The 72,089-nt window shown below is 38.1% G+C and overlaps 1 long non-coding RNA gene across 1 annotated transcript; it reads left to right on the top strand.

Moving 5' to 3' along the window:
* The first annotated feature begins 6,523 nt into the window (after positions 1-6,523).
* LOC130457173 (uncharacterized) lies at positions 6,524-34,157 on the top strand. Its single transcript, XR_008916268.1, has 2 exons — positions 6,524-6,620; positions 33,680-34,157. It is a non-coding gene; the product is annotated as an uncharacterized LOC130457173 (long non-coding RNA).
* Positions 34,158-72,089: the final 37,932 nt, after the last annotated feature.

Raw genomic sequence — 72,089 nt, forward strand, 5'->3', positions numbered from 1 at the left:
GGCTGGATTTGAACTTATGAAGATGAGCTTTTGTGATTCCAGGCCCAACATTTTATCCATTTCACCACTTACTTGTTCCTTACATCTATAAATTCTGACAATCAAATGTCACCTTGGATTGTGAGAAGGTGATACTTTTACATTTAATTTTTAAATATTGGTGATCTTAAATATAGACTTGAAAGATCTCTTAGCAGCTTATCATATTCTTGGAGATTTGAGAGCTTTGGTTAATATGCCTGCAAATAAGTATGTGTTTGGAAATTGGGCAGCTAGGTGGCAGAGAACATTGGATTTGGAGTCAGGAAGACTCAAATTAGAATACTTACTTAGACACTTCCTAGCTATTGTGAACTTTAGATTACTCCACCCTACTTAGTCTAACAAAATCAGGAATGTCTTGTGAACTTTAGATTACTCCACCCTACTTAGTCTAACAAAATCAGGAATGACTACACCCATACTTAAGGATTAAGTATCTAGGAGGATGGTCTATGATAGACATGTACTAGCAAATGGCACATCAGAAACAGCTGACAGACCCCTGTGCTGTCCTAAGTCAAGTTTAAGATACCATTGGTACAGGTGAGACACAGGAAAGTGATGTAAAACCGTCTATATATTTCATGTCACTTCCTCTCTCGGGCCTCTTTGTCGGCAGAGAGGTGACTGGCAGCAGTTGGCTGAGCGTGTCAGCATCTTGGCATGGCAGCTGCTATTTTCCAGTTTTAGCGGTGAATTTTCCTTGATACCATGCTGGAGGAATACTAGTAACCTAATTTGGTGAGGCTCTTCTCTGAGATCTCTCAGAATTAGGCTGATTTTTCTCTCCTTTACCTTCCAAACACTATTCTCTTAGAGAAAGCTTCTAATCTTCAAGGACCTCATAGCTCGCCTGGCACAGGCAGGGCAGGAGAATTCTGTACCTTTTCCCTTTCTCTCACCCTTGATTTCTTCCCTATATATTGATTAAACAACCATATATTTCCAAACTTAGACATTTTATATGGGATATCCCCTGGTGACCCAAAATCAAATTTAGATTAGGTCACAAACCTAAATTATCCTTATACTATGTGACCATGGGTAAATCATTTCCTCACCTGTAGAATGTAGAATTGGACTTGATGGTCTCTCTAAGGTCTCTTTCAGCTCTTTTCATGATTCTGTAAGAGAGGGTAAACTTGGGACGAGAAAGATTATATCAAGTCAATAGGGTGGCAGGAAGATCTTGAATTTAAGAATGAGTTCAGTTAGAAACTATAATCTTTTGGGCTAAGTGACCTCAGCAAGACAGCCTACGATAAGCCCAAAGATCCTAGCTTTCGGGACCAAAATACACTATTTGATAAAAACTGTTGGGAAAATTGGAAGATAGTATGGGAGAGATTAGGTTTGGATCAACATCTCACACCCTACACCGAGATAAACTCAGAATGGGTGAAAAATGACCTGAATATAAAGAAGGAAACTATAAGCACAGCAAACAACAAGAACATATCAGACCTTTGGGAAAGGTAAGATTTTAAAACCAAGCAAGAGTTAGAAAAAAATCACAAAATGCAAAATAAATAATTTTGACTACATCAAATTAAAAAGGTTTTGTACAAACAAAACCAATGCAACCAAAATTAGAAGGGAAGTAACAAATTGGGAAATAATCTTCATAACAAAAACCTCTGACAAAGGTCTAATTACTCAAAGAGCTAAATCAATTGTACAAAAAATCAAGCTATTCTCCAATTGTTAAATGGGCAAGGGACATAAAGAAGCAGTTTTCAGTTAAGGAAATCAAAACTATTAATAAGCATATAAAAAAGTGTTCTAAATCTCTTATAATCAGAGAGATGCAAATCAAAACAACTCTGAGGTATCACCTCACACCTAACAGATTGGCTAACATGACAGCAATGGAAAGTAATGAATGCTGGAGAGGATGTGGCAAAGTTGGGACATTAATTCATTGCTGGTGCAGTTGTGAATTGATCCCACCATTCTGGAGGGCAATTTGGAACTATGCCCAAAGGGCGATAAAAGACTGTCTGCCCTTTGATCCAGCCATAGCACTGCTGGGTTTGTACCCCAAAGAGATAATAAGGAAAAAGATTTATACAAGAATATTCATAGCTGTACTCTTTGTGGTGGCCAAAAATTGGAAAATGAGGGGATGCCCTCCAATTGGGGAATGGCTGAACAAATTGTGGTATATGTTGGTGATGGAATATTATTGTGCTCAAAGGAATAATAAATTGGTGAAATTCCATGTGAACTGGAATGACCTCCAGGAATTGATGCAGAGCAAAAGTAGCAGAACCAGGAGAACATTGTAAACATAGACTGATATACTGTGGTACAATTGAATGTAATGGACTTCTCCATTAGTGTCAATGCAGTGATCCTGAACAACCCAGAGGGATCTACAAGAAAGAATACTATCCACATTCAGAGGAAAAAACTGTGGGTGTAGAAACACAGAAGAAAAACAACTGCTTGATTACATGGGTGGAGGGGGATATGATTGAGGATGTAGACTCTAAATGAACATCCTAGTGCAAACATCAACAACAGGGAAATAGGTTCTGATCAAGGAAACACGTAATACTCACTGAAATTGTGTGTTGGCTATGAGAAGGGTAGGGGGAGGGGAGGGAGGAAAAGAATATGATTCTTGTAATCAAGGAATAATATTTTAAATTGACTAAATAAAATTAAAGAAAAGAAACTATAATCTTCTAAGGGAGTGAATTACTAAGTTTGCAAAGGCTTATAATTCCAATATAATCATCTTTGTTCATCTAATACGGCAGCACCAGGGAGTACAGACTAAGGCTTAAAGGAGTGACCCATTAGAAGTCAGAGTAAAAGTTATAGAATTTAGAACTAAAAAGGATCTAAAAGTAATTTAGTCCAATTCTCTCATTCTACAGATGAGAAAGCTGAGGCATAGATAGTTGAAGTGACTCACCTTAAGTGGCAAAACTAGGATTAGAAGCCAGGTCTCCTGATTCCAAATGCAGCATTCTTGCAACTAAACCACACCAAAAATTATCAAGAAGGAGTCATCTTGACAGTTGAGTCCCTCAAGGTGCAGGCATGCCAGGTTGCCCGGGGCTAGTGGTTCTAATGCAGAATAACTAGTCTGGACTTAGGAAGGAGAATAAAGTTGTCTTAAAGAGATGTACCCATTTTATTTTGGGGATTTGGTTTTATATGAGTATTCTTTTACAAAAATGAACAATATTGAAATAAGTTTTGCATAATAACACATATATAACCCAGATAAAATTGCTTACTATCTCTGGGAAGGGGGAGGAAAAGGAGGGAGACAATTTGTTTTATATAACTTCAGAAAAACTATGTGGAAAATTGTTGTTATATGTAATTGGTAAAATAAAATATCTTAAAAAAAAGAGATTTACCCACTAGTCTAGTAGAGGAGCCTGAGGTAAGGGATGATGATAGTAGTAACTTCAAGGGTATGAGGATTTAATACCTTCCCCCTGGAAGAAGTACATGTCTCTCATGAATAAGCAGTTTTCAAATGAAGAAATCAAAACTATCAATAAGCACATGAAAAAGTGTTCTAAATCCCTCCTGATTAGAGAAATACAAATACAAACAACTCTGAGGTACCACCTTATACCTAGCAGACTGGCCAATATGGCAGCAAAGGAAAGTGATAAATGTTGGAGGGGATGCGGCAAAATTGGGACACTAGTACATTGCTGGTGAAGTTGTGATTTGGTCCAACAATTCTGGAGGGCAATTTGGAATTGTGCTCAAAGGGTTTAAAAGAATGCCTGCCTTTTGATCCAGCCATACCACTGCTGGGTTTGTACCCCAAAGAGATCATAGGAAAAATACTTGTATAAAAACATTTATACCTGTGCTCTTTGTGGTGGCAAAAAATTGGAAAATGAGGGGATGTCCTTCAACTGAGGAATGGCTGAGGAACTTGTGGTATCTGTTGGTGATGGAATACTATTGTGCTGAAAGGAATGATGAACTGCATGAATTCCATGTGAACTGGAAAGACCTCCAGGAACTGATGCAGAGTGAAAGGAGCAGAACCAGGAGAACATTATACACAGAGACTGATACACTGTGGCACAACACAAAAATAAAACATGATCGATGATGTAGTTTGATGGGGACATGATTAGGGTTTTGATGTTAAAAGATCTCTATTGTAAATATGGATAACATGGAAATGGGTTTTGAACAATGATACATGTATAAACCAGTGGAATTGCTTGTTAGCTCTGGGAGTGGGAAGGAGAAGAGGGATGGGAAAAAATCATGAATCATGGAATCATGGAAAATATTCTAAAAAAAAAGACCCCCCCCCCAAAAAAGAAGTACATGTCTCTGCTCCACACTGGCACTCTGGGACAATGTCTCCTTTTTCCTTTGCAAGTTATGGTATGAAGGAACTCATGGTAGTCATTATGTAAAGAATAGCCATAGGAAAGAGTTCTGTACAAGCAGATAATTATCTGATCAAGGGAGTGATTTCAAATTCAGAAGAAATTGACCCCATCCCAGATTTGATCACAGATTGAATTTCCACATCAAGGAAAATAATGTGTCTTCAGTAAGGGAATGTTTTGGCTTCCCAGCATGCAGATGGTTTTTTTCATTCTGTAAATCCAAAGATGATACAGGTAACATTTGACAGTAAAAATAAAGTAGCTGCACCTATTTTTTTAAATGCTTAAATTGCAAAGGGAGGATGGCTTAGTTAACTAGGGAAAGCTGGTGAAGATTTGGAATAAATTTGGAGAAATCTCTTGCCTATGACCTCTAGTCATATTTTGGCTACCTGGAGGAAGAGGAGGAGGGAGAAGAGGAGAAGGAGGAAGAAGAGGAATTCAGAATCTAACTTCAGCCATTGAGGTCCTGTATCTTTTCAATAAAATGTAAAGCTGGAACCATTGAATCTTAATTTTGTATTCCTTGTACCTAGCATAGTTTCTTTCACACAGTAGGTATTTAGTAAATAAATCCCTCATAAGACCCTACTCTAACAAGTATAGCCTCAAGTCATGGAAAAATGGATACAGGGGTTAACCATCAACTGTCTTGTCATGAGGTGGATAGTCCAGGGGATTTTTTTTACAAGACAAACTGTGGGTGAATGGGACTTTGAAATTCAAGACTCTGACTTGGATGTGGAAAAATAACAATAACCAACATTTATATAGCACTTTAAGATAAGAAATATTTTCCATATCACAATACTATGAGGTAAATCAGAAGTATCAATGCTTACATAAAAATTTGGACTCTCTGATTTCACTGGCATAAATCATTAATGGGGGCTATTAATAATTAGTTTTTCAAGAGAAGGGCAAGCAGGGTCATGGGAAGAGATTGCTGAACATGATTACCTTGGCCTTTAGTTAGGTGGAACAGTTGACTAGGGAAGACATCCAGGAATAAGCAGTTATAAAAACTTTGGCAACCACACACACACATATTAACGTAGGGAAAAAAAAGCTGATATATTCTCATGGTATGGGCGATTTCTCCCTAGATATTTGTGAGAAGGCCAAATTCTGATCTCTTCCTTCTTTCCTTCCCATCTCTAGTTTGCCCCAGGGAAGAGGACAGGGTTGAATTGGGAGTTACTACTAACACAATCAGGAAGATAAAGTAATTGACTCCAGAGACTTATCTGTAGGATTCTTATTTGGGGGGCTGACATCTTGTGAGATGAGGTGCTTTATACTAGTGGGATTATACTACACTAAAGGCTATGAAGTGATGTTCTTGATTTTGATTGATTTTGAAACAAAGCCAAAATGGCGTTGTAGCCAGTGGCAACTTGTAATTTTCCTATGTCATTTATCTAGTTTACCTCTCCTTCAGTTACTCTGATGAATAAAATGAACACAGTCAATGTAGCCTATCGATATATTTCTAGGGTGGCTGTCATTGGAGTGAGGAAGCTTGGAGGCACTTTGGACTCAGTTCATTATCTACACCACAGAGAAACATCATTTTCCCCAGAATTTCTTCTCTGCTTGAAATGGTGATTAGTTGTGTTGTTAAATTTCCAGGCTTCTTCTTTCAAAAATTATACCACCTTCAATTATGAGCTTGTTGAGGATTGATTTCGGAGGAATGTTGCCTGTTTTTCATTCATTCTCTTTTTCATCAAAACTCCCTTTCCCATCAAAACCAGTTTATGGCATATAACTATTGAGATCAATGGTAATGCTAACAAAATTGGACAACATTTCTCTTCTGAACCAATCACCACCATGCATGAGTCTCAGTTGTGCCTGATTAAGTGAGCAACAACAGTCTATAACCATCCATCAAAACAAATCAGTCATGCCATAAATATACTGCTGATATACTTCAAGGGTCTTAGAAAGATTTATCTTCTCATTTCTCTTTCTTGCAATATGTAATTTCAATATAGGGTATAGTAACACATGTTCTGGGCTGATTTGCTGTAATTCTATTGGACATCTTAAGGTAGAGTGTTGTCATGGTGAATTACAGAGGATTCCATTGCAGTTTTTCTAAGAATGCTTTACCTAATGGCCTTTGCCAAAGATAATCTTGGTGGGATTGACAATCTGGTGATTTGCTCATGGGACCCAGCACTGGTAAATTTTATTTAGTTTTTGAGAGAGATTTAAGATGCTTTCATTTGTATATTTAGAATCCCGTCTGTACCTGATATTCTTTTGTCAATGGCTTAACCTATGAACACAGTTTCAATTTTTTAGGACCTATCTTTTTTTAAATAGAAAGATTATTTCCCATTAACTACATTTTATTTTTATTAAATTAAATTTTATTTACCCCCAATTACATGTAAAAGCAGTTTCCAATATTTTCCAAAGAATATTGAGCCTCAAATTTTCTTCCTCCCTCCCTCTCCCTCCCCTATGAGATGATAAGCAATTTCAATCATGTAGAACATTTCCCCATATTAATCCTTTTGTGGAAGTAAGCCTAAATAGAAAACAATATAAGAAAGAAAGTGGAAAAAGTTTGCTTTGGTCTGGATTCAGTCTCTCAGTTCTTTTTCTCTGGGAGCAGATGGCTTTTTTTTTTAAACAGGAGTTCTTTGGGATAGTTGTGGATTATTATATTGCTAAGAGTGACATTGTTCACAGTTGTTCATTGTACAGTATTCCTGTTACTGTGTTCTTCTTATTTCTCTTGGTTCTTCTTATTTCCCTCAGCTTCAGTTTGTTTAAGACTTTCTAGGATTTTCTGAGCCCCTCCTGCTTGTCATTTCTTATAGCACGAATTTAGGGTTTAGGGTTAGGGTTAAGGTTATAGGGTTATAACTTAGCCATATCCCAGTTGATGAATATCCCCTCACTTTCCAAATCTTTGTCCCCATAAAAAGAGCTGCTTTAAATATTTTCATACATATAAGTCCTTCCTCTTTTTCTTTTTAAATCTCTGGGATACAAACTTAGTAATGGTATTGTTGGGTAGGGTATGTACTGTTTTAAATCCCTTTGGGCATAGGTCCAAATTGTTCTCCTGAATGATTGAATCAGTTCCCAACTCTCCCAACAGTGCATTTGTGTCTCAACTTTCCCATATCCTCTCCAAGTTTTGTGATGTTCCTTTCCTATCATAATAGCCACTCTGATAGCCAGTCTCATAATAGCCACAATCTGTGGGATGGTACCTCACAATTGTTTCAATTTGCATTTCTGTAAATAATAGTGATTTAGAGCATTTTATGCCTGATTATAGAGAGCTTTGATTACTTTGCCTGAGAACTGCCTATTCACATCCTGTGATCATTTCTCAACTGGAGATGACTTGTATTCTTATACATTCAAATAATTTCTATGTACTTAAGAATGGGGTCTTTATTACAAAATTGTAAAAAAAATTCACACAATTATGATTAGTATGTATTGCTCTTCATCCTATTTCTCCTTGTTTAGTTTCCACCTTCCCCAATTTGTCTTCTTCTTTATTAGCCCCACCCCCCTTCTCTTATTCTCTTGCCCTTCTTACTTGCCTATAGGGTATGATAGCTTTCTATACCCAATTGATCATGTATGTTCTTCCTTCATTGAGCCTAATCTGATGAGAGTAAAATTCATGTGCTCTCTTCCCTACCTCCTCTGTTTCCCCCTCCACTATAAATACTCTTCCATGCCTCTTTTATGTGTAATATTTTTCCACATTCTATTTTCCCATTCCCCCTCCTTCTAATGCATTCCCCTTTATCATGCCTTAATTTAATTTTGTTTTTTATATCACCACATCATACTCAACTCACACCCTTGCCCTCTGTCTTTGTATATTCCTTCTAACTTCCATAATAATAACAAAGTTACAAGAACCAACTTCCCATTCATGGATGTAAACAGTTTAACTTTATTGAATTTCTTTTGATTTTTCTTTCCTGTTTACCTTTTTATGATTTTCTTGAGTCTTGTATTTGGAATCAAAATTTTCATGGTCTTTTCAGAAGTTTTCTATTTCATTGAATAACCATTTTCTCCTAAAGGATATTATGCTCAATTTTACTGGGTAAGTGATTCTTGGTTGAAGTCCTAGCTCCTTTGACCTCTGGAATATCATATATAAGGCCCTCTGATCCTTTAATGTACAAGGTACTAAATCTTATGTTAGCCTGACTGTGGTTCCATGATATTTGAATTGTTTCTTTTTGGCTGTTTGCAATATTTTCTCCTTGACTTAGGGGTTTCAGAATTTGGCCATAATATTCCTGAGAGTTATCCTTTTGTGAACTCTTTCAGGAGGTGATTGGGTTGATGCTTTCAATTTCTATTTTGCCCTCTGGGTCTAGAATATGAGCACAGTTTTCCTTGATGATTTCTTAAAAGATGATGCCTAAGTTCTTTTTCTTTTCTTCCTTTTTTTTTTTGGTCATGGCTTTCATGTAGTGCAATAACTCTTAAATGATCTCTCCTTGATTTATTTATTTTCCAGGTCAGTTGTTTTTCTCATGAGAATTTCACATTTTCTTCTATTCCTTCATTCTTCTGACTTTGTTAGATTGTTTCTTGATATCTCATGGAGTCATTAGCTACTGCCCAATTCTGATTTTTAAGGCATGATTTTCTTTTTTTAATTTTTTAAACCCTTACCTTCTGTCTTGTATATTGGTTCCAAGGCAGAAGAGTGGTAAGGGCTAGGCAATGGGGGTTAAGTGACTTGACCAGGGTCACACAGCTGGGAAGTGTCTAAGGCCAGATTTGAACCTAGGACCTCCCGTCTCTAGGCTTGGCTTTCAATCCACTGAGCTACCCAGCTACCCCATAAGGCATGATTTTCTTGAGTGAGCTTTTGTACTTCCTTTTCCATTTAGCCAGTTCTATTTTGTAATGATTTCTTTTCCTCAGTGAATTTTTGCCATAGGAACAATTTTGTCTTCAAGAATTTTGTCTTCTATGTGTTTTTGAATATCTTTTCCCATTTGGCCAATTCTGCATTTTAAGAAATTTTTCTCTTCATTAGATTTTTTTGTGCTTATGTTACCAATTGGCAATTCTGTTTTTTAAGATATTAATTTATTCAGTATTTTTGTGGCTCCTTTATTAAGCTCTTGACTCTTTTTTCATAATTTTCCTATATTCCTTTCATTTCTTTTCCCAATTTTTCTCCTATTTCTCTTGTTTGATTTTTAAAATCCTTTTTGAGTTTCTCCATTAATTCCTTTTGGGCTTGATAGCAATTAATGTTTTTCTTGGAAATTTTGCAGTTGTTTTGTTCTTCTGAGTTTATAAGTATCAACTCTCACCAAATAACTTTCTATTTTCTTTTGTTGTTGTTTTCTCATTTTCCTGTCTTTTTCTTCTCCTTTAATTAAAAAAAAAACTGTTAAAGTTGGGCTCTGTAACTGATAAAAGGAAGCACTGTTCCAAGTTTCCAATTCTTTGTGCAGCTATCTTCTGAACTGGCATTGAGGAGTTAAATGTTTTCCATTCTTCCAAGGTAGTATGTTTTAACGAGAGGTTTGTTTAATATTCTCTTGGTCTGTGCTCTGCTTTGTGAGTAATCCCAAGAACTCTTTTCTGCCTTGGAACTATGATCAGGGTCCCTTTATCCTCTGTGGCTACAAGCAAGGGTTTCTGTTAGTGTTCATTCTCACCCTGAAGTCATACCCCTGGTCTATAATCTGCTTCTGCATACAGGCAATGCAACAAAATCTTGTAGTCTGAGCCAACAAAGGGATTCCTATAATGTCTTTTTGAGCAGTTGTCCAACCACCCCTTACCATCTGTGACTGAGTATTCCAGAAGCCTTTGCTGTTGCTTCAGCTGCTAGCAAGATCTGTTGTCTAGGTGGGGTCAGCCTGGGTGTGCTGTGCTACACATCCTCTCCAGTGCCCTAGATCTGGCCCTCTAAGTTGATTTAGGCTGAAAAATTACTTCACCTTGTCTTTTGATAGCTTATGCTGCTCCAGAATTTGTTTTGAGGCATTATATCATAGCGTTTTGGAGGGTAATTTGATAGAGGTCAGATGGGACCATGTACCTTCTCTGCCATCTTGGCTCTGCCCTTATTTTCATTTTAAAAGTGGAAAGATTGATACAAAGAGAAATTAGCAGATTACTTGAGGTTCCTGTTAGCCATGACAGAGACAAAAAATATCTAAGTTTTCTTTCTTTCTTCCATTGAAATATTTCTGCCAGATTATGATGACACTCAAAGAAAGGGATAAGAAATGAAATATCCGGAAACTGACTCACAATTTGATTGATAGCAAATACTGACCATATAGGAAAGATATACACTACTTCCTACAAACACTTGTTTTAGCTTTGGAAAGTAAAGAAAGTTAAAGGAATGATCAGTAGTAACAAAATTGGAAGGATATGGGATAGAGAGAAAGAGAAAAAAGATAAGACAGATATGATAGGATATAGAGCTGCAAAGGACTTTAGAGATCATCCATGGATGTATGTAAAGCATGGGCCATGGAGGATTCTAGCACATTCTTATTCTTTGAGGGGAAAAGGAAGGACCCCTGACAAACCTCAACTACCCTCTGTGAATAATTATGAGATGATATAGTCCACTTGACTCATTTTATAGATAAGGAAATGGAGGGCCCAAAAGCTAAGGTTTACTTCAAAATGCACAAAATTTAGCTTTTACTATGATGAGTTGGATATAATAGGAGCACAAGAATATAAGGGAATAAACCAAGATTAAGACTTGGATGGGGGTTGGTGGAGGTTGGGACTATATTTGATTTACCTGCTTAGAGAGGATCACTTCAACTTTAGTGACTTGAAGAACACTATGGAAAGAAAAGAGATTAGACCATAAATGTGTGAAAGAATAGAGTGATTGCTGGGGAAGGAGATAGGGAAAAAGAGGTCTATTTGCTGGAAGGAAAATCAAGAAAAACATTAACAAATGCCTAAGTGAAACAAGGAATATGTCAAAATCCCTTGACTTACTATATATGTTGCCAAAGTAGGGTAAAATAGAAGCCATTAAGTCCTAAAGAGGTTCATATTCTACTTGTCGGGGGAACATTAAGCACAGAAAACCATTTAAACAGAAAAACAGAAAATCAGTTAGTCTTGAATTAGAGGTCTGATAATACCCAATACTATCCAAAACCAACCCAGAGTTTTGAGAAAAGACCTATAGAAATGATCAAAACATCACTGAAAACTGATTGAAAACAACCAAGAGCCAAAACTGCTCTCAAAATACAAGAAACAAAACCCGTTTCAAGTGGATGAGAATAGTACTTTATTTACTTCAATTTACTTTTGTCAACGGGTTATTTTTTTGGGAATTTTGCCCTTGTCCCTGGAGAACTCAACCCAAGGAAATTCCAGATTCACCCATTTTAGACTGAACAATAGACCTTAAAGTACTTGAGACTAGTAGGACTAATTAAATGTTAACCCTTTTGTCCTAGTAGTTTCTCCCATTGTATCAAAGTCCTCTCCCAGGTAGCCCATCCCTTGACTGAACCTTTCCCTTTTGTAAAAATGGAGATTTGAACCCCAGATGTCAATCCCCAGAAGTCCTTAGTACTTCCCAGAATTCCCTATAATCTCACTTGAGTCTCCACCCGAGAGATCACAATTTATTATTTAAAGGGCTCTCTGCCTCTCAAGCTCGCTCTTCCTCTACTCAGAGATTGCAACAAGATGTAAGTGAATTGTGAATAGGCTATTCAGTCCTAGGCACGTGGCTTATTACTTTGTATCCTTGATTTCTAATAATCATTAATAAACCTCATAAAAATATAATGCTTGTATTACAAGAGACTAAATTTAACATTTACACTTTTGTATCTGTTGTAAAGCATCACACTCTTCCTGATAATCCTGTCTTGGACTTCTCATTTCCTTTTTGCCATGGTAATGCCAATCAATCACACTTCCCTGTCCTAAGTCCCCCAAATGAAACATAAGTCCCCCAAGTTCTCTTATTCTTTGGAGAGTCTTCTTGCACTTCGATTCTCCCTGAGATACTGTCCCCAGAGCCCCAGGATTTTGATTCTGTGTAGTATTTTGGCACTTGACTCTGTGTAGTGGCCAATTATTATGGACCCATCTCTTTCCTGATTGATTTTTCTGAGTACTTTAGTAGTTCTGTGTTATTTCCAAGTTGACATTTTAAACATTATGTATGTAAAATCCAATTCACGTCTATTCACTGGGAAGAAAAAAAAATCCCAATACCTAGTACCTAATCTTTAATTCACTGTTATAAAGATGATTCAGATAAAGGGGAGAAGAGGAAAGCCAAAAAAGACCTCAATCAGTTGGAACTTAACTTTTGGTTTGTCAACATGGAATCTAGAAACCCTAAACTTGTAGCCTAGTAAAATCTGATGAACCCCAAGTTTCAGGACCATATGGCAAATTGGATACCCCAAAGTTTGTACTTTTTCCCTGTTCCTGTGAGAATCCACTCTGAAGGGAATCTAAGGTAAAAGACAATCCACCCTAGGTGGGGACTAAGCCCAAACCAAGCGACTCTTTAGCTCAGTAGTCTTGTAAACTGCAGGAACTGAGTTTGATCCTCAGGAGGAGGGTGAATGTACTGGGAGAGGCTTTGGGAGACAAGAGGAGTGGCTACTAGATTCCATGTTGACAGGTTCCACACACTTTGTCTTATGGTCAGAAGTGAAAGGGCTGAGACTGCTTTATTTGAAAAGTTGGGTTGATGACTTATCAAAAGTTTTTCTAACTGGGAGATCGTTCAGGTTGAGAGAGCGCTCCAAAGTAATTTCTGTTCTACTTTGCATTTATATAGCAGCAAAGAGCTCTACAGTGTTATTAACACATACCTTATCCTTTTAAAGCAATTTATGATCATTCTGGATTGTACCCTACCTCCATTTCACTTGGGTATGCTGCAGGATTTCAGGACAGCAGTAGGCCTTTGGGTGTCTGGCAACTTAAATCATTATGCTTGAAATGATTTTTTGTATCAGTGCTGCAGAGGGTGAGCCTCTGGCTTTAGAAGATAACTATTTAGCAATACCCCGTCCTTCATCCCCGAAGGACAACCACCGTAGTTATTCTATTTTCTTTTTTCTCTGAGAGACAGATTCGAGCCAATTACTCTTCTCAAGGAGTGGGATTCTATCCTGGAAAGATAACTCCTCCTGACTTAGGAAACCCATCTTCACATGCTGGCAGTGATTTTTAGCTATGTTATGCTGATTAAAGCACTAAGCTTCTGCGAACCTCAGTTCCTTTGTCTGTAAAATGGGGATAATGCTTACATCACTTGCCCCTTAGGGTTGCTGTTGTGAAAAGAGTGCTATATAAACATGAGTTATAATCTTTTTTTTGTTTGTTTAAACCCTTACCTTCCGTCTTGGAGTCAATACTGTGTATTGGCTCCAAGGCAGAAGAGTGGTAAGGGCTAGGCAATGGGGGTTAAGTGACTTGACCAGGGTCACACAGCTAGGAAGTGAGTAAGGCCAGATTTGAACCTAGGATGTCCCGTCTCTAGGGCTGGTTCTCAATCCACTGAGCTACCCAGCTGCCCCCCATGAGTTATAATCTTAAAGGAGACATACACAGAAAAAAGGAGGGCTACTGAAAGACACATACAGTGCCCACTGATTCTAGGCAAAATGGGGAAGTCTGTTTTTGTCCTAATCATTAGTGTCAGAATGAAGCATTCTCCCTATTCCTGGTTTCCTCCCTCACCTTCCTTTATTCCCCCTCAAAGCTCTTAGGGAATCCATTTATGCATAGGAGCCCCTTATAGAATAAATACCTCATTCAGAAAGAACTGATTCTTTTTTATGGAAGTTTCCTTTTCCTTCTCCCCATTCAAACTTATTTGCCCTATTCCCTCAGGGTAAGGCCAGTTTGAGAAATTAATTGCATCAAAGTGGTAATGGCTGTTAATGACTTAATACATTACCTCTTCCCAGATGATGTATTTGCATTTTAATAGGTCCTATTATTCAGAAAAATGGCTCTTTTCAGGGGGATCTGGTGCAGGCACAGAGCACCTTTGATAATGTCTCCCCCAGAGGAAAGAGTAGGGAGCCTGCTTCTCAGAGAGGAGTGATGGGATGACATGTAGTGGAAGTGCCTTGGGGTGACTGCAGATCGTCCTGTGATGGATTCCAAGGTAGACTTTAAATAATGGGTTCCAGTAAGTGATTAGAGAAGTTTTTGGATGGATTCCACAGCTAGAACTTAGGGATGTCTTCAAAAAGGCCTTGACCATTCTCTTGACTGCTCATCCTTGGACTCTTTTACTGATGGCACCCAGTGAGAGATGATTCAGCGAGGGGAGAGTCCTAGGGCCCAGTGGAAAACTGACCTTGGTTGTTGGTCTCTGCATTTGTTCTTTTCTTTTGTAGGAACTGGAGGTGCTAACCTGGGGGTTTTAGAAAGCTCAGGAAGTTCAGCATTTAGGTCATCTTAGTACCCGGAAGACCTGGCATTTCAGCACCTGGTTTTCATAGCCAGTTCTACATTGATGCTGAAAGAGCACGTAAGCAGCAACTGAGATGGATACTCACTGGGCAGCGATGTTGCCTTTGAATATTAACTTGGTGGGACCTGATATCTAGGAAGAAAGCTAAATTTGAGCTCACTCTCCCCAGAGCTCGAGGTAGGACAGCAGGGAATATGTTGGTACTTTTGTTCTTGTTTGTATCTTCAAAGTAAATATTTGTTTCTAAAAGCTAATGGATACTAAATGGTTGAATGAAACTGAGGTTCTTCCTACTGTGTACCTAATAGTGAGGGGAACAAAGTCAGTCAGAGTTTAAGCCAATGGTATTAGAGAAGAGACACCCTGAACCCTTCGGGGTGTCCTAGAAGGGAGAGCTGTAATAACCCTAGCTCTTTAGGAAAATTAATGTTGAATTCTAATAATTTCTATATGAAACCTTTCTTAAACTGTGAGTTTCAAAGATCAACCAGCTTCCAGGCTAAAGTAATTTTCTTCCAGGCTTCATGGAATCACACTGGGCTAGGTTTTTGTTAGAGGCTGGATGGAGACCTTCCCCTTATTTATCTGTCAACTAGAATTCTCTTAAGTAAGGGAAGTCAGCAAGCTTTAGCAGCCATTTGGGACTCACTTTAAGTATGGTGATCAGGCTATGTTGGTGTCTTCTAGTCCCCTCTTGTAATAAAGTAAATTAATGGGGGAGAGGTTAGGGTCTTTAAGTTGATCTCCACAGTGGCTATTTATCAAACAGAGATATCTTGAGATTTTCAGGGAAAGGGCTGAGTGGTGAGTTCACAAGGGGTGGGTGTATATATATATATTTTTTTCTTCTTGTTTCTTGTGCAAATATACATATACCTACATATGTATATGTATATTTGCCCAAGAAGAATCCATACTCTTTTGCTCTTTTGGATTGTGGAGAGAGTCAACTGACCAGGTTAGGATGTCTTGACCAATCAATTAATTTATTATTTTAAAGTGAAGAAATACTGCCTCTTGGGAATTTCAGTCGTTATACTCTGGAGAATAGCCAGAACATACTTGCTATCTTTCAGTGCTCTAATATACATTTATAATCTCATCTAGGTAAGTATTCCCTAAAATCATAAAATCACAGCTTTTGACCTAAAAAGGATCTTTAGGAAGCCTCTAATCCAAATTACAGCTAGAAGGTCAAATCCTATGGACAGTAAATATATTTTTTACATTTTTAAATACATTAAAATTTTATTTTAAAATGCAAAAACATTCTTAATTTTCAACACACACACACAAAAAAAACAGGTGAACAGGATTAGCCTCTAGCTAATCTCTTCTTTGCCAACTCTTGAATTAGTCCAACTTTACAGAGATTAATTTACTTGCTAAGGTAATCAGCTAGTCATAGCTAGAATTTGAAACCAGGTCCTCAGACTCTAATTCTAGCACCTTTCTTGTATAACATATACTTTGGTTCCAGATTCAGCCTATGCCTGCTCATCTTGTGTTCTCATAACTCTTGTTCACATCATCCTATCAATTTGCTGTAGGACTACTATAAGGGTTTTTCTGGAGTTAATCTTAAATAGAAAGGAATCAGTGGAGAATCTGGAGGTTGTTCATCAGTGATCTCTTTAGCTTTCCATGAGGCCATCCCTGTAGGAATGACTGCCACCTGAAATTGCACTATCCTTGACAGTTGGGAGGGATATTTTTGGGCAAAGTGGTCTTTTGGCATCCTTCAATCTATATCAGTAGACAGCTGCCTTTTTTTCCAATTCTGAGAAATATGGGCCTTGGCCCCATAGTACATCAATGGCAGCATTTGGAACAGAATTTATATCTTCCTTCTCTTAGTACCAAATTCTCTTCATTAGATCATTCTTCATCTGAATGAGGAATATGTTGCAATGATAATATCTGGGAATAAATATAAAATGTATTATGAGTCACATATTCTTTTCTAGTTTAGCTCTTTTGGAGATGAAAATAAAAGGAAAATGTCTATTTTTAGGTCTAAGAACTAGTCTACATACAAACAAGTATAAATATAATTTCTGGGTTTATTGATATTTGGACAAAATGTGACACGAATAACAACAGTATGTCTGCAGACTTTAATATCTATAAAATACATACATTGAAATCATGTTACTTCAGTTTTTTAGAAAATAGGAACACAAATCTAAGTGGAAGTCACTTAGGAGACTTCTGAGAACAATTTAAAAGGCTATTTTATGTGGAAATCAAATGTTTTGTGTTTTTAAAAGCACTTTTCATATAATGCTCTCAAAGCTTTGCAGTTTTAAACCCATGAAATGATTATTCTTCACAAATTTCAGTGAGTCTAGATTTGGTGGTAAGCAGGTTTGGGCTACCCCAGAGTTTATTTGGACCACTGCAGTAACTATGAGCAGAGAAAAGAAGGCAGGAAGCTATCTCCAGGGAGGCCAAAATAAGATTGGAGACTGAGAGAGCTGGTAAGTAGGAAGGAATGGGGATAGACTAGGCTCAGGAGAGTATTTGGGAGTAATAGTTGAGGGAGGGCAGAATCATAACTGGGGAGAGGTGGGGTGTGGAGACAATATATTGTTTCAGGTACCAACATCTAAGGAGGAAGCTACTTCCAGAGGGGTGGAATTCCATATCTTCTTCTCAGAACTCTAAAAAAAAAATTGTTATTTTGAACTTGACAGATACTAATAGACCCAAACATTTCTATACACAAAGAACAGAAAAGGAGGAAACAGTGAATTTCATTACAGAAAACTTCTTTTTAAAATATATTCTCAATTTAGCTAATTCTAGTGCTATCTTACTGTTTTTTTTAATCTACAAACCTCCTGATCTCTTCCTTTAATTTTTTTTTTATTTAAGCCCTTACCTTCTGTCTTAGTATCAATCCTAAGACTGAAGAGTGGCAAGGGTTATGCAACTGAGGTTAAATGATTTTTTTGGGTCATATAGCTAGGAAGTATCTGAGTTCGGATTTGAACCCAGGACTTCCCATCTCCAGCCTGGTGCTTTATCTATTGTGCTACCTCAAGTCCCATCTGATCTTGTGTTTGCATTTTCTTAAAAATACTTTACTCATGCTCTTTTCTTTCTTTTTTCCTTAAAATTTTTTTTGGCATTACTGTTTTTTCCTCCTAATTTCACCTTGCCTTCCCTGCCTCCAATCCCAATTCCATGTCCACTAAACAATTAATTTAAACAAATTAACATAGTCAAATAAAAAAAAATCTACATATTGGCTATCTTCCAAAATGTATAAGTCACCATTCAACTCTAGTCTATCACCTCTCTTTCAAGAGATAGGAAACATACTGCTTCATCCTCAACCTTCTGGAGCAATGGTTGGTTATTGCTTGATCAGAGTTCTTAAATCTTTCAAAATTCTTTTTTTCTTTCTTTGTAAAAACCTTTATTTTCTGTCTTAGAATTAATACTAGGTACCAGTTCCAAGGCAGAAGAGTGGCAAGATTAGGCAGTTGAGGTCAAAAGACTTGCCTTGGGTCACACAGCTAAGAAGTATCTGAGACCATATTTGAACCCATGACTTCCTGTCTCCAGGCTGATTCTCTATCCATTGAGCCACCTAACTATGCTTCAAGGTTGTTTTTCTATAAAAAATGTAGTAGATTTTATATAAATGTTTTTTCTGGTTCTAAGTACCTTACTCAATCAATTTATACAAATCTTCCTGGTTCCCCTGAATTTGTCTATTTCTTATAGTACAATATTCCATAACATTCATATACTATAATCTGTTTAGCCATTTCCCAGTTGATCACAGTTTCCAGTTCTTTCTACAACAAAAAATACTGCCATGAATTTATATATATATATATATATATCCTTTCCCCCCCTTCTTTTTATTCCTTTGGGGTATAAGTCTAGTAAAGATATTTTTAAGTCTAAGAGTTTATACAGCTTGATGACTTTTGGAATATAGTTTTAAATTGTTTCCCAAAATTTACAGCCTCATAAACAGTGGGACTCTTTCCCACAGTTTCTCCAGCAGCTGACATTTTCCCTTTTGTCATCTTTGCCAGTCTGATCAGTGTGAGTTGGGTCTTCATCGATATTTTAATTTGCCTTTCTCTTATTAGTTATTTGGAATGATAAGATTAAAATTAATATCTAACACTCCAAGAATTATATTTAATAGGATTTATTAATAATCATGTGAAGTTGGAAGAATAAAAAATAAATAGAAGTAAAAAAACTAATTATCTAACAAAATTAAAACCATGTGAGCAAGTTCTGCCTCTTTCTCATTTCACCTCCATAGTATAACATCACTGAAAAAAAAGAGCAAGAGGTGGGGTTGTACCAAATTTATATCCTCCCTACATCAGCATGTAACATGAGAAGGAACATGGGATGATGGGAAGTGGAGTTCTAGGGTACAGAAATTAATTATACAACCCCCTCCCTGTGATTCCCATGGGAAATGAGCATGTAGAAATCTCCCAGATTTACATTCCTAGTTTCCCCGTGGAATCAGTACACATAACCAATTATATCTGTAACAATCTATAACTAGAGGTATATACAATATTGTACTTTCTAAGGGTAAATTATAATAATTTGGGGATAAGAGGGAAATAAAAGAGAAAGATAATAAAACCAATGCTTGCTAGGTGCATTGACAAAAAGCCAATTAGGGTGCAGTCCCCTTTGGCATAAGAGGGCACATGCAAAATATATCCATTCAACTCCCCACAGTTCAATTTCACTACATCCCAAAGTTCAGTCTGAATCTTTTGGTGCAGTGTGAGGTTTGTGCAGGCATTTTCATGTCATCTTCTTGTGAAGATTGGATTTAGCTATCTCCTGATTGTAACAATGTAGGTACTTAGCTCTTCTTTTATTGGGAAGATTGAATTGTAATACACAATCTATTTTTAGATTTTAATCCTCAAAAGGTGGTAACTCAGTATTTGAAGTATATCTACCCATTTTAACTACAAAAAGGTTTTAACTAACTACAAAAGGTGAACTAACCAAAAAAGTTGTTAAGTAACTAAAAAAGGTATAATCTAACCAAAGAATGTGTGAACTAAAGAGTGGGCAGTCCTGGAGAGGAGCTGTGATTGGTAGACGTTAAATTTAGGGGAGGTGACACAAGAGAAAAAGATCTTTAAAAAGTGGACCAGAGGCCAGAAGAAGAGAGATTTGAAATTCAATTCTAGTTAGAGAGATTTTTGACTCAGAGTTGGACTGGAGGATTTAGTCTCTTGAGCTTGGAGTGAAGAAGAGTCACTTGGAGGAGGAGATATTCAATTTGATTCAAGTTAGATTGAAGAACTCTCACTCAGAGGAGAGACTGGAAGACAAGACACTCAGACTTGGAGTGAAGACACTTGGTTGTGGAACTGAACCCCTGGAGGAGCTCATGCAGGAGACCTCAGACTACTTTCCTTATAGACGGTCACTATTGGTGAGTGAAAGGCTGACTTAGTAACCCTACCTTTCTTGGAGGTACTGTAGACCTCCAAGAAAAGGCCCATTGTCTTGAGACTTTTTTCCCTGATTAGGACCTTAGAATTTCTACCTGGTTCAGAAGAAGCCAGAGTTGTCTCTCTCTCTTTCATTCCTTAATATCTTCCCTCTATTGTAAATAAAACTACCATAAATTACATTTTACTTTAGTAATTCATTTTGGGATTTAGAAAATAAATCCCTGGTGACCACCAAATATATATTTAAATCTTTGGCAACCACCTAATTACCATAGTTCAGTATCAACCACAAATAAATTTAACATTCTCTAAACAATTTACTTTCAGGATTCAGGGAGGTAGCAAGCTTCTTATCCTAAAATTACTCTAAAACAAGAAAAATGTTTATAAATCTAAAATTATATGACAATTATACAATCCTCCCCTGAGTGGGGGTATTGACCAATACATGTATCACCCTAAGATGGATGGCTGAGTTATGGGATATGAGAATCAATTGTTAAAAGGAATTTAAAAACATTTAAAAATCATATAGAAGAAAAGAAAAAAATAAATTAAATAGTATATAAAAATTCTGAGTAAGCAAGAGAGAGTAAGCTCATAGAAGTTCCTGGAATTAGGGCCCAATAAAGTGATTTATGTCCCACAAGCCTGTAGGATCATTGCAGCAATATACACTTACCTAATCAGCAGCCAGGACTACTGAAAATTGCCACACTATGAAAGACAAAAAAGGGACTAGATTTATGCAGTAAATGGGAAATAGCATTCTCTGTTCTGATTTTACTTATGCTCTCAGGGATAGGGGAGCCAATATTCTAGCCAAACTGAGATACTTCGTCTGAACTTGGGACAGGGAAATCCTGCTTCTGAAGTTGTCAAACAGCTGCTTCCTCGAACTCCAAAACAAGTCCTCTGTTGGCACAGATTCTCATTCATCTTACCAGGATTGGTTGGCCAACTTGACCTTGTTCTTCATGGCACTGTAAAATGGCTCTTTTGTGATCTCTTCTCTTGGAATCAGACCCAATCATTAATTAAAGTCCCATAACATTTAACAATCAATGACAGGTTTCCATAGTTTGAAACTTTTGGGTATGCATTAATATTAGGCCAATGGATATTGTAAACTTATATTGGCACAAAACTGAAAAACCATTAATACTGTTAACATGTGCTTCAAGTATAAAAAATGAGAGAAAGAAGAAAACTCAGATATACTATTGCACATTCAAAGAAAAACAATAATTAAACTAAAAAACTAAAAAAATAAATAGTTCACAATCAGTGACACACTGTGTTTGACAAGGAGAGATGTAATACAAAGGTTTCTCACCCCAAAATGAGATCCATTTCCTTTTAAACTTGACCATTATTCACAGTGTGAGTGTACATAATTTTTTTTACCAAGTAACAACTTTATAAAACAATAGTATAACAGGTAATGCACATTCAAAGAAGTACCAAAATCCCCCAAATCGCAAGAGGTCATTTAATGACAAAGGCAAACAAACCCACTATCATATAGGAGTCACATGAGTTGCTGTGTGACATTAAAAATAAACAAAAACCTTTGAAGCTCATGGATACTTGTCACAAGTTCTCCAGATCTAGCCAATCTTTCAACCTTGGTTGAGGTATTTTTACCAAAGTCTATTACTGCCATCATTCCAAAATGTGGCAGAGGAGGCCAGAAAAAAACCAAACAACTTCTGTAATGCTGATGAAAACCTTTTGGGTCTAAAATGTCACCAAGAATCTAGATCATTCTGATGGAAGGGTAGAGTAAACTGAAGAGTTACAAATATAAAAAACTCATCTAGTGTTTACAAATCCCCTGGGAAAACCTTCTCACCTCCAGTAAGAGATTATAGTTCATCATGGGGTAACCAAGCCCCTTGGGAAAATTCCCTCCTCTGGTATGAGACTGTAACAACCATAAAAGGCATGTCTTTATATGTCCCATCCATTGCAATGTGGAGGCGAGGACTACAATAGTGAAAATCACTTCTGATGTCTCATCCATTACATTTTTAATAAATGCAGAGGTGGGTATTACACTACATATACTTCAACTACTAATGGACCCTTACCTCTTGTGACAAACAATTCAAAGGTAGGCAAATGATCAGTCAGAGGTAGTGGTACTCCTCGATATCCTGAAAAGTCACTTCTGAAGACTCCTTAATCAATTTAAATTTTTAGGTCATTAAATTCTCCAAAGGTTGTATATAGGTTGTAATAAATTTGATAGAGTCCATCCATCATTACCTATGTGACAACTAACAAAGGCAAAAAGGAACAAAAGGCTGTTTAGACAACATGTAACCTCGATGCATCTGGTGACTAACTCAGCATCCATAAGGACCTATGTTTTTGCCACAGAAAAGGGTTTGTGCAAGTTGTTATGGACTTTTACAATGGTATTTTCTCCAGTCCAGTCATAGAAGGAGGTACAAATAAAGACAATGTAATAGCACATATAGCTAATGACCAAAACACAGTAGCTGAAAATGATTTAGTGTTACAGAGTAGTATAGATTAGATTAATATTTGAACTTAAAAAACAAAATTAAATCTTAAAACAAACAATCAGCAAATACAATATATGTGACAGGATACAGACACTGAATTCAAGAGTCCTTTTCCCTAATTCCAGTAGCTGCATTACAGAGACTTCTTCACTATTTGGAGGGGAACAAACTAGAACAGTTAGCAATGGAATCTGAAAAGCTAAAAATTCACCTTTAGATTCTTTAAGATTCCTTTCCCTCCCCAGTATCATCATCCATCTAGATTCCTTGGCTCACACCTCTGGGGTTTCCATACCTGCACTGGGCATAGTGTGGACAAGCCCCTTATTGGGTGTGTTGCAGAGATTGGGTAGGCTAAAATGGCAAGGGGTTGTAGGGAGATGAATTTCCCTCCAAATCTCAAGATAAATCAAGCTAATTGTAAGGACAAGTGCACCCAGGAACAGCAGTAAGAAAATACACCCCAAAGCTTTGAGTTGTGTGAGCTCTGTAATGCTCTCCTGGAATGGGAGCTGTTTGAGATAAGCAGGAAACTGGGCCATACTTGCAATTCTATTTATTAAATTGGTTGCAAATCTACTTCCTTTTAGTAGGTGGAGCTAGCCTAGTATGTATTGTCTAGGAGTAGAGACCTCACATGGCTAGTAGATGGATACATACCCCAATCAGCCTTTAAATGGAGGGCAGCCTAAAGGTTTTAGCACAAAGCTAAGTTAATGAGGGAAAACAAAACCTTCTATTTTAGGCACAGTGAAGGTAAAAATTCCTCAGGGCTGCTTAGCTGAGCTGGTCTGGGAGAGCAGAAAGGGCTTAAGTGGCTACCATGCTTGAGACCCATGTGGGGTTTTAGGAAAGACCTTAACAAGAGGACAAACTTCTAGGAGTAAGATAAGGTTAAACTTTCTCAATTTAGCCCAATAATTAATACCTTCTAATAACAACAATAACAAAAAAAAACTAAGCTGAAACTATTAACTCCTTCCAGCACTCTGGCATTTTGAGCTGCAAGATGGTAGCTTGTGGAGTGGTCAGGGTTGCTTCCCCCAGGTGAAAGGAGTCAGTTGAGTCAGAGGCTAATTGTTGCTTAAAACACACACACACACAAGCTTCCAAGGCAGCAGCAACCATTCAGGTGTTAGCAAAGCAAGGGAAAGAGGGGTTAATACTTTACCAACCACAGCAACAGCAGCAGCAATAGGAGGAGGGGAGGATGCAGGTTTGTCAAGGATCCCCCAGATAGTAGCAGCAACAGCAGTGGGAAGAAAAGCAGACAGGCAGAGACACCAATACTCCCTGGGGGAAAGGCAAAAAAAGCTATGGCAGGAGAAACACATATTTATTTTTTAATCTATTCACTTAGAGAGAATTATGGGTTCTAAACCCTACTTCTGGTCACCAAAAAATGTAAGATTTAAATTAATATAAAATACTCCAAGAATTATATTTTATAGGGTTTAGTAATAATCTCTCAAAGAAGGAATAAAAAGGAAATAGAAGTAAAATAAACCTAATTAAATAACAAAATTAATATCATGTGCGCAAGTTCTCCTGCCTCTCCCTCATCTCACCTCCACAGGCACTATCACTGAAAAAAAGCAAAAGGAGGGGCTACACCAAATTTATATCCTCCCTACATCAGTTTTGTAATGTGGGAAGGAAAATGTGATGCTGGGAATTGGAGTTCTAGGGTATTCAAATTAATTAATTTGACAAATTAATGACATTGATAGTTTGGATTTCTTCCTTTGAAAATTACCTATTTATCATTTAACCATTTATGTATCGGAGAATGGCTCTGTTTCTTATAAACTTAATTTATTTTTTACATATCTAGGATATTATACCTTTATCAGAGAAATGCTACAAAGATTTTCTATAATTAACTTTTTTTCTTTTTCTTTTTAGTTGCACTGGATTTTGAAAAAAAAACTTTATAAATTTCAAGTAATAACATTTTTTGATTTTGTCTTTTGTGATCCTCATTATTCCTTCTTTATTCCTTTACATTACTACTTACACTTCTTTATTATTATTTCCTTTCTTTATTCTCTAATTTGTTTATAATGTGATTTTTAAAAATATATTTTAATGTGACTATTTTATATGTAAGTCATGCATCATTTTGGAACTTATCTTATATGAGGAATTGACCTAAACCCAGTTCTGCTAGACTGCGATCCAGTTTTATTAGCAATTGTCAAACAGTTAAGTCTTGCTTCTTATATCTTACATTCTAGCATATATCTTTCAATCTTGCTATTCCATGAGCAAGGCACTACATTTCTGTGCTCTGGGCATTTTCTCTGACTCAGCCCCATCACTGGAAATTCCTAGCTGTTCCAATCTGACTTCCCTGGCTTCTTTTAAGAATGAACTAAAATCTTGCCTTCTATAGGAAGCTTCTTCCCACTCTTTTTAATTCTAGCACCTGCCCTCTGATAATTATTACTTCTTTATCCTGGATATAATTTGCTTTGTATCTATGTGTTTGTGTGCTCTTTCCCATTGGATTGTTAGCTTCTTGAGGACAGGGTTGGGGTGTGAGAAAGGATTTTTGTGAGGCCATGGAGGAGTTGAATCTAAGGAGTACATTTGGTGAGAAATGAAGAGTTAACTAGGCTAGTGGACCCTCTTTAAATGAAGATTCTTTGGGGAGGAGTTTTTGGCTGTACTTTCCAGCCCTCAACTAGAAGGGGCAGAGGCTACTGAAGGTATGAATGAAGTGTGGGTATGAAAGTGACACAATCTCCCAGATGATGAACTTGAAATCTGGTATCCCCAGACCCTCTTCCTTTCCACTTCATTTCTTATTTCCTTTGAGATTCTTGACCTTTTGTTACACAAATGAATTTCATTATTTTTTTTTCAGCTCTAAAAGTAGATTTTCAAAATAATTTGAATGGCATAGTACCAAATAAACTAATTTAGGTAGTACCATTTTAATTCTATTTTGCATAGCCTAACCATGAGCATTTAATATCTTTGTAGTCATTTGGGTCTATTTCAGTAAAGAGTCTTCTATAGCTGTATTCATAATTTCCCAGCCTTATTGGGTAGACTTCTAAATATTTATGTTTGATAATTATTTTGAATAGAATGTTTCTGTCTCTCCTTTCTGGGCATTAATTAATTAATTTTCTGGCATTAAAAAGGTCAATACTTTGTATGGGTATGTTTTTTATCCAGCTACTTTGTTGAAACTATTGCTTAAATTAATTTTAGTTTAATCTCTTAGGAACCCTAAGGTAGACTTTAGATTTCTTTTTAGGTAGACTTTCATGTCATCTGTAAAATAGAATACCTTCCCTCCACCCCACACTTTTCTGAACTTGTTCCCTCAGTTTCTTTTTCCTGTTATACTTAGCATTCTGGGCAAGATAATAAATAATAGTGTTTATAGTGGGCATCCCTGCTTTACTACAGTTCTTATTGGAAAGATGTCTAATTTATCTCTTACAGTGCTGTCTCTTGGTTCTAGATGAATAATATTTACCATTTATTAAAAAATCCATTTATTCTTATGTCTTCTGTGTTGGTTTTTAAAAAATAGAAATGAGTATAATATTTGTCAAAAGCATTTTTGGCATCTATTCATATAATCATATACTTCTAAAAATTATTTAACATAATTGATTATGTTTATAGTTTTCCTAATTTTGGAGCAATTCTATATTCTTGGTAGAAATCCAACATGATTAGAGTGTATAATCTTTTTGATAAATTATGGTAGCTACTTTGTAATATTTTATTTAAAGTTTTTGCAACAATATTCATTAGGGATAATCTATATTTTTCTTTCCCTATTTTCACTTTCCTGTTTAGGCATCAAGATCATATTTATAATAGAAGGATTTTGGTAGGATCCCTTCTTTTTCTATTAGCAACAGTTTATATAATGATGGAATTAATTATCCTTTTGATGTTTGATTTAATTTGTTTACAAATCCACATGGTCTCATTTTTCCCCTTTAGGAATCCATTTATGCCTTATTTAATTCCTTTTTTTTAGAATTGGGTAATTTAAGTGATCTATTTCTTGTTCTATAATTTGGGGATTTAATTGAAAATAATTGTGTATCTTTTTAATTTGAGTTGTTAGTTTTATCAAAGGAGATCATATATATTATTTTAAAAACTTAAAGTGGTTTATATGATAGTCAAATCTAAAATATGTATAATTATATATATGTAAACATATATAATTATATTCTGTATATAATTGAGTAAAATAATTTCTAATATGTCCTTTATATCTTCATTTGTTTTTAATTCTTTTTCATTTTCAGTCCTGGCAATTTAGTTTTCCTCTTTCTTATTTTTAAAAAGACTAGCTAATGGGTGGGACAGCTAGATGGCTCAGAAGATTGAAGATCAGACTTAGAGATAGGAGGTCCTGGGTTCAATTCTGGCCTCAGACATTTCCTAGTTGTTTGTTTGACCCTGGGCAAGTCACTTAAGTCCCATTGCCTATCCCTTACTGTTTTTTCTGCCTTGGAACCAGTACTCTATATTGAATTTAAGATAGAAGATAAGGATTTAAATTATTTTTTAAATTAAAAAAGACTAGGTAATGGTTTATCTTTGATTTTTAAAAAAAAGTTCCTAGTTTTATTTATCAATTTAATTCATGGTTTTCTTTTGTTTGTTTTGTTTTCAGTTTTGTTAATTTCTTTAATTTTTAGAATCTATTTTGGAGTCCAGTTATATGTGTTTTATTTGTTGCTTTTCTAGCTTTCTTTTTAAAATTTATGCTCAATTCATTGATATTTTATTTTTCTTTTTTGTTGATGAAAGTGTTTAGAGATAGAAATCTTCCCCTAAAGATTTTTTTTTTTGGCCGTATCCCCAAAGGTTGGTACACTGTATATTCTTCTTGTCTTTTCTTATTTATCTTGCCTTGCCAACTGCCTACTCCTTTTTTCAGTTTTCCTCTTCAGTATTTTACTCCTCAAATCTTCCTTAGTCTTCATTAATCTTTTTCTTCTTTCTCTTCCCTCTCCTCCTACTCTTCTAACTCAAAAAAGGAAAAATTATTTCCTTGTAATCACACAGTTTGATTAAATGTTAGAGCTAGATTTAAACATAGGTCTCCTTAATCTGGGGCAACTGGGTGATTCATTGTATAGAGTGCTGGGCTGAGAGGCAGGGAGGCTCATCTTCCAGAGTTCAAATCTAGCCTCAGACACTTACTAGCCATGTGACCCTGGGCAAATCACTTAATTCTGTTCTCCTCAGTTTCCTCATCTGTAAAATGAACTGGAGAAGGAAATGGCAAACCACTCCTGTATCTTTGCCAAGAAAACTTCAAATGGTGGGAATGAAACAATTGAAAAACAACTCTTTACTCTAGGACCAGCAATCTTTTCATTTTGTGAACAATGAGATAGTTTTTTGCCTTGACCAGGAAGCCTGAGGTGGACTAGCAAACATCACAACCACCTATCACTCCTAGAGGCCCCTAACAATTTACCTAGAAGTTTAGAGACTTGTTGTCTCTCTAGCCCCACTTCCAGAGGAGGAAGGACCAGCAGCCATTGGCCCTTAGAAATTGAAATTAGTGCCTTTCTATATTAGAATTCATCAGGTTTGTTTTGTGGATGTTATCCAACACCAGTAGCGAGTGTTGTTATCTCTAATGGAGAAATGGAGATGGGGCAGAATTAGGATACATAGACGAAAGACTATGCTATTTCAGATGGAAGAGAAGATCTTATAACATTTATTTTATCCCTAACCCTTTTTTGAATCATTGTTAGAAGGCAATCCTGTAATTTAAGTCTTTGGTTCTGGAGACATAGATAAACAGACAGACAGATAGATTAAATAGATTAGATAAATTAGAGTAGAGAAAGAGAGAGAGGAGAGAGACAAAGAGAGGGAGAATGAGAGAAAGAGAAAGGGGGGGAGAGAGAGAGAGAGAGAGAGAGAGAGAGAGAGAGAGAGAGAGAGAGAGAGAGAGAGAGAGAGAGAGAGAGAGAGAGAGAGAGAGAGAGAGAGAGAGAGAGAGAGAGAGAAGCATTTATTAGTTACTACTTCATTACTCTGTGCTACGTTCAGGGGCTAAAACAAGAAAATAAAATTTCCCTTTCCCTCAAGGAGCTTATATTCTAATAGAGGAAGATAAAAAATAGGGAAATTGGAAAGTGGGTTACCTTCTAGGGACAAGGTGGTAGAAGTGGAACAGATTGGAGAGTGACCCAGAAGTGGAATCAGATTTTTCACACTATAATAGCTAATTCCATTTATAGAGTGTTCTAGGGTTTGCAAAGTGCTTTACAAAAGGGACTTTCCCTCACAAAAACACAGAGAGAAAGGTGCTAGTATTATTCATGTCTCCATTTTACAGATGAAGAGCTGAGGTTGAGAGAGGCTAAATGATTTGTCCAGGGTCACACACCTAAAAAGTTTCTGAAGCAGGATTCAAACTAAGTCCTTTTCCTCTCCAATGCCAAACCTAGCTTCTAACTGCCTCTGAATGTGGTTCTAGGCAAGAACCTGCTCAGCCATAGGGTGGATCCATTCTCAGGGAGGTGGAGAGCAAAGCAGCAGGTGTGGAGGTGGAGGAGACCAAGACCAGAGTGTAATCCAAGTCAAAATGAGCAGGTGCTTGGAATTTTTCATGGCAAGGTAGATGCCTCTGAAAGAGATCACACATTAAGATGTGGTTCACACCAATGTGTGTGTGTATCACATCTTTAAATGTGATCTCTTTCAGAGACTAAATATATCAGGTTTTATTCATTTATTCAATGAGCCTTTATTAAAAACATAGTCTTGTATTTACAAGACACTATGTGAGACTCTGAGTATACAAAGGCAAAACCAAAAACTGTTTTTAGCCAGAAAGAAGCTATATTCCATCAAGGAGGGAAACATGCGCACAGTTAAGTAAATATAAAATCTATACAAATATAACTAACATATAAACAGATAAATAAACAATCAGTAATTTGTCGCGATGGGATCATTAATGCCTAAAGGAATCAAGAATGCTCTCTTGTAGGAGGTAGATCTTGAGATGAGCCTTAAAGGGAATTGGGAATTCTAAGAGTCAAAGGGAAGGAGGGAGGGTGTTCCTGGCAGGGACAACAATCTGTGTAAAGCTAAACAGAAAAGCTTGTATTTTATCCAGAGACAAAACTTCTTGAGCAAGAAAGTGACAGGGTCAGACCTGTGCTTTAAGAACTATAATTGGACAGAGAAATGGAGGATACATAGGAGTGTGAGGATTCAGGGTGCCTGGGGAAAAGTCGAAGTGTTCCTGAAGACAAAAGCTATATTGCATATTTTGCCTAGGGACTGTCCTGTACCCAGCATCCCTTAGAGGTCAGTGGCAGTGCTGTGATCTTTTGGCGTAGGTCTTTTGGCACTGAGGTCAAGCTCAATGTTGACTTTTTTTTTTCAATGTTGACTTTAAAAATTTTGTTTAACTCCTGGGAACAAAGATTCTCAAATTTGCTTTAAGAAAAAACCAGGGAAGGGGCAGTTAGGTGGCTCACACAGTACTGATCGTAAAACAGATAATAAGGATTAAAACCAAACCAGGGAACAGAAACATGGTCAGTATAGGAAGATGGGAATTGTTAAACTAGAGTTAAAATACTTTGTCTAGGGAGAAATGCCTATTGAAACTTTTGGCAGGGCTTCAAAAAAGACTGGTTAATTTTGTCCCTATTTAAAACCCCCCCCCCCACTCTGGCTAGCAATGTTACTATTTGAACTTTTGTTATCCTGTACACCTTAACAAAGGCACAATGTTAAAGATGTGATTTGTGGCTTTTTATAGATTTGCAGAACAGCTCCAACAGGGAGATGAGGATAGACTGCACGCTCTTTCAGAAAGAGCTGGAATTGTGCCGTCCCTGGCAGGAGCCAGGGAACAGCGCTGCTTCTGAATTTAATATCCAAGTTGTGATAGAAGAGGGACAAAGTTTAGAAAATGAAAAACCAAACCAAACCACCAGCTCACTTCTGAAATTCCAGACCCATGGTCTACGATGCTGGTTGCTTACGTCATCTAAAGCGCCAACCATTGGAGAACTATTCATTCCACAAAGGGATCTACTTCTTTTCTTAAATAGAGGACTATAAATGAGATATCATTTCTAAGGCAGAAGAGCAGTAAGGGCTAGGCAACCGTGGTTACGTGATTTGCTCAGTCATAGCGCTAGAAAGTATCTGAAGTCAGATTTGAACTCAAGATCTCCCATTTCCAGTCCTGGCCCTCTATCCTGAGCCATGCAGATGCTCCTAAGGGCTATATTTCCATAATTCTTCTTAACTGGGCTCAACTCAGGCTGCCTTATCATTTCCCCATGCAGCAGATTGTTATCACATTCTAAGAGATGAGACCAGCTGGAGATGGGACGTATTCCTGGAGATGTGTGCTAAAAGAATGTAACTAGATTCTTTTGAAAATGGTAGTTCAGAAAGAAAACCCCCAAAACTACCAAGAACCTGATTTTCCTGTATTTTAAATGTGTCTAAATCACCTTTTAAAGCACACACACACACCTGCAGCCTGAAAACTACTTTTTCTGTGCCATTTTCCTGCTTGACAGAACAATGAATTTATCTGTCCAAGACTTCTCTAAGGTATTCATCTTTTTCTTTCTCTGTTTCTTGGCAAACCTCACAAAATTCATCTTTTGTGGTTTGTGGACAGCTAGCTCACAGTTGCCAACGAATCTTGAAAGTCAAAAATAGTGTCTTTGAAAGAATGGCTCCCCTTAGAAGTCAGGAGTAATTAACTCTTATTATAAGCATCTGGTTCTATTTACCTATTTTTGTTTGAAGATAACACATTTCAGGAGACAGGTGAAGTGAAGATCAAATTGGCTTTGACTTGATTTGAGTTCAGACCACCTTGCTTTGAACAGATGAAATTCTTTTTTGGGTCACAGAAACTTAACAGGATATGTCCGTATAATGATAGTAAACCTACTCAAGCACATTCCTTTGGAGATCAAGGTTTTAATTATTATTTTTTTAAATCATCTATTTGCTTGTGAGTCAGTGTCAGTTAGGTTACTGATATGAGGCATCAAGTCAAGTCTGGAAGCATTTATTAAGCATTTACTATGTGGGCAGGTAGGGAACATAGTGGAGAGAACACTGGACCTAGAGTCTGGAAGACCAGAGTTCAAATCCAGTTTCAGATCAGAAGGGCAAGAATCCACAAGAATCCACCTTTGACCTCTAGGTAACACACCATTTAGGTGACTACCTTGGATATTATGCCCCAATAGGAAGATGAGATATATGGTTTCCTGTATTCAAGAAATACCCATTTCCATGGTTCTCTATCTTTGAATTTTCACTGTCATGGTCAGAATTCTGTGGTTTTTGACAGAAGCATGTCTAAGAGTAAAGCAAAGGTTTCAGGAGGTATTTTCAAGGATATATTTGTTGCCAATCTTCTAGAATGATCTTTCAGTGCATTTAGGTTCAAGGTCCTAGGTATCACACAGCATAAAACTTTTCCTAGGATATACACAACACAGAAAACAAAGAAACACACTAGAAAAATCCTCCAGGGAATGATCATGTTTGTGTAGGGGAAAATGGGCAGATAATAGTCTTTATTTCACTATAGTTTTCAATTAACAAGCACTTATTTTATCTTCCTTCTATACTACCCCCAATTTAAAAGAAAAACAAAAGCCTTGTAACAAATTGAATAGTCAAGCAAAACCAATTTCCACATTGTCCATGTCCAAAAATATATGTCTCATTAGTTCAGGAGAATTTGGCCAAATTCCCCAAGCATTTCCCTCTGCCACTTTGAAGTAATTGCCCTTTAAATGAGTGATTTTGTGGTAAGATAGACACTGTACAAGAAAGGAAAGAACAGTTTATGAACAGATCTTATGGATCCTAGTGAAGTTTGAGGAAGGACAGTCTTTGTATCCAGCAGAAATCTCTGGGGGGGTCAGAGACAAGGGTGCTGGGTTTCCTTGGGTCTGTCTCAAGTTGAATCTCCACCAGTTACTTAGTCAGTGTAAAGGTCTGTAGTCTCATCTCAGCTAGTTGGGGCATTTGCTTTCCAAATGGTTAGAAGAAAGGGCAGAGCCACTGAGATGACTCACCAGCTTTCCATATTTTGAATCCAAAAGGTCCCAATTCTCATGTGTTATGATGCTTCAGGGTTCAAATTTCTCAGGAGTTTTAGATAACAAGTGGCTAAATGAAATAACAGGTGTGAGTTTCAAATGTTCATTTCTTTATTTCAGTCTCTACAGAAAATCCCTCAATGAAAGGAAGCAAAAACCTGGGAACTCTAGTCTAGGAATCAGGATGCCACGATACCTTCCTTCATTTTGGCCCAGATGAGCATCATCTACAGGGGATGAAGCCTGGCCAACAGAACCTCGTCTTGAGGATGCCCAGAGAGAACTCTGCCTTTCTCTCTCGACCCAGGCTGCTGCCATGTGGACAATGAGCACATGGCCTTGCTGTTGCATCTTTCCCTCCCCCCCTCCCCCCTTTAAGAATGGAATATTAGAGATGTCTATATCCTTGTGAGCTTTAGGGAGAAGCAAACGTTTGGGAACTAAAGTCCTTACCAGATTTTGCAGTCCAACAAAAGTGAGGTGGCTGCTGAGGACCCAGAGGGTGACCTGATTAGCCCAGAGCAGCAATTTGGAAGTGAACTTGGTGCCAATATTTTGTAAAATTGCTTGGTCTCCCAGAGGCTAAGGATTTATAATCTCACCCTAAGGGGAGAGGATTGGGAGAAAGGCTTTGTAACTTCTCTTTTTTTTATAATCACAGGTGGCTGACTGGTGAGAAGAACACATTGAATGGGGATTCAAGGTAGCATAAGAAAAGGCACTCCTGACCCCTCAAGAGTACTTCCTAGAACCTTGAAGTGGAGATAAAAAACCTTGCTGACTAATCAGAACAAAGGGGAACTGAGATAAGGGTTTCCTGAATGTATGTGAGCTTTTGGAAATGATTTTTTTTCCTTTTAAAAAAATAGGGAAAGATTTTTCTAAAAAGTTTCAGGATAGGAAAGGAAAATAAAAGAAAGCAGCAGATTGCATAGGTAAGAAAGAAAAGAAATAATCAGTAGGAACTTGAGTATCCTGACAGTATACCCTTTATCTCCAAAAATTTGACTACAACCAAGGAAAACTGCCTTGAGGCAAAATCTTTGGTGAAAAGACAACAGGGCCTTTGGCCAAGGAGTTTACAGCTGTCCTTTGATGTGATTTGAAAGTCAATGTCAATAAATTCATAAAGGAAAGAGCATTTCTACCTGCAAAAATCCAAAATAACAGATTATTCTACATTATGAAAAGGGATATAGCAACTACAGACTAGACCTTATGGAATACATTGTGGCAGTCACAATTTTGCTGTCTCTAATTCGATTGCAATCCTATTGGCTTATTACCTCATATTGGTGGTTTAGTGGTCTTGAATACTTGGGGAAGAATTAATTCAGTCATTCCATGGTGCTCTGGAAGAGTAGAATAATTAAGAAATAGCTTCAAGGGTCCTTTGAGACGGTTTCTAAACCAAAACTTGTTGCTGTTGTTTTTGCCCTTTTCCCCTCTACCCCATGGTAGGTAGCTCAAAGAACACTTGAATGCATAAACCATAGAGAACAATTTGGAAATGATTGGTCCCTACTAGAAAAGTTACCCCTTTCCTGTCTCCAACATCCTTCTTCCCCCATTTCCCCCCATAGAGACATTTTCCCATCACTGTGGATTCAAGAATAAATAGTAACACTAGGATTCATCATAAGGTATTTGAAGTGGCTGAAAAGAGGGCCATCTCTTGAAACAGTAGGAGGAATGACCAAGAGAAGGGGATGCTGTAATAACATTGAATCTTTTCTGTCAGGTATTGGCCTGAAAATTACAGACTGACTTTTTATGGGTATCCAGGGGCTAGTTTCCTCTAGGTCTGTTTGATCCTTAGTAAAAGCCAGATTTTTTGGAACAGCTGATTCAGACATCGAAACTTTGCCCTATTTAAAGATAATAATTGTTGGCCTTCAATCTAACTGTTCAAATGGAAGAAGTAGAACAATGGGGAGTAAGTCAGAGCAGTACTGTCACTGCCTCCCTAAGACTGTCCCCCTCCTTGAAATCTGACTTAGTATCTGAAAATGGTTTAATACATACACACACACACAAATCAGTAATCCATTATGTAAGGAGAAAGTGTTTAATAAGTTTCCTTACCTATTAATAGAATATTAATATAATTAGATCATTCTAAGAAATATATGTTAATATAATAGAACTATATATCATATATATATATTATCATAGCATCATAGTTCATAGGTTTCTATATCCTTTCATTAAGGGATTTTCAGTGTAAATTAAAAAAACATTTGAAACCCATACCTTTTATATAAAGATTACATTATATATATATGTGTATATATGTATATGCATGTGCGTATATCTATATACCAATTTGCTAAACCCATTCCTTTTGCATGATGGGTTGCTGATTTGTCAAAATAAGTATCTTTACCTTATATCAAAATGAGGCAATAAGCAAGACATATTAAAAACCTAAAAGATGTTCAATCTCACACTATCTATAATTAATGCAAGTTCTAGTCACTTTCAAGTTGACACTATCAACAGGTGCTGCAATTGGCTTATAATAATTACATAATTATGATGATCATTTAGACTGTGTCCATCTTTTCTAATTATCAAGCTGATATAAAGTCTTTTATTTTTTTAAATAAACCCTTGCCTTCTATCTTAAAATCAATATTGAGTATCATCTCCAGGGCAGAAGTCTAGCAAGGGCTAGACAATGGGGGTTAAGTGACTTAACCAGGGTCACACAGCTAGGAAGTATCTGAGGTCAGATTTGAACCTAGGACTTCCCATCTCTAGACATGGCTCTCTATTCCCTGGGCCATCTAGTTAGTTGCCTCTTGATACTAAAGTCTTTAAAAAAATCTTTAAAAATAAACCCTTACCTTATGTCTTAGAATCAGTACTATATATTGGTTTCAAAGCATAAGCGTGGTAAGGGCTAGACAATGGCAGTTAAGTGACTTGCTCAGGGTCACACAGCTAGGAAGCGATTTTTGAACCTAGAACATCCCATCTCTAGGCCTGGCTCTCAACACACTGAGCTACCCAGCTGCCCCTGATATCAAGTCTTTAAAAAATTTTTTCCAGGTCTATCTATCTGACACATCGTGTCCTTTTTATAACACATTCCATCCCAAATGTTGGTGATGAAAAATAATAAACACAAAGCAAAAAATAACATAATGGATTTTTAATAAAATAAAGTGATGAAGAAACTCATGAGCTGATCATACTGTGAGTTGCAATTTTCTGGGAGTCAAATCACAAAATTCATCCTGTCACATTTTAGTTCATAGTACAGGCAGTTTTTGATAAGATTTAAGCCTAATTGGGGGAGCTTAGAAAGATATATTGGAAGTAGATAAGGGAAATAGGCAAGGGTGTGCTTGAGCAAGATTCTTTGAACTCTAAAGCTGGTCATTAAATTTCCAGTGCGAGCATCTGTACCCCTGAAATTGGCAAATGCTAAACATCAGAGTTTGGTGTATTGTCTTATTGTTGGCTAGATTTAAGAAAATGATGGAGGAAAATATTAATAATGAAGATTAACTAAAAGGTGTATTGCAAATTTTTGGAGAGCTAGTTGTTAAACATTTACCAACATATCACTGAAAATGAGTATTAAGAATATAGAAGCCATGCTTCTGTAAGGCACCAAGGAAAGATTAAAATTGATGTCAGCCTAGGCATCTTCATTGTGTCGTACTATACATCCTAACACCCATCATGATATTCTATTTACTTCTGTCATGCTGGATGGACAAATACATAAATCCTGAATGAAGATCTAGAACTCTGGCACATGAGGTCAAAAGTCTTCTGGGTCTTTGCTGTGCCCTGAAAACATGTCTCAAGAAGCTGCAACAAAACCAATATTTATATAACATTCACTACATATTGTATTGGGTTCATGATCTATTCCCTCCCCCATTGGGAGTTTTAGAAGAAGGAAAGAGTTGTAACAACAAAGAGAAGTTATAGCCCTACTAGGGCTTTGGAAGGTGATTTGGTATTTATGTATTGTGTAAGTATATATATATATATATATATATGTATATATATATGTCTGTGTGTGTGTGTATTGCGTATGTATGTATTGCGTATATATGTATTGCATAAATAAATATATTACCACTAATGACTAACAAGTTGTTAAGTTCCCCAAGACCTATCATCTTAGGCTGTTCTAAATAATGGAAATTCTTTTCTATCTTTAGAGCTGGAGTAAAGCAGACAGTTGGTATTCTGTCTTATCTTTGGAAGATGGAAAGTAGATGTAAGGTTCTGCGTTTTCCATTGAGTTCATAAACACCTTCAGTATGGAAAATCTTGTGTTGTCACTTGTGATCATTGGCTGCCTTGGGGCTTAATGTAGCCCTCAGCTATCAGAGTCTCCATTCCCTCCATCCTTAGTATCTATGGGTTTTCCTTCCCTATGGGTTTGATGACAGCAAATGAAAATCTTGCAATGCTGGCCACTTGTGAATAAATAAATGTGGGTACAACTGGCTTTTCATAGTTCAGTATTAATGTAGGTGTCTAGAATGTTTTCTTTCCTTACCTGTACATCTTGTCTTCATTCAGGTCTCAGCAAGAAGCCTGTCTGAATCCCTCCTTAATTCTAGTGTGCTCCCTCTCTTGAGTATTTCTATTTATCCTGTCCATGGCTCATTTGTACATGGATGTCTGTACCTTGGCACCTCTATTAGATTATGAGTTCCTTTCTGACGGGGACTATTTTTTGCCCATTTTTGTATCCCCTGTACTTAGCCCATCACCTGGCACATAGTAGATGCCTGATAAATTTTTATTGACTGGTTAATACTTTTTACTGGAGACTGGATCAACCTCTGCTTATGAGGTGGTATACTTGTCATTCATTGCCTAATCCTATTGCTGTTCTGCTCCATTTCCACTGGTCTGGTTCATCCCTCTTTGGACAATCTGGTGGTCCTTTTCCTTCAGACTTACTTTTGCCAGACTAAGTGTGCATCTGATTGGCTTAGCCCACTGAAGCACAGAATACCAGAGTTCAAGGGTCTCACAGCCTCAGCTTCCCCAATTTCCTCCAAATACCATAGAACCTCCTTAGTTCATATTTTGATTATATCCCAATGGCTCCTAGGTTATTTAAATTTCATCATTTCACAGTTATTCTTTATTCTTATTTTGTTGTTCTCAAGAGTGACCCTATATATGTATTCTTCCAAACAAGTTTTAAGGAGATCAGAATAAATTCACGATCAGATCAATTTCTAATACATAGAATTATTATTCATAATACATAATATTATACATAATACATAAAATTATTATTTCTAACACATAGAATTATTATCCTTCTATCTGAGGCAAGAGATCAGATGAATCAGATTTTTTTAGATTGCCAGGATAGAAATAAACATTTAAATCAACAAGGTCATGACCTGATTTGTAAATTTAAATCCCAAATATTCTTTTTATCACAACTAAGGTGAAATTTTATAACTCAAAAATCAATTTTTTAATGATCATGTTTAAAGGACCACTGAATTTCCATTTATATATGTATATGTGTGTGTATGTGTGTGTGTGTGTGTATTTCTGCTTTTTGTCTTTTTTTAAACCCTTGTATCACTTCCTGAAGGTTGTTCCAGTTCCCATGGAATTCCTCCAGTTCATTATTGCTTTGAGCGCAATTATATTCCATCACCAACATATAGCACAATTTGTTCAGCCATTCCCCAATTGAAGGGCATCCCTTCATTTTCCAATTTTTTGCCACTACAAAGAGCATGGCTATAAATATTTTTGTACAAGTATTTTTCCCTGTGATCTCCTTGTGGTATAAACCCAGCAGTGGTATGACTAGATCAAAGGGCAGGCATTCTTTTAAAGCCCTTTGGGCATAGTTCCAATTTGACATCCAGAAAGACTGGATCAATTCACAACTGTACCAGCAATGCATTAATGTCCCAATTTTGCTTCATCCCCTCCAACATTTATTACTTTCCTTTGCTGTCATGTTAGCCAATCTACTAGGTGCTGCTAGATGGTACCTCAGAGTTGTTTTGATTTGCATTTCTCTAATTATAAGAGATTTAGAACATTTTCCATGTGTTTATTGATAGTTTTGATTTCTTCATCTGAAAATTGCCTATTCATGTCCCTTCCCCATTTATCAATTGGGGAATGGCTCGATTTTTTGTACAATTAATTTAGTTTCTTATATATTTGAGTAATTAGACCTTTGTCAGAGTTTTTTGTTATGAAGATTTTTCCCAATTTGTTGCTTCCCTTCTAATTTTGGTTGCATTGGTTTTGTTTGTATAAACCCTTTTAAATTTAATGTAATCAAAATTATTTATTTAACATTTTGTATTTTTTTTCTAACTCTTACTTGGTCTTAAAATCTTTCCTTTCCCAAAGATCTGACAAGTATACTATTCTGTGTTCACCTAATTTACTTATAGTTTCCTTCTTTATATTCAAGTCATTCACCTATTCTGAATTTATCTTGGTGTAGGGTGTGAGATGTTGATCTAAACCTAATCTCTCCCATACTGTTTTCCAATTTTCCCAGCAGTTTTGGTCAAGTAGTGGATTTTTGTCCCAAAAGCTGGGATCTTTGGGTTTATCATAGACTGTCTTGCCAAGGTCTCTTACCCCAAGTCTATTCCACTGATCCTCTTTTCTGTCTCTTAGCCAGTACCATATTGTTTTGATGACCACTGCTTTATAGTAGAGCCAAACCAATTAATTCTTGACACACTGGGGTTCACACTTTAAATATGAGATAATGAAACCAATGCAAAGTGAAGTGAAGAGGACCAGGAGAACACTGTACACAGTAACAATATTGTAACAATGATCAACCCTGAAAATCTTAGCTACTCAGAGCAAGACAATGATCCAAGACAATTCCAGAGGCCTCATGATGGAAAATGCTTTCTATCTTCAGAGAAAAAATTGATGACACTCCAAGTGCATATTGAAGTTTATTTTTTCCACCTTGTTCTTCTTACATTTTTTTGTTTTTGTTTTTTTGTGACATGGTTAATATAGAAAAATGATTTGCATGACTTCACATGTAGAATGAGTATCATATTACCTGCATTCTTAATAGACTGGGAAAGTATTGGAGAGAGAGAGAGGATTTGAAACTCAAAAAAGAAGCATAAATAAAAAATATAGATGATCTTTTGCCAAAGAGAAATAGAACATGCCCTGTCTCCCACAAATGTATTTATCCCAAATAGAATACAAAAATTACAGCTTCTGTGAGATTAAGTGTTAAAAAAAAAAAAGATGCTTCTATGCTTCCAGTTCTCTAGGAGGGACCTAGGGAGGGATGGGTCAGCATGGTGGAAATTGTGCAAAGGGAACCCCTTCCTCCCAGGGAACTTTCTGCTCATCTGAGCCAGCCTATTAGCAACCTGGAACTAGGAGTTACTTTGATTGGTTCTTGAGATATGATAGACCAGTGCAGAGGGAAGGGATGTGAAGTGGAGAAGGAGGATATAAAAATGAGACCATAGAGGAGATTGATTCTCTTTCTCTGGAGGCCAGGTTTGAACCTAGGACCTCCCATCTCTAGGCCTGGCTCTCAATCCACTAAGCTACCCAGCTGTCCCCAAAATAGCTTTTTAAATGAGAGAAAATACAAAATGCCTCACTTGAGCCAGACTTTGAATTTATCATCTCATTCAAACCTTATTATAACATTAAAAAGTACCTCTTTATCTTCTGCCTCAGAATCATTACTTTTATTAGTTCCAAGGCAGAAGAGGGGTAAAGGTTGGCAATGGGGGTTAAATGACTTACCCAGGGTCACTCAACTAGGAAGTGTGTGAGGTCACATTTGAACCCAGGTCCTCCCATCTCTAGGCCTGGCTCTCTACCCACTGAGTCACTTAGCTGAATCCCATTAGAATAACATTTTGAGGAGGGCATCTCAAGCTCCAGGTGAGGGTTCTGAGAACCTTGAGTTCAAGTTCAAGATTATGCCACCTTTACTTTTGACTCCTTTGGACCTTGACTTATGACCTCTCATGCCTAGACAAAATTTAGCTATGGATTAGGCACCCCCATCCCCATCACCACCTCCTACAGTTGTTTTCATGTGCTATTGATTGCTGCTGGAAGAAGTCAGATAACCTGTGCTGACTAAGTCTACTACAAATTTATGTTATTTAATCTAAATGAATCCCACATTCCCTCATGATGATCTTTTTACTTTTCACCAGTTGACTCTCTTGTCCTCTCTATGGCACCTGTTCTAAAGCTTAGGTCACACAGATTTAGATTTAGGTTTAGAGCTAGAAGGGACCTTAAAAGCAACTGAATCTAAACCCTTTATTTTACACACAAGCAAATTGAGGAAGAGAGGTAAAGTGGATTGCCAAGGACAAATTTAGTAAGTGTCCAAGGCTGGATTTGAACCTACATCTTCCTGACTTCAATTCTAACACATTGTCCACTACTTTATTCTGCCCTACCTCTCTTTTACCCTCAGCCATCCATATCACTACTTCTTCACAATTCTCTTAGAAGAGTATCTTGCTTAATGTTTTCTGAGAAAATAGAGCTCCTTCTGCTCTTCTTTACCTTTCAAAATGTCTTCCATTTTGTCCCACTTTATTCCAGTCTGTAAAGATAGGATTGTATAAAGGCTTGCTGAAACTTACCACTCTCGCGTCTTTGATCTAATCCTCTCCCACCTTTGCTAGCAGAGTGCCCAGTACAATCACACATCTTCTCTAATCTTTAAGTTCTCCATGCCTACTGGCTCTTTCCCTACTGTGTACAAACATACCCAGCTCTCCTCCATCCTTAAAAATAAAAACAAACAAACAAACAAAAAACCCTTACTTGCCCTTACCATCTTTTCAAACTTCTGTCCTATATTTTTTCTGTCTTTTATAGTCAATCCTAGATAAAATTATCTCTCCTTTTTGTCCCCTCTTCCTTTCCTCTAACTTATCTGAACTCTGGCTTCTGACCTCATCACTCAACTAAAAACTCCTCTCTCCATATTTGTTAATCTTTTTTTAAACACATCTTCCATTTTAGAATCAATACTGTGTATTGATTCCAAGGCAAAAAAGACAGTAAGGGGATAAGCAATTGGGATTAGGTAATTTGCCCGGAGTCCCACACCTAGGAAGTGTCTGGGGTCACATTTGAACCCAGGGCCTCCCGTCTCTGGGCATGACTCAGTCTATTGGGCAGTCATCTAGCTGCCCCCATTTGTTAATATCTAAATTGCCAATGCACCCCTCCCCCAGTTCTCATGCTTTTTGTTTGGCCTCTCTGCAACATTTGACATTATTGACCACCTTCTCCTCCTAGAGTCTCACTTTTCATGATACTATCTATCCAGTTATCTTTCTACTTCACTGTCTGCAGTCTCCTTCCCTGGCTCATCATCTATGTCTTGTACCTTATTTGTTGATGTTCCTCAGAGTTCTCTTCTGGGCACTTCTCCCTCTACATGCTCTCTCATTGTGATCTCATTAACTCCCAGGGGTTCAGTCATCATCTCTCTATATAGCTCCCAGGTCTATACATCCAGTTATATATAGTCTGCTTCTGACTTCTAGACTTGTATCACCAACTGCTTTTTGGACATTTGGACAACTGTATTCTGTATGCATCTCAGACTTAACCAGTTCATTGTCTTTCCTCCCTCTTCCTTCTTCTTTCTTTCCTTCCTCTATCTTTCTATTCTCTCCGTCCCCAACTTCCCCAAACCTGACTATTATAAATCCTTGTGGTCCCCCATGTTTATAACCTCAAAAGGGATATCTTTAACCCTTTACTTTCTCTTACTCCACATATCAAGTCAGGAATCAAGTTATGAATTCTACCTCCAAAACAGTTCTTTGAATCCTCTTCTTAGTTCAGTCTCATTGTCTTTGCTCTGCAATTTTGTGTTAGTTTCCCAATTTGTTCCTCTTCCTTTAGTTTCTCCCCTTTGTAGTTCCACACATGTCACAGCTATTCCTAGGATATTCTTAAAGCTCTACGTCACTATCATGATCAATATTCCAATGTGTCCTTTCTTTCTTTAGGATTAAACACAAATTCCTCTGTTTGGCACTTCAAGTCCTTCACAATCTGACTCCAACATATCTTTTCAGATTTATTACATATGGCTCACTTTTTTGAATGTTGCAAACCATTGACAGTGACCTGTTTGCACCTCAGCCATGATCTTCTATCTCGCATCTCTGTGACTCTGCCTAAGTTCTCTTGATGCTTTGAATGGGCATCATTCTTGAATTGACATTGTTTTTTCTCCTTCCTTCCATATCTGAGATTTCCAACTATCCTTCAAAGCTCAGCTCTGATTTGATCTCCCATATGAGGTCTTTCTTGATGTCCTCAGTGGCTAGTACCTTCTCAATGTTAATTACTTTTTGTTTACTTGGGCAATGGAATCTTTGTGCATACCCAGGTCATCTAAAATGGACACACAGCTCTCTGGGAAATTCTAAATACCTGAATGACCTTTTTTGATTGTCTGTGAAGCTGAAATAGACCTCATTTTTAATACCACCACACCGCGCTAGTCTCACTTTCTTCCCTACTATATTCAGAGAGCAGAGATTACAGTTTACCCAAAGCATGTAATACAAATGGAACCAATAAGAGTAAAAACTGGAGACCTTTCTTCCCTCTCTTCTGAGGGAGCCTCTCTATTCTGTTTCATTTTTCCTTCACAGTTTTTAGGTGCAGGTAGTAATTTCCACTGGACTAGGAGCTCAAGCAATGGAGGCTTTGGAAGCAGGATTCCAGAATTTTATAGCGAATTAGTCAAGCAGGGAATTCCAGAGAAACCAGAGTGTCTGGGACTTGAACCCAAGGAAGCATTTGGATCTGGAATTTGGCACCATTTTCCATAGGAACTAGCTAAATTGTGAACTCAATTCTCTCACCCTCTCCATAGTATGAAGTGATGCAAGGGGAGGGCAGAGATTATGTCCAATGTATTGGGGAAGTATTTGTTATTATTCCTTTGAAGTAAATGTTCCTTTTTAAAATCTAATCTATTATTGGATAAATTAAACCCTGCCCTCCCCTCCATTTGTGGAGAACACCATCAACAGGTGCAGGAGCCATTGGCAGAGAGCCTAGGTGCTCCTATCAAGAGGTACCAGAAAACCCTGAGAGAAAGGATGGGGTGTAACATAACTGTGCTTTAGGCAGTAAGGGCCATCATGGTCGTGTTACACTTGGCACATATTTTATAGATACTTATTTAACTCTACATTTTTTGCTTAATTCCTCTCCAGGGTGTACTCTATTCTTTCTCTACCATGTCCCAGAGACTTCTTCATCCTATAATAGATGTTAATATTAGGAGATTTATGGTAATAGGACAGGGACACCAGGAAACCAACTAGAGGGAAGGCTGGGTCTTATACTCCTTCCCCCCACACCACTTCCTGTCCCCTTCCCAAATGATCCAAGTGCTATTCTCAGGAATGGTAAACTTGAAGGGTTTCCCCAGTAACTATTCCCACAATTTAGATCCTTTTAACTAAGAATATTTTATTCTTTAAGGTAGAGGAGGTAAAGAGGGGGAGGAGGGAAAGAGGAAAATAGGTTTCCCTAACTTCCTATGATTTTCTGTTGATTGAAGATTTTCACAATGTGTTCAATTCAGGAAATAAGGTTATTTTCTCTATGGGGAGATATTGACAGCAAAAATTGACAGATATTCTTCAGAACTAAGCTCCAAATCTTCTTAGTACTCAGTCAGATAAATAATCATTGACCAAGAGAGGAATTGGTTTTCCTGCTTCCTTCCCACAGTCAGAGGAAAAGAGAAGGAGTAGAGTTCAAACTGCTGGGCTTCCCAACTGGCCCATCTAAGATTCTATTGGAATCTTGTCTCCATCTGGTTGATTGGCAGTTCACCAAATTCCAATTCTCTTGCTTTTTCTTGAAAATCTCTTTTGTGTTGCAATCTCATCTTTACAATCCTGGAAACTCACTCCTGTCCTGGAGTTTACACAATGAAAGCATCCTCTTTGTCTCCCTCTCATTGGATGGCTCCTTTCAAAACCTCCACTTAAGACCAGGGATATCTTCATTGATTTCCAGGCTGCACTCTGGACTTTACCATGCCCCAAAGCTTGGTACCTTTGTGACAACTATTCCCCTTTTACCTCCCTTCTATGAGTTATCTTTTTCTGATGGAATATAAATTCCTTGGGGTCAGGGTTTGTCTTTCTGCTTTTATTTATATTCCCAGTGCTTAGCATAGTAACTGGCACACAGTAACCCTTAATAAATGCTTGTTGATTGACTGACTGACAGATAGAATACAAACTCTTAGAGGAGAAGGGATTCTTTTGTTTTTGTCTCTGTATCTGTAGTAATTATCCAAATACACAGTAGGTATTTAATAATTAATGTTGCTGTGATAATTTATGGTGTGGCTGAAATGACTGACAAACACCAGAACAAGGTTCTAAACTTAGGTCTTTTCTGAGCTCATGTTGACGTTCTTTTCACTAACAAAAAGAAGTATTTTTTGTTTCAAGGCTGTAAACATTATCTTTTTATTTTTTAAGTCCTTTTTTTTTAAGTCTTAGAACTGATTCTAAGTTCTGGTCCCAAGGCAAAAGATCGGCAAGGGGTAGGCAATTGGGGTTAAGGGACTTGCCAGGGTCACACAGGTAGGGAGTATCTGAGGCTGGATTTGAACCGAGGACCTCCCATTTTCAGGCCTGACTCTATCCACTAAGTCATCTAGCTGCCTTCAAACTGCTATCTTTTAAAAGCTGAGACTGACATTTCTAGTTTCTATGTTTTTCCCCTGGTAGATTGATTCTAAATTCAAAAAGAGTTTAAAAAATAATTCCAAGGCGCTAAATTCTCCTAGTCCAGTAGTTATTATTGGAATTATATTTTCAAATATTAGGACCGTCTTTTTCATTCCTTTTTACATTTATTTTGGAGCACATAGACCCAAACTGATTGGTATCTGATATATATCTTAAGACTGCTTACTTCCCAATTTGAAAGTTACAGCTTTAGCATTCCACATCATAACATCTAAAATTGCTTTTTCAGGTCACATACACAAATATAGTATCAGTGCATCTAGGCATGATATTGCTTGAACTGTTCAGAGGAAAAACACATGGTCACATACTTAGTTTACACATATTCCAAGAGCCTCATAAATTCAGAGTCATTTAGCTTTGGTGAGAGTATGTCTTGGCAGACTATAGTCAACAATTTACATTTTCATAGGTCTGTCTTTAGAAATAGGAGTGCAAATTTACCAAATTAAAATAAAATATACCATGATCAAAATGGAGAAATTCTAGTGGAAAGATGCTCCAACAAACTTTTCAACAAAATACGGATTAGCTCAACCTGAGAGCTTTTGACATAAAGGTCCTAATTTCTGATAATAAATTGTACACTACCACAATTCTGGGCAACTAGGTGGTACAATGGATAGGGTGGTGGGTTTGGGATCATGAAAACTCACCTTCTTGAGTTCAAATCTGGCCTCAGACATTTACAAACTGTGTGACCATGGGAATGTCACTTAAACATGTTTAACTCAGTTTCTTCATCTGTAAAATAAAGTGGAGAAAAAAATGGCAAAACATTTCAGTATCTTTGCCAAGAAAACTCTAAATGGGGGTTGAACATACATAAAATGACTGAAAAACACCACAGTTCTTCTCTGAGATAAGATAGAGAAATAAAAATCATTTCTGGGGTTTAGTCCATGGAAAGAGAAACACAAATAAGACATGAATAACATTAGAGTATTTGAGGGAAGTTCCATTTTATATCATTGTCATTACAGGCATTCCTGGGTATGAGAAATGGGAAAGAAAAAGGAGAGATAAAAAAGAGAACACTTCAGATAGTGGATATTTGTTGTCATTTCTTTCCTTTCTTCAATTTTATTTGGGTGGTGGAAAGGTGATAGTGTCCTCTTTTTACTTAAGGGTTAATCATATTTACAAGGAAAAAAAAACCACTTATGGTCACACTTACTCATACACATTAAAAGAGACCTACTATAATAGTTCACTTTCTTGGTATCTATGCCAGGTTATACAATGTTCTCAACTGGACTGTCTTTGCCATTAGTTTTCAATCTTGTTAAGTTTTCAGCACAAAATTGATGACTGGGTTATTTTGTCATTGAAACAGTTAAATTCTTAAAAAAAAACCCAGGGTAATATTTTTCTCTTTAAATTATTGAAATTATTAATATATCATAAATTAATTGTAAAATAAATGTAATAGCTAGAATTTAAATTATTTTGGAAATTACTTGGATTAACTTTATGTAGACTTTTTCTTCTCGGTTTCATGAGAGTCAAAAGAGACAATGGGATGTTACTAATATAATTTGAGGTGAACCTGGCAGGGAACTAGAATGTTTGTTGCTAACCCATCTTTTTAGCATCTCCATTTTGTAATTTTGTTCCACATATTGTGTGCAGGGGTTCTATGATCTTTTAAAATTCTTTTGATAGCTATATTTCAATTTATTGGTTTCCTTTATAATCCCATCCATTTTGTGTATTTAAAAATATTATTCTGGGAAGGACACTCTACCTTTCACCAATCTGCCAAAAGGCTTCATGACATACACAAAATGTTAAGAGCCTCTGTTAGGGAGATATCTTGGCATATAGCATCTATCACAGTAGTGTTACTGAATAATAAATTAATCTCCTCCTCCTCCTCCTCCTCCTCCTCCTCCTTTTTCTTCCTCTCTTAGCTTCTACCTTACTATCAGACCAGATTGAATTTAGATCCTCCCAATCCTAGATCTGGTGCTCTGTCCACTGTGCTAGAAACCTATATGTCCCACAACTTTATTTTTTAGCTCATCTTACAGATGAGGAAACTGAGGCAAACAGGAATAAGTGATTTATCCGGTGTGTGAGGCCAGATTTGAACGTAGGAACATGTCTTCCTAAGGTCTGGCACTCTATCCACTGCACTACCTAGCTTGTCTTTATTTTCTGTGCTAAGAACTGGGTAACATGTTTTTATGCCCATGACATTTAATAAAACAGACTCACAACATAGACTCACAATCTTTTTTACATTCAGGGATTTATCTGATTTATCCCTCCTGCTCCTGCCATTTCCTAGATTGTATAACCCATGAGGAAATTTGCTTAACCTCTATGAGCTTCAGTTTTCTCATCTATAAAATGGGAATAACAACACTTAATGTACCTCTCTCATAGTCTTTGGTATTATGATCAAATTAGTTAATATATGTAAAATGCTTTTCAAACTTTAATGCACTATATGCATAGATAGTATAAAGGGGCAGCAAGGTAATGTAGTGGATAGCATACTAGGTTTGAAGTCAGGAAAATCTGAGTTCAAATCTGACCACAGTCACTTCCTGCCTGTGTGACCCTGGGCAAGTCACTTAACCCTGTTTGCTTCAGTTTCCTCATTTGTAAAATGATCTGGAGAAGGAAATGTAAAGAAAACCCAAAATGGGATCAAGAGGTTTCTGAAAAGATTGAATAAATGTGTTTTAAAGCTCTGCTTTTATTTTTTTCTGGGATACCCTACTGACTCCTCAGATGTTTCCAGCCCTTCTCCCTTTAGCTCCCTTTTATGAATTGTTTTTTCCATTAAAATATAAGCACCTCAAGGGCAGGAACTATCTTCTTTTTTTCTACTCAAATATATTTTATTTTCTCAATTATATGTAATAGCATTTTCAACATACATTTTCTGAAATTATAAGATCCAAATTGGCTCCCTTCCCATCCTCCTTACCTTTCAGAAATGGTAAGCAATTTGATTTGAGTTATACATGTATTATCATGCAAAACATACTTCCACATCAGTCATTGTTGTAAGAGAATACTCATATAAAGCCCCAAACCCCAAAATAAAACCACAAATAATAGTATGCTTTGCTCTGCATTCTAACTCCAATGGTCCTTTCTCTGGAGACGGAGAGCATTCTTTGTCTGAAGTCCTTCGGGATTGTCCTGCATCATTGTATTGTTGAGAGTAGCTAAGTCTTTCATAGCCGACCACTGTACAATATTGTAGTGATTCTGTACATTGAGGAATTATCTTTCTTTTGGATTATATTTGTATCCTGAATGCTTAACATAGTGCTGAGCACCTGGTAAGCACTTAGTTAAATGCTTGTTGACTTTGCATTTTGGCTCTTATATTCTAATTCTCATTTTATATTCTTTGGAATTTAGGGAGAAATGGTCCTATTAATATCCTGCTAGTTCTATGTTTAATGCTTACTGGACTATTGTACAGATGAATAAATATTACCCTTTGTAATTGAATAAAATATTGAGGTGCCACTTCCTTTTCTTTAGACTCACTGAAAGTATCCTTGGGATAACTTCAACAGTAGATGGTATAATGAAGATGATACATATTGTGTTCCTTTAAGGTTTTGATTTCTTCTGATGGTTCTCTACAGTTTGAAAGAGAATGTTATGAATATGTGTCATGTAAAAATGTTGTTCTCACATTTTTATGGGTCAGTGTTTTGTTGTAATTGTTGTTCTGTTGGTTGTTGTATTGATTTTGGGGGGTATAGTGAAGGTTGTTTTTGTTGGAGTGGTAATGATGGCAGTGGAGGTGGTAGTGGCAATGATGGCCATGTGGTTAAGGCAATTGTAATTAAGGTGGTTGTTGTGGCCATGGTAGTTGCAATGGTTATAGTGATGATGAATAAAGTGGTTGTTGCAGTTAAGGTGGTTGTTGTGGTTGTGCAAGTGGTTACTGTAATTATGGTGGTGATGATTAAGGTATTTGTGATGATTATGGTGGTTTTGGTGGTTAAGATGATTGTTTTGGTGGTTTGGGTGGTGGTAGCTATCCCCCCAACCCCATGTTTATGCTTTCTCCCTCTAATTGTAGAGAGATGTCCTTGACAATACCAGCCTGGACACTCCTGGCTCTTCCCTATTTCATCTTCTTCCTAAAGGCAGCCTTGAAGAAGAAAAGAGACCAGTGCTTTCATTAGAGCTATTGTCTTTCTGCCTCATAGATCAGCTTTACCATTAATCAATCAGTCAGTTGCTATCAATTGTTAGTAACCATTTTTTAAGCATGTACTATATTTCAGGCACTGCGCTAAGCCCCATAGATATGAGGGGCAAAAGATAGTCCTTGACTTTAAGGAGCTCAAAAACTAATGGGGAAGACTACAAGTAAACAAATACATAGCAACAACTTATATTCAAAAGTGAGAAATAATTAACAGAGAGTAGGCACCAGAATTAAGAGGGGTTGGGAAAAACTTCTGTAGAAGATAATATTTTATTTGGAACTTAGAAGAAGCTAGGGAAACCAGTAGGTGGTAGCTGAGAAAACAGTGTTTCAGGCATGGGAGACAGCCAGAGAAAATGCCAGGAACTGAGAGATTGAATGTCCTGTTTATGGAACATCCAGGAGTCAGATGTCACTAAATCTAAGAGTGATATGCAAGGAATAAGGTATAAGGAGATTGGCAAGGTAGGAAGAAGAAGAAGGAAAGACTTTAAATGCAAAATAGGATTTTGTATTTGATCTTGGAGTTAATTGGGAGCCACTGCAGTTTATTGCACAGAGGAGATGACATGGTCAGGCATATGCTTTAGTCCCTTTGGTGATTGGATGTGTGGAAATGACTGGGGAGGGACTTGAGGCTACAGACCCAACCACAGCATATTCAACAATCCAGTTATATGATGACACTACACCAGAATGGTGTCAACGTCGGAGCAGAGAAAAGATGTATTGGAGAGATGTTTCAATGGTAAAATTGACAACAAATTGTATATAGGGAGAGTGTGGGGGAGAGATAGTGAGGAATACCTAGGTTAGGTATCTAGGATTTGAGAACCAGAAAAAACTACAAATATTGCAAGGATCTGTGGTAGACTCTGGATTGCTTGAGCCCTGGCTGTTGTGAAGATTGGATTTAGCTATCTCCTGATTGTAACAATGAAGGTACTTAGCTCTTCCTTTATAGTGAAGCTAGAATTGAAAGCTACAATCTATTGTTAGATTTTAACTACAAAAAGGTGTCAAGTAACTAAAAAAGGTGAATTAACCATAAAACAGGTGTTAAGTAACTACAAAAAAGTAAACTTACCAAAAGAGGTGTTAAGTAACCCAAAAAGATATAATCTAACCAGAGAAGGTGAGAACTAAAGAATGGACAGTCCTGGAGAAAATCTAACCAAAGAAGGTGAGAACTAAAGAATGGACAATCCTGGAGAAAAGAGTCTGCTGTGATTGGTAGATGTGAAAATTTCAGGGAGATGACACAAGAGAAAAAGGTCTTAAAAGAGAGGAAACAAAGACTGAAGAACAGTCAGTCACCGGGGCTTGGAGTGAAGGATCAGTCACTCGAAGCTGAAGGGAAGATGGACATTTGTTCGGAGATTTGGGTACTGACTCGGAGGAGCTACCAGAAGGCAGACACCCTGACTTCTTTAAGACTGTCTCTGTTGGTGAGTGAAAATCTGACTTAGTGACCCCGGCTTTCTGGAGGTGTGAAGCCTCCAGGAAAGGCCCATCTTCTTGAGATTTTCTTCCCCTGGCTGGGGCTTAGCAATTCTAACTGATATCAGAAGTCAGAGTTTCTCTCTCTCTCTCTCTCTCTCTCTCTCTCTCTCTCTCTCTCTCTCTCTCTCTCTCTCTCATTCCTTAATATCTTCCTTCTATTGTAAATATTGTAAATAAACTACCATAAATTTCATCTACTTTAGTAATTCATTTTGGGATTTAGAAATTAAATCCCTGGTGAACACCTATACAAATAACATTCAGAGTCCAACCACAAATAATTTTAACACCGTCCTCAATAGCTCTGTCTTTTCAAGCTTTTCTCTACTCCTCCATACTCTTTTCTTTGGCAACTTCATCCACATCCATGGCTTCAATGATCACTTCTATGTGGATGACTGCCAAATCTATAGCTTCACCCTTGATGCTTTGCTATTGTTTTGGACTACTAGACATAATTATAAGGATATCCTGCCATCACCTCAACCTCAACATGTTATGGACTAGACTTACTTTTCCCTCCCTTTGCCCAACCTGTCTCTCCTCCCAATTTCTATATTTCTATTGAAGATGTCATCATGCTCTGAGTTATCCAAATTAGAAATCTTCGGTCCATCATTAGTTTTCCCTTTCTCTCATCCTCAGCTTTCCATCAGTTACTAAATACTGTTAGTTCTCCCTTGACAACATTCTGCTGTTAAATTTATCCCACTGAAAATATTATCACTCAGCCCTCATTACTCTTACCTGGACTGCTATAAGAGTTTCCTAACTGGTCTCTTTGTCTAATTCTCCCAACTCTAATGCATCCTTCACACTGCTTTGAGAGTAATCTTCCTAATATATGGGTCTTAGAATGTCACTTGGCTACTCAAAAAAAAAAAAAAACCCAAACATTGATGACTTTCTACTAGTAGTAGTCTCTTGGTGACCGAGAATGACATAATTAGTAGAATGACTTTCTACTAATTATAAAATAAAAGACAAACTCAAAGGCTTGATATTAAGGTCCAGTTACAATCTAGTTAAGAACAAACAAACCAACAAACCCTTTACCTTCCATCTTAGAATTAATTTATATATTGGTTCCAAGCCAGAGGAGCAGTATTTTTTGGGGGGGGTTAAGTGATTTGCCCGAGATCATATAGCTGGGAAGTGTCTGAGGCCAAATTTGAATACAGGGCTTCCTGTCTCTAGCCCTGGCTCTCAATCCACTGATTCACCTGTCAGCCCTCATGATCTAGCTTTTTCCAGCTTTATCCTGTATTTGTTATTCAGTCATTTTAAAAAGTCATGTTTGACATTTTGACTCCAGTTGGAGTTTTCTTTGCATGAATACTGGAATATTTTGCCATTTCCTTCTCCAGATCATATTAAAGATGAGGAAACTGAGACAAACAGGGTTAAATGACTTGTCCAGGATCACACAGCAAGTAATTGTGTGAGGTAAAATTTGATCTCAGAGAGAGGAATCTTCCTGACTGCAGACCTGGTACTCTATCTACTGCCCTATCTAGCTGGCTTTATTCCATGTATTATTTCTACTCTAAGCATCAGTAAACTGGACTAGTCATAAGTTTCTAATCTTTTCTAGTTTCCATGTCTGCAATGGCTTTTTATCAGCTTTTTGCCTGCTGATATCTTTTTCTTGTACCAGGCACAGTGCTAAGCACTTTTCCATTTGTAGTTGTATTCTCAGTATTGAGAACAGTACCTGGCACATAGTAAGTATTTAATAAACTCTCAGTCTCTCTATGTCTGTATGTGACTGTCTGTTGCTCTGCTCTCTTGCCATCTCCCTATTTTGCACAAGATGTTTTCTAACCTTGTAGGATTTAGAGTATAGATGGGAAGTCAAGAGTATCCCAAGAGGCAATAAGTTTTTCCCACCAGAGAAGTGGGAGTGAGGATTGAATCCAATTATCATTATGGTTACTGTCTTTTCTAATAGTTTGAGAACTAATATAATATTGAGTTTACTGAGAAGCATAGCTTCTTTGGACAAGGAGTTGATTGTTATGGTTATTGATCAGTTGTATCAGTCATGTTCAACTCAATGACTGCATTTGTGTTTTCTTGGCAGAGATATTACAGTGGTTTGCCATTTTTTTCTCCAATTCTTTTTATAGATGAATACATTGAAGCAAACAAGTTCAAGTGACTTGCTCAGGCTCATATAGCTAGTAAGTGACTGAGACTGGATTCAAATTCAGGGCTTCCTGACCTTAGGCCTGGGCTCTATCTGCTATACCATCCAGCTGCTCCCAAGGAGTGGATAGTTTTAATTTACTCTGTGCTAATCAGATGTATCTATACTATTGTGTTCAGTAGTGAGCATCACAGTTTAGGAAGCTGGAGATAAGTTGGAAAGCATTCAGAGAAGAGTAACTAAGATGGTGAAAGACTTTGGTCCATAGCATATGAAGAGCATTTGAGGGAAAATGGATACTTAGGTTGGAGAAGACAAGATTGGGTGGAGATATTATTTGTGTTCAAGTATTTTAAGGATCATTAAGTGAAGAAGGAATGACCTTGCTCTATTTGGTTGCAGAGAGTAGAATTAAGTACAATGAATGGAAATTACAAAGGGATAAATTTAGAATTGATGTCAGGAAAAAACTTCCTAAAATTAAAACTACCTAAAAGTGGTATGGACTGCCTTAAGAGATGGCCAGTTATTCAATTTGTTGTTCTATTCAGTTATGTCCAAATCTTCATGAAACCTTTTGGAGATTATTTGGCAAAGATACTGAAATGATTTATTATTTCCTTCTCCAGCTTATTTTACAGATGATGAAACTGTGGAAGTCACACAGCTAGCTAGTAAGGGTCTAAGGCCAGATTTGAATTTAGATCTTCCTGACTGCTAGCTGGGTACTCTATCCACCACTCCACCTAGCTGCCATTCATAAAGGTCTTGAAATATCATCTTGAAGTATATGTGATGAGGATTCCTTTTGGGTATAGGTTGGAATAGTTGGATATTAAAGTCCCGTTTGTCACATTCTGTGATTCTGAGATTCCATTAGCACTAAACTGATTGCACAAGAAGTTCAGATAAGAAAGTTCAGGATGGGTTGGAATGTTTGGGAAATCTTGAGAAAAGAGAAGAGACTTGCACTGAGCTTTGAACAATAAATTGGGTTTGGAGAGCTGGCAAGCCTTCCTTCTAATAATGCTCATTATATAGAAGTTAGTCAGAGGGATATGATCAAGAGTACCATTTAAAGCATTTGATTTCATATTTGCTTCCAAGAATAATCAAAACAAAGTTAAGAGGGCTGGACTACTCTAAATGGCAGAAAGGAATTTATTGGTTTTTTAAAATTAAATAATGAGTTGTATAGCATTAAATTTTTTTTTCTCTGATGGAATAGGGAAAGCAACATCAACTGGACATCCTGGAAACTCTGCCCAGGGACCTGACATCATGGGAATCTGCTTGGCTAGCTCTATGGAGTCATCCAAGTCCAAATGCCCACAGAATGATGATAATGTTTCATAATCCCAAACCTCTCATGTGATCTGAAAATGCAACCTCGGCTCAACTTTCACAGGCCCCAATGGAGTTAGTGATAAAGGAACACAGGGATTTTGTTACTCACATCCATCATGGGAGCCTTCTGTTTCCTAAGACCTTGGGTGAGCTGTGAGGGTTATCCTGGAGATCTGAATATATAATGTTCTGATTTTCCCAGATCAGAGGGGCTAATAGAAAATATCAGTGCCTCTTCTGCCCTGGAAGATCCAAATGAAACCAGAAATCCTTCCTCTTTTGCCCCCGGAATCCTGAGAATCTTCAGGACATCTGGTTCCTGTCAGTACCTTCCTGGACTCCAGCTCCTACTACACGAAAGTAGTAAGTTTTGTTGTTGTGTCATTCAGTTGTTTTCAATTGTGTCTCACTCTTTGTGACTCCATTTGAGAATTTCTTGACCAAGATACTGGAGTGATTTACCATTTCCTTCTCCAGCTCATGTTACAGATGAGGAAACTGAGGCAAACAGGTTTAAGTGACTATTCTAGGATCATACAGCTAGCAAGAGTCTGAGGCCAGAGTTGAACTCAGGAATGAGTCTTCCTGACTCCAGACCTAGCATTCTAATCACTGTTTCTTCACTGCCCGTTTTCCCTGGGAATGCCTGTTTTTCACTGGAATTTAGGCAGGAAGTCTTAAATAGATTATCTCTAGAGTTTATTTCCTTAGCCAACTTTTAGATCACTCCTCTGCAGTAGTATTATGATATATCACTGTGGCACAGAAGTGGTCTTAGGTTACTGAAGACTATGCCAACAAACACAGGTTGTTTGGTCCTACCATGCCAGAAAGGCTTCAAGCATGATTTCATCAATGGAATGTATTGTGTATCAGTTATCTAAGGAACAGCCTATCTAAGTTCAGTGAAAAGCACTCAAAAGTCAGCCACCAGTTTGTAAATTATTTTGACTACATTGTCTCCTGAAGACCATTTGCCAAGGCATGGAAAAATGGCTGATTATGCTGGTCAAGAAAGAGACTACATTTACCTTGGGAAAAATATAATTTCCCTCTCAGGGTCTCAGTTTCTCTGTGTGATAAATGAAGTTGGACTAGATAACTTCTATGGCCATTTTGTTGTTCTAATCTATGATCCTACAATCTTATGTCTGGCAAAAGCTAATATATGCTGTTGGACACTGACTAGGTCCTTTGAAAGACCTTACATTTATCAGACTAAAACTAATCTGGCAGCTTCAAGGGTCCTTACTTCCAAATCGATGACATCTTTGCAGTATCTTTAAATTGTGTTTTGAAGTTGCCTCTGTCTTGTGTGATCAATGTGGCTACAAAAGTCCACCTTGTATAACAATCAGAAAGTGAGATGGGAGCCAGTGACCTGACTCCTTTGGGAAAAGCAACCAAATAGGCATCAGGGTACTTTGGAGGATTATTTGGTTATAAACTAGAGGGATAGATCTAGAGCAAGAAAGTTTTAGAATTTGATATGAGTCTAGGAACTTCCTAATCTGGAGGTTTTCTAGAAATCTATATCTTCTGGACATGCCAGTTTATGCTTGTAATTGTAGCTACTGAGGAGGCTGAACATGGCAGATCTGTTGGGCTCCTGAGTTTTTCTGAGTTCTTAATGCCTTTCCAGGCTTTATTTCTGATCCTCTTGTACTTTCTCTATAATGGCCAAGAAACCTTTTCCCTCTAGAAGCTCACCCTGAATTTCACATAGCAGAACAACCCTTCACTCCTTTTACCTCACCCTCCAATTAGCTGATTCCTCCTAGAGCCACTATTTTAAAGAGTATGCCCAGGCTATGCCCAGGAGTATGCCCTCATAGGTAGCTTCTTGCCAGTTCCAGTTCCTTTTATATGCCATCTTCTTCCATTAGGCTATAAGCTCCTTAAGAGCAGTCACTGTCTTCTTTTAGTTTGTATTTGCATTCCCAGTTTTTAACACAATATCTGGCACAGGATAAGCACTTAATAATACATGCCTTTTGACTTGCCTTCTGAATTGCGGTGGGCTGCATACAATGGTCAGTTGTCCACACTACGTTTGTCATCAATATGATGAATTATGGGAATTGGGGGAGGTGGATGAGGAGCATCAGATTGCTTAAGGATGGACAAAACAGATCAGTTTAGAAATGGAACAGATCAAAGCTTTGGTGCTAATTAATACTGGAATTGACCTTTGAGTAGCACCTGAAATCTTAATCTGGGTGTGATGCAGAGAATTAATATTTTAAAAATTTAGATAGAAAGATGGGTCAATCCCAAAGTCATCTTTAGTGTTGGAGTCATTCTGCCTTCAATTGAGATGGGAAATGGGACTAAACTAGACTTCAACTAACTCCAATTTTAATCCACGTCCCAAGGATGCTCTGAATCAGACTAAACCCCCTAAACATACCCTAGGTATAATGGATTGCTGCCCATATTGCCAAGGATAACCTAGATGTTTTTACCTAACCCTATTATTTCAGTTCATTTAAAAGATGACACTGTGCTAGGTAGTCAGGATTGATGCTTTAGGCAGATGCTGACCTAGTTGGTCTCTAGTCAAATGATCACAGAAGAGAATCTTTGAGTTGAAAAGTATCTCAGTCCATCTGGTCCAACCTGTATCTTAACAAAATTCTATTCTTCAATGTACCAACAGGCAGTTAGCCAGCTTTGTTTGAAGATGTCTAATGGAAGGAAGGGGCACCCATGACTTTCTGAGGTAGCAGCCCATTTGACTTATGGATAGTTCTGACTACTTTAATTTTTACTCTCCTGATATTGAACCTAAATCTACCTCTGTGTGTGTTTTTTAAAAGAAACAGACATTTGCATTGATTCTTTTGGTTTCTCTAGGAAGTTACTTTACCTCTAGGCATCTCACTTTTCTTTACTGCTATAGTATAGTGGTAGTCTCTCGGTGATCAAGAATGACTATTGTCTTTGTGCAGTTTCATCTACGGTGTACCCTCATGTGGCTCTGGAGTCCAAAGGCTGAGGTGCAGAGTTTGTGGCACATGGGGCATGGGACGCCAGTTGTTACCAGAGGTGCAGTTGTGCCCAGGTGTCGGCGTTCACGTGCAGTGGCAAGACGTCGAAGTCGCTCATCTTCAAAGGTGGTGGTGGCATGGTGAATGTGGGTTCACCAGCTGCTTCTGTCAGAGGCAGTGAGTTCTAGTTGCTTTGGTGTAATGCCAGCCCACTTCCAGTTGGACTTTAGCTGATCCTTGAATCTTTTCTTTGGTCAGCCTTGTTTCCTAAGTCCAGCTGACAGTTCACCATAGAATACCTGTCTTGGTATTCGCTGTGGGTCCATGCGGATGACGTGTCCAGACCATCGTAGCTGGGTTTTGAGGACCATGACTTCGATGCTGGTGGAGTTGGCTCTGTCAAGGACTTCCTGGTTGGTGATTTGGTCCTGCCATCGGATCCTCATGATTGACCGGAGAGAGAGTTGGTGGAATTGCTCCAGCTGTTTCATGTGCTTCCGGTACAGTGTCCATGTCTCACAACCATACAGGAGCGAGCTGAGGACTGCTGCGTTATACACTTTGAGCTTCGTCGCAGTGCTTACACCTCTGTGTTGGAGGACTTTGGAGTGCAGCCACCCAAGTGCCTGGCTGGCCTTTTGGATCCTGGCATTAATCTCGTGGTCTAGGGACCTGTCATTGGTGATGATGCTGCCCAGGTACTTGAAAGTGTTGATGTTAGAAAGCTGCGTGCCATCTATTGTAATGCACGGCTGGTTAGTTGGCCTCCCTGGTGCAGGTTGGAACAGCACCTCTGTTTTGCTGAGGCTGATAGTCAGGCCAAACAGTTTTGTTGCGGTGGAGAACCTGTCCACAATGGTTTGGAGATGATTTTCTTGGTGGGCCATGAGAGCACAGTCATCTGCGAAGAGAGCTTCCAGGATGAGTCTCTCTGTTGTCTTTGTTTTTGCAGTCAGGCGGCGAAGGTCGAATAGTGAGCCATCCAGTCGGTATTTGATGTAGACGCCAAGGTCTAGATCCATCACAGCATGTCGTAATACTTGGGTGAAAAATAGGTTGAATAGTACCAGAGCGAGGACACAGCCTTGTTTCATGCCATTGGAGATGTTGAAGCGATTGGAAGTCTCTCCACCAGATAGGACTTCCTCTGTCATGTCGACATGAAAGAGCTGGATCAATTTGACGAATTTTGCTGGGCAACCGAGCTTGCTAAGGATCACCCACAATGCGTCCCTGTTCACTGTGTCGAACGCCTTTGTCAGGTCTATGAAGACAATGTAGAGACTCAGGTTCTGCTCAAGGCATTTTTCTGCATTTGCCTCACTGTGAAGACCATGTCGATGGTGCTGCGATCTGTTTGGAAGCCACATTGTGATTCAGGCAGGTTCTGCTCTGAAACAGATGACAGGAGTCTGTTGAGTATAACACGGGCGAGGATCTTTCCAGCAGTGGAGAGTAGTGAGATGCCTCTGTAGTTGTCACAGGCTGCTCGTGAGCCTTTGTTCTTGTATAGGGCTACGATGAAGGCATCTCTGAGTTCTGGGGGTATGTCTTCCTCTTGCCATATGCTGATCAGCACAATGTGGAATGCCTGGAGAGCCTTTCCATTTAAGGTCTTGTACACCTCGGTTGGGATCCCTTCTTTACCGGGTGCCTTGCCTGCACTCATTTGTTTAATGGCTTTTTGGACTTCCTCTATTGAAGGAGGGACATCAAGTTGTTCAATGGAGCGGTTTTGGGGGATCTGGTCAAGGGCTCTTTGTTCGACTGAAGAGGATCGGTTGAGAAGCTGACTGAAGTGTTCTTTCCACCTGTTGCTGATGCCTTTTTTATCTTTTATGAGAATGTCACCGTCAGAGGATAGCAAGGGAGGGGTGGTGGGTTTTGATGGCCCATAGACAGTCTTGAGGGCACTGAAAAATTGTGTGTAGTTTTTCATATTAGCAAACTGCTGGATTTCTTCTGCCTTTTTTTCCCACCATCGGTCTTGTATCTTCCTGATCTCACGCTGCGCCATGGCTTGGAGAGACTTGAATCTGTCCTTTTTAGGAGCAGAGTTTGGCTTATTTTGCCACTCCATAAAGGCTTTGTTCTTCTTGCTCAATAGGTCTTCAATAGCAGTGTTGTTCTCGTCAAACCAGTCCTGGTGGTTGCGTTGTTTTGGGCCTAGGACTGCCTTTGATGTTTCCTTCACTGCGTCTCTCAACTGGTTCCATTTCTCGGTTGAGCTTCCAGTGAGTGGTCCCTTGGCAGACAGCTTGTTGTCTAGGCAGGACTGGAATGTTTGCAAATAAGATGGATCTCTAAGACGACTCACGTTGTAAAATGCACAAACTCTCTGGGCGCATTTTGGATGGCGAGGTGCAGTGCGCATTTGAAGAGTTTCTCTAACCAATCGGTGGTCTGTCCAGCATTCAGTTCCTCTCATAGCTCTGGTGATCCTTATATCCTGGATGTCTCGCCGGCATACAATGATGTAGTCAATGAGATGCCACTGTTTTGATCGTGGGTGCATCCATGTCGTTTTATATTTGTTCGCCATTCTGAACACAGTGTTTGTGATGGTGAGTTCGAACTCTGAGCATTTGCTGAGTAGCAGTAGGCCGTTGTTGTTCAATTTGCCCATGCTGTGTTTGCCGAGCACTCCTTTCCATCTTTCATGGTCCTGGCCAACGCGGGCGTTGAAGTCTCCCAGTAGTATCAGCTTGTCATTTGTGGGCACTGAGTGCAGGACAGCACTCAGGTCAGAGTAGAACTGCTCGATGGTCTCCTCTGTGCTGGTCAGTGTTGGGGCATATGCGCTGATGATTGTGGCATACCGGTCTTTGCTGAGAGGCAAACGGATCTTCATGAGCCTCTCGCTGATGCCCACAGGCAAGTCTGGCAGCTGTATGAGCAAACTGGTCTTGATAGCCAGGTCAACACTGTGGATTCTGTCTTCATTTGAGGCTCTACCTTTCCAGAAGAAGGTGTATCCAGTGGTGGATTCGCTGAGTGATCCCTCTTCTGGTAAGCGTGTTTCGCTTAAGGCTGAGATGTCGATGTTATATCGCGCCAGTTCTTTACTGATTAGAGCTGTTCTTCTCTCAGGTCTTGGGGTATTCTCTCTATCAAGTAATGTTCTGATGTTCCATGCTCCTTGTAGGAGTTTCTTTATATTTTTTCTTTGATTACGACCGCTTAAAGGGGATGACCTGCCAGCCGCAGTATGCTGACCGGGTGTTTGTAGGGCAGGCAATGTTTGGGACACCTTTTCTAGTCCCTTCCCTTGATTAGGGTGAGCAGTGCTGTCCTAGAGAGGGCTGCTCAGTCGCCCAGGATGCTGCCGAACGTCTTTGATGCCCTACGGGGCTGAGCGACCACTGATCCATGGGCCGCCTACATGTAGGATCGTGACTACAACTGCCAGTGGTCACCTCCACCTGTTGTGTCGCCACTCCCCCATCACCGCAGGTCTTGAAGAGGATGGATGGGGTTAGGATAGATGAGTGTGCACAAAGATACTTGTGCGTGAAGGAGATTTAAGTGGAAAAGCTGATGCACAGAGACAGTCCCACTCTCTTGGCGTTGGAAGCCTGGGTCCAGTGGCACGAAAAATGTTACGTCTGGAGACTTCCTCAGCTGCATTGGATGGCCGTGTTGTCCTTTGTGCTCCAACACGCCCTAAGCACTCCACGGTGCTTTGCTGCGTTGCCCTCTCAGCCGTCGAACCTTCTTATTGGTTTCTTCCGTCTGTTCAGCTGAAGCAGTCTTCACATGCTGGGTGAGCAAAGCCCTGGTTCACCATGGGTCGATGACCCGATGGCTACCCTCACAAGGTTTGGCCTTGTGCAGAATGGTGATAATAGAGTATCCATCTCCTGAAGGTGCTGTACACACCTCTCTGATGCATTTATACTTTTGTGTGTCATAGCTATTTTTGTATGTTTCACATCCTTCCTACTGTTGACTTTGGAGCTCTATGAAGGCAGGAACTATGTCTTATTTAAACATTGAATTTTATATAGTGCCAAGCTTAGAGCTCTGCAAACAATGAGCATTTAAAAAATGTCAATTGTCCAATTGACTAACAAGACTTAAAAAGTACCTTAGAGGTAGTCATTTTTTTTTTGTTTTAACATATTTTTTTACAAATATAACCAAGAATTACTATACATTTGCAAGGAAATGAGAACCACAGTCCTCAATGGTTAATTTTAAAAACATTATCAAACTTCTAATCAGAAATTTCTTGAGCTTTTACTGAGCTTTTAGTCCTTTTTTAAGGCAAAGTGGGAAATCACTAATGAAAAATAGAACCTGAACTTTCTGTCTTTAAGGAGTCTAAGGAGGAGTATAATTTCATAAGCCTTGATTCAATTTAGAAAGCCCTCTTTTCTTGCCACCATATACACATGGACTTGAGATCTTGATGGTGTTGGCTAGAGAGAAAGTGCTAGCACTGCACTGATTATTGCTTCTCCTATCCTCCTGATTATTATTTCTGCCTAGTTACAGACATTGCTATGTTTTTTGAAGGTCAGAGCCAACCATCTGTATCAGTTCAGTGGCAAAGCAAATTGGGGAGCATCAGGGGGTAGGATGGGGATGTGAAGTGGGGAGAAACTGAAAAAATCAATGTTTTAGCTTGATAAACCTGGTCTGAAACCAAGGGATTGGACAGATGATCTCCTCAACTCCTTCATAGGTCTAGGATTCTAGAGAAAACTATGGGAATGTCCTGATTTGGGTTAATGACAAATCCACATTGAACACGACAAATTCTAACCTCTTGGGGTTCCTCTACCCCTGCCCTTCTCTATAATATGATTCTGGCATATGAGGAATCTTAATAGAGATTTGCTTCTTTGTCTCAAGCAAGAAAATTCACATGGAACTTTATTTAGCCTTTCTCTAGACCCCTGGAGCCTGTTAGTGGCTTTTTAGTTCACTGTAGCCTCCCCTCCACCCTTCATCCCCCATTCTTCGCCAACCGCCCCCCCCCATCTGCTAAACATATTGTTCTGCTTCTAACATCCTTGCCCTGGCAGTAGAAATATTGTATAGTCCCCTTTATTGGATAGCTTCAGCTCCTCCTCCTCCTCCTCCTCTTCTGCCTCCCCCCTTTTCTTCTTCTTTTTCCCTCCATCCTCTTCAAGATCTTTGTGGCTTTGTGTGGATGTTTCTGACTCCAGATAGACATACAGTGGACCTCTCTGCTGTGTCTCTGTATAGCTCTTAACAGTGCTAGGGAAAAGATGGTCAAGAAAACTAATTTCAAGAAAAGGTCCCTAGACCTGAGATCCCTGGAAACTGTCCTGAAAGACTGTTTTTGAGCAAAGGGAGGAAAAAGGGGTAAGATACCTGCCATGAAGAAAGGAAGGGAAATAGGTAGAGAAAGCACTTCCAGCACTCCTTTTTTTTCACTCACAGGAGAGGAGGTCCTAAAATATATTTTGCCATTAGCACTAGAATAAATAGCTAGTTTATTGTATAACCCCTAAGGCAGTCATTGGAAGCACACAGAGTTGTAACTAGCATAGGGCAAAAGGTGCTGACACCAATATTCAGGGGTTTATTCTTTCATTTTGTGACTCTCTTCATGATGCTTTATTGGTTTCTGCCTTATTGCTACCCTCTTCCTCTAGTTTCTTGTTCACATGATGCCCCTTTCTCGGAAGAAAGCTCAGTTCTTCTTATCTTGCCCAGACTAGAAGTTCAGGGTCTACTCATAGGCCAATATCCACCCTAATCCTTTTGAAGACAACTGGAATCTTTTCTGAGGCATAAGTCTATCCTCTGCTCTCTACGACTTCACACCTGCTGCCCATACCCACCTAGCCAGTTTTTGCCCTACACTTAGTAATTTCCACATGCGTCAGAATCACATATTGCATCTTGTTGTTTTGTTGATTAATTTGTCTCATGCTTCATGACCCAATTTGGATTTTCTTGGCAAAGATACTGTAGTGGTTTGCCATTTCCTTCTCCAGCTCATTTTATAGATGAGAAAACTGAGGCAAACAGGGTTAAGTGACTTGTCCAGGGTCACAGTAAGTGTTTAAGGCTAGGAGCAGAAAAATTCTATGGGAGAAGTTATTATGCTTGAAGACACTTTCTAGGGACCTGTGTTAGTGTCTTCAAAGTCTTAGCTGTTATACACTTTGCTTTTATTTTGTTTTTTTCCCTCTAGCTTTTTAAAGCAAAAGAAAAATGAGGACAGAAGGAAAGGAATGAAGTAGGAGGAAGGAAAGAAGAAAAAGAAAGGGAGAAAGAAAAACTGAGAGGGGAGGGAGAGTCAAAGAAGGGAAGTTTTAAAGAAGTAATGAAATAAAGAAGAAAAGAAAGGAGGAAAGAATATATAGTGAAAGGAGGGTGATAGAAAAGATGGAAGGAAAGGAATGTGGTAAGAAGGAAAATGAGAGGAAGGGAAGGAAAGAAGAAAGAGGAAAGGAGGAGGAGGAAGGAAGGAAAAGAAAAAGGGAAGGAAAGAAGGAAGGGGAAAGGGGAGAGGAAGGAAAGAGGGAGGAAAGAAGGAAAAGAGGGAGGAGAAAAAATGAGGAGGGAGGAAGGAAAAGAGAGAAAGGAAAAGGGAGGGAATAAAGTGAGGGGAAAGGAAAGAGGGAGAAGACAAAGGAGGTGGGAAAGTTGAGAGAAAGAGGCAGAGCTCACACTCACCCCATCTGCCTGGGTGAGAGGATGGTGGGCTCCCCCTATAATATACTTTATTTATTTATTTTTGGGAGAGGAAAGGATACTTGAAATAACTTATTTTATTTTTTCATATTGTTCATTTTTGGAAGTAATTTTATAAAACCAAAATGCCAAAACATAAACCTAAAGAAAACTGAAACATCATATGCTTTCATCTGCATTCTGACTCCAACATATAATACACTTTGAAAAGAAGGCTCCCATCGATTACTTTAGTTCTGGCTTCTCTTCTCTCCCTTTAAAGCTTTGACCCTATACTTCACAGATAATAGAGATTTAGAGCTGGCCTGGACTTTAAATATTACCTCATAATGCAAATAAGGAAGCAGAAACTTAGAGAGATCAAGAGACTTGTTCAAGGTCACACAGTAAGTGGTGGAGCCAGAATCCAACCCTGAATTTTCTGACTCCAAATCTAGTTCTCTTTCCACTACATTAATAAAACACCAATCAGTGATTCTTCATGTGTTTACAAGTTCACTAATTCAACAAAGAGCTATCCTCTACTTCTAAATCCTCCATTCTAACTATGCCCAAAGGGCTTTAAAAGACTGTCTGCCCTTTGATCCAGCCGTACCACTGCTGGGTTTGTACCCCAAAGGCATAATAAGGAAAAAGACATGTACAAAAATATTCATAGCTGTGCTCCTTGTGGTAGCAAAAAATTGGAAAATGAGGGGAGACTGTCAATTAACAAAATATATACAAGCTTTACAGACAAGAATAGCAGAGTTGCATGAAATGGGCTTGATACAACAAACAGTACCCCTGGATTACAATTTGCACAACATCAAACCAGGAGATATGGTATACTTAAAAAATTTCAATAGAAAATCGGCTACAGACATAAAATGGGCTGGACCACATGAAGTATTGCTTACTACCCCAACAGCTATAAAAGTTGCAGGGAAAGACTCGTGGTTTCATTGTTCCCACGTAAAACCAGAAAAAATTCTACACCACTGTAACAGACATGCTGAGAAAGGAAAACAAAAACTGATTAACATAAAAGTACACCATAAAGAAATAATATTGACACATAATGTTCGAGACAACTTTCCAGCCCAGAGGAAAAGCAACCCAGAGGAAAAGCATCCCAGAGGAAAAGCATCCTAGAGGAAAAGATTTTAAACCAGCCCAGAGGAAAAACATCAAGAAAAGATGCTAGAGACAAGAAACAATGAGGAAAAGCTGAAATAGACAGCTAAGATTTTGAACTTTGTAAATTTGTTTAATAGCTACTAGAAAAATGAAAAAAAAAAGCTGAAATGGACAGCTAAGACTTTGAACTTGGTAAATTTGTTTATGTAAGAAGAGGAAAGAACAAAAATGAGACTTATGTGTAAGACTGAGTGTGTTGAAATAATAAAACAAAAGTAATTTCGCATATTAGGGAAATAGCATGCATCACTACATAACGTGGAAGAAAGAAGACATCCATCAGTCAACATGAGAAGTGGAAATCTGAAGACACTTGATAAGTATTAACTCAACACAACACCATTAGACACAAAACACGAAATCACAAACTGACATATTGAGAGACCTTGTTTATATAAACAAGTGTCTGAAATTGTATTTATACAAAATGTAAATATGTATATAGTTAGTTCCATAAGGTCTTGGGCAAATAGAAAGATCAATAGATATTTCTATCTGACTGACATCATGATGTGGAACAATGTATATTGTTTTATGTAAATAATTGTAAATTTATGTAAATAATAAATAATTGTTATATGTAAATAATTTCTATAAATAATGTATTAGTTTTAGTTAACTTAGAGTAAGTAGTATTAGCACTAAGATTCAAATTTTTTGTAAGTTTTGTTCAACATGTATTGCACTGAATTTATTGTAAAACCCAAAATTACCCTTACCCAAACTTTCCTGCTAAAAATTCCTTAGAGCAGATTTACTAAATTAGTAACTATCATATAAATAAGTGACCTTGGGAAGGTACAACAAAAAAAGGGGACAATTGTGGAAAGGAAACAAGACTGACAGTTGGTGGGGGAAGGGGCATCTGGGAGTGGCAGTTGGGTCTGGTGACTAGCACTTCCTTCCTGCCAGGGTGGACTTGCTTCCTGGTGTTGGAGGAGACAGGAGCTTGTTCAGCCCAGTCTGGAGTGGTGTGCCTCTTCCTGGTTCAGCCCGAAGATTTAGGCCCAATTACTTCTGAAGGTCAGAACTGTTCTTGTTTGTCTTTCTGTCTACTGCTAAGATTCTGAATTCGACAAAGCAGGACTGATATAGAGTAGAGGGGAGTGGGAGAACCCTCGGCCTGCCTCTGAGCCTGGCCTCAACTCTGAAGCTAAGGAAAAAACTCCAATCCCAACTGGTTATTAAACTTTATATTATTTGAATTCACAGTCAGATAAGTGGACTATCTTTTATGGTCATAGAGGGAGCTGAACTTCAGTTCAGTCATTCAACAGCAAACAGTCCTTATTGGACCTCTGCTGCTTCCTCTCAGCAGGGGGCATCTCGCTCCTTTGCCTCACTGAGCAATATTCCCACTCTCCCTTCAACTCCTCCATACCCCATACAAACCTCCCATTATCCCCCATTTTTCCAATCCTCCATTTCCTTTCTCTAATAAATATTACAAATGGCTGAACAAGTTGTGGTATAAGTTGGTGATGGAATACTATTGTGCTCAAAGGAATAATAAAGTGGAGGAATTCTATGGGAACTGGAACGACCTCCAGGAATTGATGCAGAGTGAGAGGAGCAGAACCAGGAAAACATTGTACACAGAGACTGATACACTGTGGTACAATTGAAGGTAATGGACTTCTCTAATAGCAGCAATACAATAATCCAGGACAATTCTGAGGGGCTTATGAGAAAGAACGCTATCCACATCCAGAGAATAAACTGTGGGAGCAGAAATATAGAAGAAAAACAAATGCTTGATCACATGGGTCTATGGGGATATTTTTGAGGATGTAGACTCTAAATGATCACTCTAGTGTAAATATTAGTAATATGGAAGTAGGTCTTGATCAATGACACATGTAAAACCCAGTGGAACTGCTTGTTGGCTATGTGAGGGGGAGGAAGGAGGTAGGGAAAGAATACAAATAATGTAGCCATGGAAAAATATTCTAAATTAATCAATTACAGAAAAATTTTAAAAAGTAAATTAAATTAATTTAAAAAGAGCTAGTTAAATAAATAAACAAATAAACAAACTAACAAATAAATAAAACCTCCATTCTAGCTAGATAGTGCAGTAGATAAAACACTGGGCTTGAAATCAGAAAGACTCCTCATCTTCAAATCCAGTTTAGACCTTAGCAGCTGGGTGACCCTGGGCAAGTCACTTAAGCCTGTTTGCCTCAGTTCCTAGTCTGCAAAATGAGCTGGAGAAGGAAATGGCAATTCACTCCAGTATCTTTGCCAAGAAAATGGGGTCACAGTGAATGTGACACAATTGAAAATAACTAAACAAGAACAACTTGTTTTTCCCTCTTCATATCCAGCTAATTCTTATCTCTGAATAAGACAGTTAAGTAGAATAATGAATAGAGCCCAGAGCCTAGAGTCAGGACACTTGAGTTCAAATCCAGCCAGACACTTGCTAGTTATGTGATTTGGGGCAAATCACTTATTCTCTCTGCTTTAGTTTTCTAAACTGTAAAATGGGTTAATAATGACACCAGCTTCCCAGGGATCAAATATTACAGCATTTGTAAAACACTGATAACAACAAGTTCTTAATAAACACTTGTTTCTGCCCCATCAGTCTTACTATCTACCTCCTTTACTCCTAAGCCATAAAAAGTAGTTGGAAGAAATTGTGTAAGTAGCTGTTGCAAGCCTTCTCCTTTCTTCTAAAGCCTCCAATACTCCAGCCCCACAGCAGATGATCTCAGGTCCTCCTTTCCTGAGAAGTTTGAGGCTATTGGTCCTGAGCTCTCTCTTCTCTCCTCCTGCAATCTCTGTAACCCTCTGAATTTTCGTCTATTCTCTCCTTTGCTGCAGCCCTGAAGGGGAAGATGGCTGTATTTTTTTTTGCTAAGGCAAATCCCTTAATCCCACTGCCTCCTTTTCCTTTGATTCATTCTTGGATATAGAACTTTCTTATGCAGGAAAATATTTTGTGAATCTTCAAGTGCTTTATAAATATGAATTATCCTGGCTAACATGGAAATGCTTTGTATGATTTCATGTATATAATTGATATATTACTTGCCTTCTCAGTGGATGGGGGAAAGACTGGAGGAAGGGAGAGAATTCAGAAGTCAAAATTTTAAAAAATGGTAAAAATAAAAATATATTTAACTTTTTTTAAATTAAAAAAAAAAAGAATAGTCAAAGTTGTAGCTCTACTAAGAAAAAAAAAGTGAATTACTATTGATCCGGCCTCACTTAACACTCTGGTTTCCATGACCTTGCCTTTGGCACCCAGCAGCTATCAGATGCCTCCTTATATCACACTGGGTGTCTGTGAGCTGCCTTTAATTTATGTCTCAGTGATTTATGGTGTGTGCTCCCTCCTCCTCTTAAATAGCACCCACCTCTCTCCAAGATTCCAGGAAGGTGGGAGCACATCCCAGAGCAGAGCTCATGAAGTCCCCACCTGTGTGGCATGCAGCCCTTGGTGGGGGGTCTAACACATACACAGACTCTCTTTTCCCCTTGACTGAGCAGAAGGGAGGACGTTTTAACCTTTGAAATTTTCCTTCCTCAGTCAGTCACAAGTCTGCAGACCTCACATGGTGAGCAGAATGATGACTAGTTTATTACAAGCAAGTTACAGAGAAAGCATCAAGGACGATGTCCATTTTCTACCTGGTTGGGAGAAGTCAAAGAGGACTGGAACTGGGAAGTAGATACCAAGTGACTAAAAAAAATTCTTTTTACTATCCATCAATTGGTCAACATGTATTAAATGTCTATTACGTGCCAAGCCCTGGAGATACAAGTGTGAGGATTGGAACAATCCCTCCTCACTATGAGTACATAGAATGGGAGGGACAGGAATTAGACATATCCAGGACAAATATATATTTATAATAAGCCACACATAGATATATATGTTGTACCTATAAAATATGCATGCAACAGAAATAGAAAATTTATTTTATGTGTACACATGTACACATAAAAGAGTTAAATGCAAGATAGGTTGGAAGGGAGGCTGCTAGAAGTTGGTGAAATTCGGAAAGGGTTCATTGAAGAGATGATGTCTGAGATGCATGTCATAGGAAGACAGTTTCTATGAGGCAGATGTCAGGAGGAATACATTCCAGGCATGAGGGACAGCCAGGGCAAAGGCACAGAGTGAGAAGGCTAGTTTGGCTTTAATTTTGAATATATAACTACCTCTTTCCTTGCTTGGAAGCATCCCTTAGCATGAAAAATAAAGAGAGTGGTGGAGAAAGCACTCAGCAAAACTAAACAACATATCAACTATGCCTGACAGCATGTACACTTTTTGGCACCCACAATCCCCCCTTTTGCAAAGAAGAAAGAGAGGTGCATTTTCTTCTTCTTTGGTCATTATTGTTACATAACAGTTTCATTTTATTTACATTGTTCTAGTCATTGTACATTTTATTTTGTTGATTCTGCTCATCACAACTCTGCAATGGTTCCTACAAGTCTCATACAGAGACAGTTTGATGTTGATATGAAAAGGAGAGTGGGCTTAAAATCAGGAACACCTTAGTTCAAATCTAGCCTCCAAAACTAGATGTGTGACAATGGGTAAATCACTTATCCTCTCTGGGTCTCAGGTACTTCTGTAAATGGCAATGACAGCACCTAACTCCCAGAGTTTTATTGTGAAGAAAAAAAAAATGAGATTACCTTGGTAAAGATCTTTGAATACTTTAAAGAACTATATAAATGCAAATTATTCTGATGAGCAGCAGCTAAGTGGGGCAGTGGATAGAGTACAAAGCTTGGAGTCTGGAGGATGTGAGTTCAACTCTGGCCTCAGACACTTACTGTGTGATCCTAGGCATGTCATTTAACCTCGTTTGCCCCAGTTTCCTCATCCGTAATATGAACTGGAGAAGGAAATGGCAAACTACTCCAGTTTCTTTGCCAAGAAAAATCTAAATGGCATCATGAAGACCAGGACATGAATGAACAGCAACGACAATTATGATGATGATGATAATGTCTTCCATGATTCTCTAAATTATTTATATTAGTTTTTGATGGTATGGTAATAGTTCATTACAATTTGATTAACCATTTTTCAATTGACGAGTTTCTATTTTATTCCTAGTGCTTTGAAGTACTACTGTGAATATTTTGGTACATATAAGATTTTATTTTTATTTTTGATTTCCTTCAGCTTAGCAGAAGGACCTCTGGGTCAAAGGGTATAACTGTTTTCATCATTTTTTAAAACATGAATCCAAATTACCTTTAAGAATGGTAGAGTCTAATTTCTAATCTCCTACAAAGTATGTTAGTGTGTCTAGCAAGGGACTTTTAAGATGTCTCCCTGTTTTGTGATTTGAGGTACCACTCACATATTCTACTTTCAGATTATTCTAATCCTTGGGACAATTTTCCTTACATTAATGCCAAATTATCCTGTTTTGTAACTTCTGACATGACTCCTGGTTCTACCTCTAGGGACAAATATAATCTCCTTTTCTGGTTGCAGGTCTTCAAATATTTGACAACTAACATGCCTTCACCTAAGTCTTCTCTTTTCCAGTATAGAAATCCCCAGTTACTTCAACCCATTCCCATATGGCACAAGTCTGGGCTACCTTTGTTATCCTCTTCTGGATGCTCTCCAGCTTATCAATGTCTTTTCTAAAATGTCTCCCCCTCCCCACACCCCACTTCTCCCCTTGTAAGTGAATAAAATATTCTGTTGTGACCTGATTCCTCTTCTTTAGGCTTAGTATCCCGGCGGTCTTCTAATAATTCTTATACGGCTTAATCTCAAGGACCTCACTTCCCATCTTTTGTAGGCAGAGTGTGACAAATGCTTCAGGGTGAAGCTTATATCTCATCTTTAGCATTTCTCACTCTTGTCATGTCATGTAACTACTGCTCAATAACCAACTGTGTCACTGAAGCCTGGATCAGAGTTGTGCCAACCAGGGGGTTAATTATTCTGGACACTTACCTCCTGGGGGAACTATATGAATTAGTCACGGGGAGTCAATAAAATTTCTCAGAAGCTTTTCATTCCACTGACCAAAAGCACACATTTTCTTTCGTTTTAACCCTTATTTTCTCTCTATTCTAAGACAGAAGGGCAAGGTAGGCAAACAGGGTTTTAAGTCACTTGCCCAGGGTCACAAATCTAGGAAATATCTGAGGTCATATTTGAACCCATGTCCTCCTGACTCTAGGCTGGCACAACTTTCTAGGACTATATGGTGTAGAGTCACTTTCACACCAGGAATTCC

Source organism: Monodelphis domestica, chromosome 2 (genome assembly GCF_027887165.1).
Source record: "Monodelphis domestica isolate mMonDom1 chromosome 2, mMonDom1.pri, whole genome shotgun sequence".
NCBI classification, from domain to species: domain Eukaryota; kingdom Metazoa; phylum Chordata; class Mammalia; order Didelphimorphia; family Didelphidae; genus Monodelphis; species Monodelphis domestica.